Source organism: Peromyscus eremicus, chromosome 13 (genome assembly GCF_949786415.1).
Source record: "Peromyscus eremicus chromosome 13, PerEre_H2_v1, whole genome shotgun sequence".
In the NCBI taxonomy this organism is placed as follows: Eukaryota; Metazoa; Chordata; class Mammalia; order Rodentia; family Cricetidae; genus Peromyscus; species Peromyscus eremicus.
In genome coordinates, this window is record NC_081429.1 from 28,354,930 (window position 1) to 28,412,350 (window position 57,421).

At 42.3% G+C, this 57,421-nt stretch overlaps 2 protein-coding genes and 1 pseudogene across 2 annotated transcripts; 1 reads left to right on the forward strand and 2 right to left on the reverse strand.

The window, feature by feature from the left end:
* The first annotated feature begins 776 nt into the window (after positions 1-776).
* Enosf1 (enolase superfamily member 1) lies at positions 777-33,413 on the forward strand. Its single transcript, XM_059278507.1, has 14 exons — positions 777-870; positions 7,853-7,939; positions 8,261-8,287; positions 10,824-10,896; positions 11,018-11,056; positions 11,480-11,562; positions 13,213-13,247; positions 15,466-15,553; positions 17,673-17,807; positions 26,335-26,376; positions 27,141-27,270; positions 27,584-27,683; positions 30,890-30,971; positions 32,281-33,413. The coding sequence occupies exons 1-14, from the start codon at positions 808-810 to the stop codon at positions 32,392-32,394; spliced, it is 1,098 nt and encodes a 365-aa protein (XP_059134490.1). The 5' UTR covers positions 777-807; the 3' UTR covers positions 32,395-33,413.
* On the reverse strand, positions 3,939-4,800 carry LOC131923465 (nucleophosmin-like; annotated as a pseudogene).
* Positions 33,414-34,448: 1,035 nt separating the features above from the next.
* On the reverse strand, positions 34,449-46,830 carry Tyms (thymidylate synthetase). Its single transcript, XM_059278295.1, has 7 exons — positions 46,613-46,830; positions 44,904-44,977; positions 42,436-42,610; positions 37,533-37,634; positions 36,684-36,859; positions 36,167-36,238; positions 34,449-34,932 (listed from the first exon to the last, which is right to left on the reverse strand). Exons 1-7 carry the CDS (start codon positions 46,797-46,799, stop codon positions 34,795-34,797), a joined length of 924 nt encoding a protein of 307 aa, XP_059134278.1. The 5' UTR covers positions 46,800-46,830; the 3' UTR covers positions 34,449-34,794.
* Between the last annotated feature and the right edge of the window lie 10,591 nt (positions 46,831-57,421).

Below are 57,421 nucleotides of genomic sequence, written 5' to 3' on the forward strand. Positions count from 1 at the left end.
AATTAATGCAACATAGGGCAACATGAATAAATGAGTTAACTTGTCTTAAAGTTTTATTTCTTTATTTTCTCCCAATGGTTTCTGAATGTGAACTATTGCATTGTCAATCTGCATAAGATGCTACAATGGAGAGCTGTGCAATTTTTTATATGAGTTTTCTAAAAAATTTTGATTCATTCTATTTGAAATTGCTTATGAAGGTACATCTTTTTTAGAGAAATGTGATCCAAAACTCCTGTGTTTAAAAATAAACTCAAAACCAAATTTTGATATCATTGCAAACTGGTTTAAGAATATATGCATGTGGGGCTAAGTATGGAGCTTGGTAGGAAAGTATGTGCTAAGCATGTACAAGGCTTGGGTTCCACTTCCACTCATCTCCCAAAACTGGGTCCATTGCATTTCTGCACTAGTGTGAATCCTCAAGAGTACTTTTTCTCAGTTCATTCAGATCTCTTGTATGCTGTCTGAAGTACATCAAGTATTCTATCCAATTGGAGCTCTGTATATCTCTCATAGCATTTCTATTCTTTTTCTTCCTTTCTCTGTCTCTGTCTCTCTCTCTCTCAAGACAGGGTTGCTCTGCATAGCCTTGGCTGTCTTGGAATTTACTCTGTAGACCAGTCTGGCCTTGAACTCACAGAGATCCACCTGCCTCTGTCTCCCAAGTGCTGGGATTAAAGGTGTGCATCATCAGGACATTATGGTTTTTTGGGGGGAAGTTTCTCATGTTTGCATTTTTGGGACCCCTTTTCCTACAGCACACAGACCCTGACTACTCGGCTGCCTATGTTGTCATAGAGACTGATGCAGAAGATGGACTCAAGGGCTATGGCATTACGTTCACTCTGGGGAAGGGCACTGAAGTTGGTGAGTTTGAGGACTCAAGTCTTGAGTTTCCAGAATGCTTCATTTTTTACATAGATTCCATTTTTACTCTATTTTTCTCTGTAATCATGCTGCTCAAATGGAGAGAGGGCTCAGTAGTTAAGAGCACTGGCTGCTCTTCCAGAGGACCAGGGTTTAATTTCCAGCACCCACATGGCAACTCATTGCTGCCTGTGACGCCAGTGTCAGGAGATCCAACACTTTCACGCAGACATACATGCAGGCAAGACATGAATGTACATGAAATAAAAATAAATAAAATTTAAAAAAGAAAGCAGAGTTGTTGGTGAATATTATTTTAAGGTGTGTTACTTTTGTTTATGTTGCATTTGTTTAACTCTGTGAAGCTGTGTTACTGTGCCTGTCTAAAACACCTGATGGTCTAATAAAGAGCTGAATGGCCAATAACAAGGCAGGAGAAAGGATAGGCAGGGCTGGTAGGCAGAGAGAATATATAGAAGGAGAAATAATCTGGGAGGAGAGGAAAAGAGATGGAGAAGAAGAAGAAGAAGAAGAAGAAGAAGAAGAAGAAGAAGAAGAAGAAGAAGAAGAAGAAGAAGAAGAAGAAGAAAGAGAAGGCAGGGGATCCAGGGGCCAGCTACAGAGTATGAGCAAGATTTACAGAAGTAAGAGAATGAGAAAAGCCCAGAGGAAAAAGACAGATGGGTTAAATTAAGGAAAGCTGGCAAGCAATGAGCCAAAATTAAGGCCAGGCATTTATAATTAAGAATAAGCCTCTGTGTGTGATTTATTTGGGAGCTGTGTGGTGGGCCTCCCAAAAAGAGCCAAAACAAAAAACAACAGAGTCCCATATCAGAAGAATGCATTAACTTACTGAGGAATCAGACATAAAAGGTATATTTATAATATAGCATGAAAAGTACTGTTTTTTAAAAATGTATCTGAACAGCATGGAAAAGAGTTCTTTCCCTCACCCAAAGGCTTGGGGAAGGTTTCAGAATAGAGGCAAGGCCCAAGAGTAATAGAATCTATCTTCTGGATAAAAGAGGGGACCAAAGATTCAGAAACTCATTCCCACATCCCACTTTCCCCATTAGGCTAAGGATCTCCTGTAAAAGTTTCCCACAAGGTAGTGACTGTTGACCAAGATAGATTTGTGAGCTGTTTCTGCCTTTCTGCAGCTTTAATTGTGCCTGCCTACACGCTGAGCATTCTGTGAAGTTGCTGTCTTTGTCCATACTTCATACCATACAGCACAACCCTGACACATTTCATAATCTACACAGTGGACTTATAAAACCTGGGGCAGACCGCTGAAACCACTCTATTAAAAGCAAAATCTTTGAACTTCACTGCTTTTGGAACACAGTGGAGGGACCTTGAGCATTAAGATGAGATGCTGTTCTTCAGTTGTATTGAGATGACTTTACCTGCCTCACCCACATTCCTGATGGAGGTCTTGGGGCAGGGGTAAATCAACTCCCATGTCTTTTTTACTTTAATGCATGTTTCTTTTGTGCTAATGTTATTGGCTTCCACATTTTCCAGAGTACATCCAGATAGAATCCATTTAAATTTTGATCTTCCTCTGTATTTCCTGAGACTCACTGCATCTCAGTGTTACTTAAACTTGAACCAAAAATGAAATTTTTCATTAGCTCAGTATGATTCTTCCTGCAACCTTTGTCAACTCATTTACCAAGTTATTATTTTAAGTTCACCACCATCACCCAAAATGAGAAAAAAAAAAATAGCGTGTTTCTCATTATTGAAGAGTATGAGTATGTATGTATGACCAAGATATAGAGAGAGCAGGTTGTATATTAATGTATAGAATAGAACAAAGGTTTCTTTTTGTTGAGTGGATTTTTCCACCAACTCATCTTGCAGGAGAAAACTTGGGTTTAGTCAGCAAGAAGCTGCCTTTAAGGCTAATTTTTGCCATATGAATCTCCCCATCCTAGAACCAAAACACCACGACTCAAATTTCTATTGAATACAGAATTTTTTAGTTAACCTTCTGCAGCATCTTCATGTCAAAGCAAGGAAAATCCACATACTATAGATAAATTTTTCACTGTGGCTTGTACCACTCTTAGAGTCATAGAAGTTGAGATCATTCACAGCTTTTGTTAGATGCATTTGCTATTGTGGTAGAGACCATAGGCTGCTTTACCCAGTGATTTATAACAACAATCAAAGCCACGAGGCCAGAGTTTGATGTAGATAATAATATACCTCACTGTGAGTCACTAACTTACTCTAGATTTTTGTTTTAATCCAAGAACATCAACCGTCAAGGAATGAGGAGGATATTGTCTTCTTGCAGTTTTGTGGCATAAATATCCCAACTAGAATGATTGTGTATTCCATTAACAAAAGCCCTAGAGAACCCAGAGTGGTTGGTTCAGCCCTAAATGCTGCATCCATCAGCAAGTGTTCGTCACTGGAAAGCTGTTTCACTCAGACATGGTGATGCTTTAAAAATGTCTTTATCTAGCATACAGTAAAGCTGTATCCCTATAACTACCTTATTAAATGACCTAAAAGTTTACTATGGAATCAATACAACACCAAACAAATTTACCAAAATGTTTTGTAATTAATTGCTTTGGGGCACATTAATGACTTGTTTATTTTGGTCTTTGACACATGGACTAAATGTGTCCTAAAAGGAACAAAGTCTGGAAGGACTTCCAATTGCACATATGAGACAAGTGTCCTACCATGGGCTCCCTCTAAGGGCCTCTTCAAATAATACAATGAAGCCCTTTTTTTTAAACTTTATTAAAACACTGAGTTTATTTCACATGTATATTTGTCTCCCTACCGTTTCCACATCTGACCACACTCTTACTATGTCCTATCATAACATTCCATATATACTTAAAACCAAGTAAAGGGTGGAGTTCCATCCTTGAAAACTAAACAGGCGTTTTAGAGAACACATTCTTGGCTATGGAACCTGGACAACATTTATCAAACACAGTAGGGAAAGTTCTCACTTTGCATTATAAAAAGGAAGGCCAGATATCAACTGTTACAGAAATGAAATAAGATGAATATTTCAAACTGTTTAAACCATTTTCTTAAAGAGACTTCCTCTACTGTCAGAGATCTTGAATAGCCTCCTGGTCAGTCATCCAGAAGCAATTCTTCACATAATGAACTTGGCTTCCACTTTTGGAAGAAAACCACCTTTATTTATACTTGCTTGCATTTTTGGCTTAATGTCTTCTATAGAACTAGGTCCTTTAGGTGTTTTAGGAGTTTTTTCCTATTTTGTTTTGTTTTGTTTTTTTAAAGACTCTTGACCTTTTGATCTTGGTGCTAATGGTTTTCAGTCTTTTCCATTTTGGTTCAATTTTTGTACACTTTTGATTGGGTATTTTGTACAGATTTTTTCACTGGAACTTTTTCTTCAGTTTCCTCATTATCAAAATCATCATAATCATCACCATCATCATCATCTTTGTCAAATTTTTCTTTTTTCTGTGGAACTTTGCTTATTACCACTTCCAGTAGCAGTTTGTATTCAGACATACTTAAGAGTTTTACATCCTCCTCATCTTCATCTTCTGACTCTGCATCTTCCTTTATGGCTACTAAGTGCTGTCCACTAATGTGCACAGGCTCTGATCCACCCTTCAACCTTAAGGACCACAGGTTGTATAACTTCAAAGGCCCCCAAGGGAAAGAGTTAGTTGTACAGACATTTTCAAAGTTTTCAGTGTTTCTTTAATTGGACTGCCTTCATAGTTCACTGCTTCTGCCTCTATGATGTGTGATTCTTCTTTTGCTCCTGCCTGTAAATCATTCTTAGTGATAATTGGTGCTCATTCTCATCATTATCCACCTTACAGTGATAATCTTTGTCAGTCTTTGTTCACAACCGAAAAGGTCGTTCTGAGGCATAAGAGGGCTCATGTCCATGTCCGTCGAGTCTTCCATGAGTGGAAGCATGCATTTCAGTGTGAGAGAAGTCAAGCCAGGCACAATGAACCCTTTTAAAGCACCAAAAATAAATAGTTAATGGTGATGTTAACCCAAATTATGTTTAACTTTAACTGCATACTGAAAATGTAGTATAAGTCACTGGGAAGAAGTTTAATGCTATAATGGTATTTTCATGTACATAAAGTATTCTTTATGCAAGTATGCTACATGCAAATAAATTCATCTTCAGTAGTATATGATGTTGTGAATCAAGTATCTTTATTTGCCACTATTTAAAAATAAGTTCAAATTAAAAACAAAGTAAAATAAAAATAAAAGTAAGTTCATAGTTCCATAACTCAGAGTGTTCTTATCCTTTTAGAGCAATGAATTAGCAAGGTTTGGTTTTGAACCTCCTTGCCTGACACATTACCCAGTGAATAGGAAAACACTTTGGGAATAGTAACTAAACTTACAAGTCTATGATTTTGCTTTTCACATGACAACCAATCAGAATATATTTGCTCCATTCAGTATGTGGACTCCTAGCTGTTGTAGTTATGTCTAGTTCTTAGTTAACAGTAGGCACAGACACATTTTGGAAGAATATTAAAGTATATGAGTTTTTTGTATTTTAATTATTTTCATAAAATGCCCATATCCATCTGTTTGTGGTATTTAATGTCTTAATTTCCTGACTGCATATTAACACATGAACAAGAATACAATCCTATTTTGATAGTTGTCTGTGCTGTGAATGCTCTTGCCCACCACGTGCTTCACAAGGATCTCAGGGACATTGTTGGTGACTTCAGAGGCTTCTACAGACAGCTCACAAGTGATGGGCAGCTCAGATGGGTAAGGAATGTATTTTGTTTTGTTTTTAAAAAGTGTGTGTGTGTGTACCCCCATGTAGGCCAGAAGAGGGTGTAAGATCCCCTGAAGCTGGGGTACACAAGTTTGTGAGTCACCTGATGTGGTATTGGGAATCGAACTCCAGTTCCCTGAAAGATCAGCAAGTCCCCTTACCCTCTGAACTATCTCTCCAGCTCCAGGGAGCTGTTTTATAAAAAGCTTTTATAAATAATGTTTCTACAGTCTATGATGGCCTTTGGTTGTAACAAATATAAAAATAGAGAAGGGTTTTCAATTTTTTTTCATAAACAGTTTCATTCAGTTAAATTAAGGCTTGAACCATTTAGATCATCAGCATTTTGAGATAGTTCCTTTCTATAAGACTTGAATCTGAATGCATTTGGATCTCAAGAAATCCAACTATTATATACTACACTGCCTACTGTCTGGATCGAACAGAGTCCAGCCAGGCCTGTGATTGTGGCTTATGCCTATAATCCCAGCACTAAGATTGTGATCACCATGGGCTTGAGGCCAACTTGGGCTACAGAGTAAGAACCTGTTTCAAAAGGACAAATAAAGAGGTCTAGAATATAAAAGTCCAAATGGGCAGCCCTTTGGGTGAAGATGTGAATAGTAATGGCATTGTAGGAGTAGCTAGAAGGTAGAGAATATAAGAGGAAAACTACAAACATAGAGGAGAATTGTGTTTTTGTATATATAGGTCAGTATCTGAACCATAAAGTCAAAGCATAAAAAAATAGTTCTAAAGAAAGGACTCTAGACCAGGTTGTGGTGGTGCATTTCTTTAATCCCAGCACTCGGGAGGCAGAGCCAGGCGGATCTCTATGAGTTCAAGGCCAGCCTGAATTACAGAGTGAGTTCCAGGACAGGGACCAAAACTACACAGAGAAACCCTGTCTCGAAAAACCAAAAAAAAAAAAAAAAGAAAGAAAAAAAGAAAAAAGAAAAGAAAAGAAAGAAAGGACTCTAATACAGCAAGATAACTCCAGTAATCTAGACTTTTTTCTGTCTCCTGATACCAAGTTTCTTTTTTCTAAGTCTGTTCAGTTTCCTTTCAATGCAGAGACAGGCACAAGAAACTTTCTCTGTTTCCTTGGCTTGTATTTTTAACTTTATATAAAGTAAGTTAAACATGCCTTAAAAAGTCACACCTTGAAGGAGCTCCCATTAGGCAAATCTTGAATAATTTCAACATGAGAATAGATAGGATAATAATGGCTTATAACTGTTATAATGTAAGAACCCATGAGTCCATTCAGGCAATAAATAAAAGAAAGTTCATCATCAATAGAATGCAACCTAATGAGTATGAGGCCAATAGTGACATCATAGTTGTTGTTAATCTGGGGCAGTAATATACTTCCTTGGAAAAGGAAAATGGTAACTCCATAGTAAAGAAAATAAATGAATAATAACTTACTAAAGCAGTATAATTTAATAACCCTGATAATAAGGCAAGATGTCATCATCAATTATATAATATGTTATGTTAATCAGCCCATATTGAGGGATACTAGACAAGTCAAGGCCCACACTCTAAAAAATGGCACTCTCATTCAAAGAAGTATAAATGAATTTTACATAAAAGGCTGAAGACACATGCCAGCTAAATGCAACATGTGGTCCTGAGTCAGATATGAGTCAGGACAAAATGAAGCACATTATTGGGAAAATTGGTAAGATTTGATTATGGGCCATCTTTTAGATAACATTCCATCAACATATTTCTTGAATGTGATCATTGTATTATGAGGACACATGTAGGAGAATGTCCTAGTTTTTAGTAACTGCAAACAGAGGTATTTATGATTACAAAAAAAGGATGATATTTGCAACTTTGCTTTTAGATGGTTAGGAAAAGTAAATGTGTTTACAGACAGAGAAGAGAAGGAGTTCGGGTTTTTTATTTCTACTTTTGCAACTTGTCTGTGAGTCAGAAACTGAATTTCCACTGCTGCCATTTTTTTATTTGTTTGTTTTTGAGCCAGGGTCTTTCTGTGTAAAACAGGCTGGCCTTGAACTCATGATTCTCTCTCCTCAGCTTCCTGAGTTCTGTGAGTGTAGCTGTTTGCTACCACACCTGGTTTGTCTTTAAATTCCTCCCCTCCCCGAAAAAAATGTCCCTGGAGAAAGCCCAGACATCTTTTCTGAACTAAGACAACACTGTTGTGCTTTGTTTCCCAACCAGATTGGTCCAGAGAAAGGTGTAGTGCATCTGGCTACGGCAGCCATTCTGAATGCTGTGTGGGACCTGTGGGCAAAGCAGGAAGGGAAGGTAATGATTGCAGAGGCACACCTGTGGCTCCCCAACTCAAGGGGGTACATGACTGCAGTCCCAAATTTGTCGGGGCAGGACCAAGGAAAAGGGGGAAGGGACAACAAAGGTAAAGAAGCAGTTAGGGGTAGCAGACTCATGGGAGCATTGGGGATGGGGCGGGAAATGAACCACATGTCTGGGGGCAGTACCATTGGTGCATTCACATCAGACAAAAATGATTGTTTTACACGTTTTTTCTTTCTTTCTTTCTTTCTTTCTTTCTTTCTTTCTTTCTTTCTTTCTTTCTTTCTTTCTTTCTTTCTTTCTTTTTCATTCAAGCCTTTGTGGAAGCTGCTTGTGGACATGGTAAGTAGAGTCTTTAATATTATAGTTATTTCTAAAGGAAATGCTTTGTAGATTACATGGTATTATTGATAATCAGTAAGACTATTCAGGACTAGTCTGTTGATCATTGATTATAAAATGAATCATGGGCATGAACCTAGGGCCTTGCATGCTAGGTAAGCACTCTACAACAAACTCATATTCCCAGCTCATTTCTGACTATTTGAAATAGCAGATAGCTGTACTCGTGCAGGCAAGCAAGGATGGGAGGCAGTGAGGTCAAGTCCTCCTTTCTTCTGAAGGGTCCTTACAAATGTCATACAAGTTCTGAGCTCCTACTGCTTGAGAAAACCACCTGAACGATTAGGAGCCTCAGAATCAGTTTAAATATCAAATGAAAATACAACTCCATCAATTTTGAAAAGCCACATACTATTACTAAGACATCTTATGGCCACTTTAAAAACATGATGAGGTCATGGCAGTTTCCACCATAAAGTTCCATCAGGGCAACAGTGTAATACTGAATTCCAAAGACATACAGTTGGCTGTTTTCTTTCTCAGATAACTATTTGTAGCACGGATGAGTGCCTGATTGCTAAGGAGGGTAAAAAAATTCTTTGTGCAGTTAATGAGGAGGGACCTTCAGACCCAAGTAGACCTGACTTTCAGCACAGGCTTCATTAATAAGTAGCAGAACATCCTTGAGCATGTTGCTTATCACTGAATGGTAGGTGACTCAGGTAATTTCTGAGGGCCCACAAATAAAGACCCTGTCTCGGGGTTTCTCTTGCTGTGAAGAGACACCATGGCCACAGCAACTCATTTAATTGAAGTGGCGGCTTACAGTTCAGAGGTTCAGTCCATTATCATCATGGTGGGGAAGCATGGTGGCATGCAGGCAGACATGGCGCTGGAGAAGAAGCTAAGAGTCCTTCATCTTGCAGACAACAGGAAGTTGACTGAGACACTGGACAGTATCCTGAGCATAGGAAACCTCAAAGCCTGCCCCCACAGTGACACACTTCCTCTAACAAGGCCCTACCCATCCAACGAAGTCACATCTCCTAATAGTGCCACTCCCTATTAACTTATGGGGACTAATTACATTCAAATTACCACAGGATACCATTATTATTTGATAGTAAAGTGAAGGAAAAGCAATGAATATGGGCTTTGAAGACTTTGCTCCTCCTCTAGGGGCAGATGGAGCCTAGATGCTCACACAGCTTCTTTCTGACAGGCTGAGGGTAGCATGGGGCCATCTGAAGGGAAGGGTACAGGGAAGCTCAGCCTTTTACAGGGGTATAACCAATAGTCATGAAAAGAATTTAAAGTCCAGTTAGGCATAGTGGTGCATGTTTTTAATCCAAGCACTCTGGAGGCAGAGACAGGTGGATCTTGAGGCTAGTCTGGTCTATATAGTGAGTTCCAGGATAGCCAGAGCTATATAGTGAGACACTCTTTAGAAAACAAGCAAACGAACACAATGAAAAAGAATTATTTGAAGTTCAGCAGAGTGGTGCCTGAGGTCTCACCTGAAGACTTTCCATCATTTATTTATATTTTATGGAATTGGGTGTTCGCCTGCACGTATGTCTGTACCACATGTATACAGTATCTGCAGAGACCAGAAGAGGGTATTAGATTCCCTGAAACGAGTTATAGATATTTGTGGGCAGCAGGGTGGGTGCTAGGCATTGAATGTGGGTTTTCTAGAAGGGCTGCCAGTGCTGTTAACCATGGCACTGAGTCATTTCTCTAGTCTGCTGCCCATCTTCTAGATTCTGTTTTCTGTCCTGGTCATCTTCTAAAAGATGCAGGGTCTCCAGGCTGAAAGAGCTTTTGAGATTTTCTGTTCTAATGACATATTACTAGTCAAATGGATATGAATGGGAACAGAGTTGTGATTAACTTCCTCATGACTGTTATATGTGGGGGTGAGGATATCAGGCCCAGGCATCCTGGGCAAAGTGGTGAGTGAGCATGAAGGAACAGGACTAGCACAGGGCCAGCATCCTCCTGGAGGATTAGTGCATCACTCGCCTCCTGTCAGGAAATCAGTCTTTGGGGAGATGGCCACAGTCACACTATGGCCCACACTTGTGGACCCAGGGCTGACCCGAGTGGTCGACTCTGAACACAGCCTTCCATCCACTCTGCTGTGCTGCTCCAGGACTACCTTAATCATCTCATAGTTCAGTGAAATCAGTATGACAGGTAGACCAGACTCAGAGAGGTACTCAAGGTACCATCTACTCCTTCACTTGGTGCTGAATGTTCACTGGGTACCAGGCCCTCTGGCCAAGAATCCATATTAATTGGAAAGAACAGGGCAACGACAGGAAGTAAAAGTTAAGACAGGAGGGTTGAGGGTCTGAGAGCTCCTTAGGGGCAGCAATGAATCTCTAAAATGTTCAATACTAAAGAATGACAGTACCAGACACACAAATCCAAAGATCCCTTCCTGGAAAGGATAAGCCCATGGGATCAGTTTAAGTATAGATAAATTATCTGCCTATGGATTGATCTGGGCCTTTCTCTTCCTGTGCACCAGGATCCACAGGTGCTGTTGTCCTGTATTGATTTCAGGTACATCACTGACATCTTGACAGAAGAGGAGGCCTATGGTGAGTTATGTGTAAGCTGTGGGTCTGGAAGGGTTCTGGTGCTTACCAAGGAGTGAACACAGCAGATGCAGACTTTATCATCTAAATGAATGAGTGATACTATTCTCCTCCTCCTCCCCAGAAATACTGAAGAAAGGTCAGCTTGGTAAAAAAGAAAGAGGTATGTTGTGAGAAAATGTCCTTCTCTGTTTGTGCTATCAATGTCTACTTTTGAACATCCATATCTTCTGGGGTGCACATGATGCTCCCAGATACCCTGTACTAAGCATTAGACCCTTAGTCATATATGCAAATCTGGGTGAAGAGGCCACTAGTGGTGTGACTTGGCTGCAGGGCTCAGTTCAGCAATAGTTCAAGGAGGTTTAGCTTCCATGTTGCACTGTGGGATAGGGAACTTTGAGGAGCAGGGCATTCAGTGAATATCCTTATTGTTTGAGTTGGACACAACCAGAGGTGGGCTAATGGTAGTGGGTGTATAAAGGACACCCAAGAGAACAATTGGACTCCCTGTGGACAACAACTTAGCTCTCAACAATTCTAATTCTGAAGTTTCCTAGAAAGTGCCAACTGTTGTGTTTTCCAGAAGAACAAATGCTGAGACACGGCTACCCTGCCTACACCACATCATGCGCCTGGTTGGGGTATTCAGACAGTACACTGAAGCAGGTAAGCTTTTAAACCTGTTTTTACAGACAGGCCAAAGCAGGAGAAGCAAGCTAGTTCATATATATCCACACTACTATCATCATACCTGGCTCTGATAACCAGATAAGTGGGAACACACTCACACACCCCAGTCTCCTTGGACACACACACACACACACACACACACACACACACACACACACACACACACCAGTCTCTTTGGACAACAACTGAGTATCCTGTTGTGTAACTCAATCTCCAAGGACTAATCTGCTTTACTTGCCAATTGTGCAAGTCCAGATTGCCACCTAAGTCTCTGACCTACAGCAGCTAGAACATAGGTTTCTATAATCTAATACCTTGAGTTTTATTATTCACGAGACTAGCTCAGAGAACCTTTGACTTACGTTTACCAGTGTATCACAAAGGATGTAACTTAGGAAGATCCAGGTAGAGTGGAATCACAAGCAAAGTGTGTAGGGGAGGCAGTATAGAGCTTCCGTGCCCTCTTGGTGTGCTTCCAGATACTACCACATGTTCACTAACCCTGAAATTCCCTGGACTCTGTCCTTCTGGACTTTTACAGAGGGTCCATTAATAAGCATATTGATTACATCATGGGCTTTGGGTAAGCAATTCAACCATCAATCTTTCTTTCTCTGGTGGTTTCAGGGTAGGACTAAAAGTTCTAACCCTTTAGTCATAGCTTGGTCTAAAGGTAACCAACTGATGAAGGGACTGATTTTAGGGTCAATTTATTGGTATACAAAAGATACTATCACTAAGGAGATTCTGTGTTTTAGGAACTGCATGCTAGGAAATAATATGGGAAGGTAGAGTGCAGAAGGGGACCAATGCCAGATGTATGTTCCTTATGTCACACTGGCTTTCTGAGAGAATTTTACTGTTTCTCATTAGCCTTCTTACATGAGAGAAAGAAAAGCCATTCACTTTGACTTAGTAAGGCTCGTGTTGGGTTCTGGGAGATGATAGCCTAGTTTTGATTCTATGCATATGTAGCCATGTAACAGTGTCAAGTTGCTTAGCTACACTGAGCCTCAGTTTCCTTTCTGTGAAGTAGAAAAACAATACCCTGTCTCTTATGGGACAGTTTTGAAGATTCAGACAAAGCTCTAAGTATTCCTATCACAGCTAGTACATGGTCATTTAATATTCTTTCTTACTGTATTATGTATGTGTTTAGACCCAGGGCCTCATATGTGCTAGGCAGGCACTTGAAAACTGATTTGCACCCCCCAGCCCTACTTCCTCACCATATTGTGTTCACATAGGGCCAAGAAAAAAGGAGAGAGGGAGAAGCTGGCTTCTGGTTTTTACTCTTACATGTGTTAGTTTTGTGGATGCCACAAAGAATGCTAACTTTAGAAAGAAGGACATCCATACTGCATCCGCCTTTCAGGAACGTTTATGACAATGAAAGGAATTGTTCCCACAGAGATAAGGAAAGGAAGCCACTTCCCAACTAGAGTGATGCTGTTGGTCAAACTGCTTCTGCCTCTAATTTAAATAACACACGCTCATTCCTCGGGTTTCTACTAACAACCATAATGTCTGTGAAACCAAGATCAGAAACTACCGCAGTACCATCAGGCCAGGGAAACTGGTGCGTTATACCAATATGTAATGAGAGATGTACCCCTTTCCTCACAGCTCTGTGCAGCGGCACTGAAGGACGGCTGGACCAGGTAAGTTATCTATGCAATGGTGGACTTGACATTCCCAGTTAGCAACACTCAGAGGCCAAAGATGTGAAGAGGAGCCAAAGATTAAATGTCACTTAAAATGCCTGAAGAAACTAGACTAGTGTGTCAGCACACAGACATTTCAACCTGGGCTAGACACAGTCTCTTTAAAGACAAGGTGTGAATCTACTTAGAATCCTAGAATATCACACATGGAAGAGTGATATTCTTTGGAAAATAACAGCTTCAAGCACCTATCCAGTATACAAATCCATTCTATCTGTTTCTTTTTTGTAGTGCAAGGGATAAAACCCAGAGCCTCATACACATTAGGCAATGACTCCGTTGCTGAACTCCAACTCCAACCAGGACCCTCATTTTAACAAGACCCCCTCAGTTATTCCTCATTTGTGCACCCAAATTTAAGAGGGACTGGACCCTTGTTAATGCCTTAGCTAAACAGAGTGATAGCATGAAGAAGGCAAGGCAAGGGCTTTAGCATCTGTAGACAGATGTTTGGCATCTGATAGAATTAAAAAACTCTTGCCTTTTCCAACCATCCCTTTTCAAGGACTCTGTGTGACCCTAGGCAGATTTCTCAGCCTCTGAAACACAGGTCTTCCCTCTCTCCTGTTCCTTCTAAGACTCGCCATATTTGGTGAGAATTAACACAAGGTGAATTTGTACCATGAGGACCAGCCTCTCCCTACCCATGACGGGGGCTGAGTCAACTCTAGTCAGGAGGACTCCAGAAAGATTTATGGGCCTCAGCACAAAATGTGTACGGAGGCTATGGCCAGCTGTCTCCAGTATTCTCCAGTATTACAAATCATATAGCTGAAACTTCTATCTCTGGGTATTCGTTCTGAGTAAGAGAAAACAACACAGTGGACGCCTGAATATGTTCAGGTTTTTAAAAAATATATTTCTAATTGAAATAAAATTACATTACTTTCCCTCCCTCCCTTTCCTACCAGCTACCCTCCCCCAAACCCCCACTTTTAAATCGACAGCCTGTTTTTCTTTGATTATCATTGTTACATATGTGTGTGTGTGTGTGTGTGTGTGTGTGTGTGTGTGTGTGTGTATACACAATTGGATATAATTACAACCTGCTGAGTCCATTTTTGCTGGTAGTGGTGTATATAATTTCAAGGCTGACCACTCTGTATTGGATAAGACTAAGGGAAGAGGCTGATTCTCCTCTTAGTAGTCATCTGTTGCTTGTAGTTCTTGTCTAGGGGTGGGACCCTGCAAGATTTTCCTCCTTCCGTGTTAAAATGTCTATTGACATTGCCATTGTTCTGGTCTTGTTTAGGCAGTCATTTCAAGAAGAGACTTTCAGAATAAACTTTCTGGTATTCTGCCTCTTAACAATCTTTGTCCCTTTTTCCAAGATGTTCCCTGAGGCATTGATGCAGGAGCTTTGATGTATATTATCCTTTAGGGTTGGGCTCCCGATGATCTGTTGATCTCTGTGTTGTGTACAGTTGTGATTTTCTGTGATGGCCTCATTTGATGTAAAGAGAGTCTCCTTTGAAGGGGGTTAGTAGCTACAATTATCCAGGAAAGGTGACTCCTGTACCTATGTGAAGCTTTTATGAGCCTAATGGGCCTCTTAGTAGACAGAGAGATTGGGTACATTGAAGAGTAGACGACCTAGGCTCTGTCTGCTGTGGCAGCCTAAAGCGACCGTGGCGCTCAAGCACAGCCTTGGTGCTCACTGAACAGATGGTTGTGAGTGAAAAATTGGATACCAGTCCCTTGGGGTGACATTCTCTCCTCCACTAACAGTGCCCACACTGGACCAACCATATTCCAGCAGAGCCATAAAGAACATATATAGATGCTTATGTCTCAAGACAAAACTTTCTGTACAAATAGCTAGCACATGTATGGGCCTTGTCTTTCGTTTGGACCAGGGTTTGTTTCTTCTTATCTGTTTGGCATTGGAAATTTTTGAGAAGCTGCATTAGAGATGTAACTTCTCTTTCTGGTTCCTTAACTGTGAGTCAGCAGATAATTGAGAGTCATTGCCCCGAAAGTGAATAACGAGATGCAGTTTGCAGTGTTATTATTAAGTGACTTGTCTAAAGTTGGACTGAAGAGCAGAGGTTACTAGTAAACGCGGTCTGTGAATGATTCGCAGAGAGTCACTTCTGTAAAAAATCCAGATGTTCTTGCCAAGTTAGAGACCTACCTAAACTAAGTGTATTTGTAGGTTTAAAGTAAAAGTTGGGGCTGATCTCCAGGATGACATACGAAGATGCCGCCTCATCAGGGACATGATTGGACCAGAGAAGACTTTGGTAAATGTCTTCTCATGCTAATAAGACATGGAAGCCTGATGGATTTGTGTGTGTGTGTGTGTGTGTGTGTGTGTGTGTGTGTGTGTGTGTGTGGTATTGGGTGTCTAACTCAGGGATGTGTCCATGTTAGATAAGCACTTTACCACTGAGCTATAATACTCACTTCTAGCCTGAAGTCTTTTGTTTCAAGCAAGGATTAGGAACACGGAAGTGTTCAGGCTGGTGGTGGTCTTGTGATAGGTGAACTCTTTTTTAAAGAGCTGTGGGATCTGATCGGTTTAAGTTTTCTAATTCTACAGAGCCAATGAAGTCTGATCAGAGCAAGAACCGTCCTTCTTGCTGATTTTGAGTGAGCCTGAACAAGTAGTCTTCCATTAGCACTACGCTAGTGTGTCAACCATTGACCTCCCTTAAGCAGCTTATCAGGAGATAGGTTCCAAGCAGTCAAAGAAGTGTTGAGATTTTAGCTGAGATAAATATAATTTTTATAAATAATTTTAAAAGTAATTTATCAATCCTATGTATTTTTTTTTTTTTTTTTTTTTTTTTGGTTTTTCGAGACAGGGTTTCTCTGTGTAGTTTTGCGCCTTTCCTGGGACTCACTTGGTAGCCCAGGCTGGCCTCGAACTCACAGAGATCCGCCTGGCTCTGCCTCCCGAGTGCTGGGATTAAAGGCGTGCGCCACCACCGCCCGGCTCAATCCTATGTATTTTATAATTTTTATTATATGTAAAATATTTTTTGTAAAAGAAAGTTACAATCAGATTTTTATGAATTTTAACAAATAAGGCTTGTTTTGTGAGTTAAAATTAACTTTGGAGTATTTGATGTAAGATCAGAAGTCTCATTATTTATACATGAAATGGAACTGTTCTTGTTCCATGAAGTCATCCTCATCCAAATAATTTATGACAAAATTGATCTTGAGCCTGCCATACTGTGGTTCTCAGAGTATCCTGTGAGGGAGCGCTTACCACTTAGAGGATTTATAGAATCTCATGTCCTTGTCCGTGTTCTCCAAGTGTAATGAGGTTGATAGCAGAGGGGTGGGTCCTGTCTCAAGCTCTGCACAACAGTCACCCGGCTTCCAGGTAAGATAATAATGAGGAGAAAGCCAGAGCCTACAAGGCAAGGCCTGGACTTAAACTTACCACCAATTTAGATTACTAGTCTTGAGAGACTTACTTAACTTCTCTATATGCCAATAATTTTCTTATTTGTAAAACAGAGTAATATGCGCTGCCTTGTGGGGTTATAGTAAAAATTAAATGGAACAAAAATCATTAAGTATCTAGAGGAAGAGGAACTTCATTAGTGGTTATTTATTAATATGTCAGACACCTGGTGGGCAATAGTCAATAAAGGTCCATTGAACAAACTCAGTATTGACTGTGTGTATGATTCAAAGGATGACTGAAGGGGAGCTGGTGAGATGGCTCGGCAGTTAAAGGTATCTGCTGTCCAGTTTGAGAACCTCAGTTCAATCTCCAGGATCCACATTGTAGAAGGAAAGAATTGACCCCTCACACGTCCTCTGACTTCCACACGTGGGTATATCACACACACACACACACACACACACACACACACACACACACACACACTGCATAAGTAAAATAAGGAGCTAGAGAGATGGTTCAGTGATTAAGAACATTTTTTTTCTGCTCTTGCCAAGGACTCAGATTCTGTTCCCAGCACCCAAATGGCAGCTCATAACCAGCTGTGACTCCAGTTTCAGTGGATCTGATGCTCTCTTCTGGCTTCTGCTGGCACTAGACACATCATGTACATTATGGCAAAACACTCATACATTTAAAAAATAAAGCACCCAGTGGATCTAACTCAAAGGTCAGCAACACATCTCGTAACCCAGCCCAGGGCACTTGCAGACATCACAGCAGTTCTGTGAACAATTCACATCTCCTACCTCATATACGGCTCACTCAGATCTGAAGCCAGATCTCTAATCCCACTTTGGATCCCTTTTTGAGGACTCTGGGCTAGACTTTAGCAGAAAAAACACCAGAGGAGTCTTCCTAAGTAGTAGGTTGCATTAAATGATGGCATCTCCTCTCTGGAGCCCCAGCCTTACAGAAAAGTGAGGGGTCTGTCCTTGCAGATGATGGATGCCAACCAGCGTTGGGATGTGCCTGAGGCAGTGGAGTGGATGTCAAAACTGGCTGAGTTCAAGCCATTGTGGATTGAGGAGCCCACATCCCCTGATGACATCCTGGGCCATGCAGCTATTTCTAAGGTAATAAAGCTGCTGCTTCTGCCATCTCAATCATTTACTGTTTTGTTTAGCGTTCTCCAGGGATCATGACATTTCTCATGCCACAGTCTCTCGTGCAAATAAAAGACGATGTTTTCATCAAACATAGGACAATTCATCTTGCAAGTGAGGAGCTATGTTTGTGCTAATCACAGGCCTTCTTCTGGGCCGTAAGGGAAGTGTTCCCTTTTTATCTTTGATAAAAATGGCTTCAGGACCATCTCGTTCATCAAGGTTTATCTCACTTAGACTGTTGCCTTCTAAGGCTGGTGCAGGCTGTATGGAATATATCTTCAGCCATGCTTATAGTGGTCCTGTCAAGCTGCTAGTGTGTCTTCAAAATGATTTTCCACAGTGCCCAGAATGCTAGCTGTTTAGCTAGCCAGAGTACCAGAGAAGTGTTTAAATGCTGTCAAATAGGGAGTCAGATTGCCTCACCCCCAACAGCTTAGCCTATTTAAAGGAAAAATAGAGTCGAAGAAAAATGTGTACAATAAAGGTTTATCATCAACATTAGTAGTGATTTAATAGTATTCTAATAATTAACTCCCATCTCAGTGTTCCAGGAACAGGTGGGTCTCTAATCTGCCTTAATATTTGGTATACTAGGTAGGTTGAATACATTTTCTGCTGACGATCTTTCCACTTACAATGCATTCATGAGGATCCTATCAAGCTAAGGAGCACCTGTATTTTATTTGCCCAAAGTGAAACAAAAAGTGTAGATTTCCTCCAGAAGACTCAAAAGATCAGGTCTCCAAACAAGAGATTGCCTGACTGTTTTCTAAGAGCCCTTAATACAAATTTGCAGTAATTGGGGGCCATGTGCATGGCCTCGAGGATTCAAATAGATCCTGATATGTCAGAACATCTTAGAAACTATGTCAGGGTGGGTGGCTACAGTGGCTCAGGTCCTTAGGGCTGATCTTTAGAACCAGAATACCAGTTGGCTCATTTGTAAACTGAACTTCCATCCTCAGACCCAAGCACGCTCTGTAAGAAACTGTACTCATCAAAGGCTGTAGGATGAGTGGAAAACTGGGGCAGGACTGGTTATAAAATTTGAATATTCGATGACGTCAGACCTCAATGACCCATTATGGCCCTCTCAAAGCTCTGGCACTAAGACCTGGAACCTTAAGCCTGTCCCTCTCTTGGGCACAGGTTTGGCTGGCATCTGCCTATAGTGTCTTACATGCCTGTACATTGTACTATTGAATTAGTATATCACTTTGACTCCTAGCCAACTCCTGCCCTTTAAGGAACATTTTCTTCTCTCTGGGATGAGTTTGTGTCTCAGTTACTTTTCTATTTGAAGACAACTTATAGAAGGAAGGGTTTATTTGGATTATGGTTCCAAAGGGATAAAGAGTCTATCATGGCAGGGAAGCGTGGCAACAAGCAGTTGACATGAGCGTGGCAACAAGCAGTTGCCATGACAGCTAGAGCAGAAGCTGAGGGCTCATATCTCAAACCACGAAAGGCACCAAAAGGCATGTAGCTTTGAGACCTCAAAACATGCCCCCAGGGACATACTTCCTCCAGCAAGGCCACACCTCATAAGCCTACCCAAACAATGCTACCAACCGGGGACCAAATATTCAAGCATCTAAATTTATGGGGAACATCAAAACCACCACACTTTGCAGATCTGTATTTTCCTCATTTTGTGGTTTTATCTTTAAAGTGTACCTGGGAACTAAAGAGATGCCTCAGCAGGAGGTGGTTGCTACCAAATCTGAAAACCTGAGTTCAGTTATCAGGACCCCCATGGTGGAAGAGGAGAACTGACTCCCACAATTTTTGCTTTGACTTCCATAATATACTCTGTGACACACATGCACACACACACACTTAACTAAATTAATTGAATTAAACTTTAAAATAATTTTAGAGAAGAAAAAGAAAAAAGTTTAAAATAAATAATGGGAAGGAATTCTCCCTCCCTCCTTCCCCCCCCTTCCTCTCTTCCTCTCTTCTCTCCTCCTCCTCCTCCTCCTCTTCTTCCTCTCTCTCTCTCTCTCTCTCTCTCTCTCTCTCTCTCTCTCTCTCTCTCTCTCTCTCTCTCTCTCTCTCTCTCTCTGTCCGAGACAGGATTTCTCTATGTAACAGCTCTGGATGTCCTGGAACTCACTCTGTAGACCAGGCTGGCCTCAAATCCACCAGCTTCTGCCTCCCGAGTGCTGGGATTAAAGGCACCTCCACCTAGCCCTGGGAGGAATCTTGTTTTAAGTTCTGGAAGGGACTGTAATGCTCCAGGCTGCTATTAGGGTGTGAGGTTGGAGACTCAGGGCCATTCTGTATTTCTCTCAGTAAATTAGCAATAGTGTCTATTTAGACCAGATACCCTCCAGAAGCCTGTGTTTAGGGAATGCCCCCTTTACTTAAAGGAAAAATAAACACTTGAAGCCTCATCCGAGAGGAAATACTGCGATACATAAAATGAAAGTACAGAGAGTTGAGTCTGAATTCTGAGTGGTAGAAAGAAGCTCATTAAAGGGATAATGGGAGTAGGCTAGGACAGTCAGAGATGGGGGGTGGCCTCACAGAGAGATTAGAGTTAATGCTAAGGAGTGTCACACTGCGAACCAGTTGAGAGATCCATGGAGTGATCACGGGCTTCTTTGTGTGCATGCACTTGGAGGCCAGAAGCCAGCCTTGAGTATCATTCCTCAAGAGCCATCTACCTAATTTACTTTGAGGCAGAGTCTCTCATTAGGACCCAGAGCTTGCCAATTAGGTTGGGTGGGTGGCCAATGAGCTCCAGGGATTCACTTGTTACGGCTTTCCTAGTGCTGGGATTATAACTCATATATTTCCCAGGAATTCCTAAATATATAAATACAACCTGCTCACCTCATATGTTTTACACACACACACACACACACACACACACACACACACACACACACGACTGTTTCTCCTACTCTCGGCATTCCTCAGTTGCCCATAGTTCTCTGTCTAGTGTTCAGGACCCGAAAGCTTTCCCTCTTCTATGTCTATTAGTGTCTTTTCTGCCATTTCTAGGAGACACAATCTCACAGAAAATTTTCCTTTCCCTCTGGCTCTTAGAATCTTTCTGCCTCCTCCGTTATCCCCCGAGGAATTGTGTTGTAGGTCTGTCCGTTGGCTCTGGGTACCATGTGATCACTTGTTCTCTGCATTTTGGTTGGCTGTGGTTGACTGAAACTATCTGTGAGAGTAAGGATAAGTCACAAGGTAGTAAAGAATTGTGCTGGTTTAGTAAAGTGGTGGTTGCAGGCTCTCCTCCAAGGTCCTTGACTTCACTAGTATCAGGCACGGTTTCCTTTTTGTTGGATGGGCCTTAAGTTCAATTAGAGAGATGTCCATGACCACCAAGGTCTACATACCACTGTTGTACACTTAGGGATGTAGTGCCATGCTGGCTGTTGTGGTTCACAGTCATCCCAGCTGGGTAGGACTGTTGGGTGCCTTCCTTCCTGGGAAGCTTGCATGGTGTTCTCTGGTACTGGAAAAGCTAGTTCTCAGGGAGGAGATTTCCATGTCAGACTCAGCTTAGGTCCTCCAGGTCCTATGTATGAAGTGGTTGGTATCTTCAGCAAGAGAGGCGACCAAAGGCAATAGCAATAGTCTATAATGTTTTGGGAGTCTTTCTGACAACCTGACCAATAAGGGTTTATCATGTTTGGTGTTTGGGTTGTGTTTTTTGTTTGTTTTTTTGTTTTTTTGTTTTTTGGATAGTCTACAGCTCTAGGGTGGAGCATTGTCAACCCAGATGGGGAATTTTCATTTGAACAATGTATGTATGTCTATAGAGACTTATATGTATTATATTTCATTTTAGGTAGATAGATACTAATGATTCCTTAAGACTTTTCCAGATACCCTTATTGTTTACCCTCCTTCTGTTTATCTCCCTCCCCTTTCCTAATTAAAGCCCCCTTTCCCCCTTCAAATAATGTGTACATCACTATTCCCTTCTCTGTTGCTCCTCTCCCCACCCCCATAGTTCCCTTTTACTTTCCTAGTTTCTGTAGTCACTCCAGGTTATTACTCACATCTGAAAATTTGGAGCTAGGAGCCACAGATGAGAGAGAGTGTGACATTTGTCTTTCTGGGTCTGAGTTACCTTACTCAATATGTTCCTTTCTAATTCCATCTATTTAACCTGCAAATTCAGGATTTTATTTTTCTTTACAGCTGTATTCTATGGTTTACATGTACCACATTTTTATTATCCGTTCATTAGTTGAAGGATGTTTAGGTTGTTCCCATCTCCTAACTACCATGAATAGAGCAGCAATGAACATGGATGAGCAAGTGTCTGTGGAGTGGAAAATTGGGTCTTTGGGGAACATGCTGAGGAGTGCCATAGCTGGGTCATATGGTAGATTCCTTTTTAGCTTTCTGACAGTTCTCCACACTGATTTCTATAGTGTCTGGACCAGTTTGCAATTCTACCAACAATGAGTGAGGAGGCCCTGTTCCCCCACAGCCTCTCCAGCTCCTGTCAGTTGTTTGGTTGAGTTTTGCCATTCTGACTGGGAAAATATGAAATCTCAACATTATTTTTATTTACATCTCTAATTGGTAGGAACAATGAACATTTTTTTTGAAATTTTTTTTGGCCATTTTTATTTTGAGAACTCTCCTGTTCAGAATCCAAGTCCATTTTTTTGAATGGGTTATTTGGTTTTATTAACTTTTTGTTTTTGAGTTCTTTATATATTCTGGATATTGATCCTCTGTCAGATTGATTGTTTCTTTAGTTATGCAGAAGTTTGTTAGTTTTATGAAGTCTACTTGTCACTTGTTGGTCTCAATTCCCAGGCAAATGGGGTCCTATTCAGAAAGTTCTTGCTTGTACCTGTATCCTGTAGGGTACTGCTGATGTTTGCTTCTAGCAGTTTCAATGTTTTAGCTTTCACATTTAGCCTTTGATCCATTTGGAGGTACTTTTTGTGTAAGATAATAGTGTAGCTGGAGAATTTTTCTCCAGCTCCCACCGCCAAGTCCCACCAGTCCCGGAGCCCACTTATAAAATAAACACACAGAATCTTACATTATTTAAACTGCTTGGCCATTAGCTCAGGCCTATTATTGTCTAGCTCTCACTCTTATATTCAGCCCATTTCTATTAATCTTTACTTTGCCATGTGGCTCGTGGCTTACCGGTACTTTACATCTTCCTTGTCTTGGCAATGGCTCCAGCCGGTCTCCCTTTCCTTCCTCCTCCTTCAATTTTCCTCTCTCCTTGTCCCACCTATACTTCCTGCCTGGTCACTGGCCAATCAGTGCTTTATTTATATAGAGCAATATCCACAACATAATAGATATGGGTCTGACTTCATTCTTCTGTGTATGGACATCCACTTCTCCCAGGACCGTTTGCTGTCTTTCCTCCATTGGATGTTTGGACGTCTTTGTTGAATGTTAGATGGCTATAGTTAAGGTCCTATGTTCAGCCCTTCAGTTTCTCCCACTGGTCTGTATGTCTATTTTTGCACTGGAACAATATTCTTTCTATTATTATGGCTCTGTCGTGTATCGTGATGTATGGAATGGGAATCCCTCCAGCATTGCTCTTTTTACTCAGGACTGTTACAGCTACCTGGGGTATTTTGTGATTCCATATGAATTTTAGGATTTTTTTTTCTATCTCTGTGAAGAATAAGAAGGGGATTTTGATTGGGATTGAAACTTACTTTAGAGACAGGCTCTCACTTTGTAGCCAGGCTGATCTCAGACTTTTGGTCCTCCCACTTTAATCTCCATAGTGATGGGATAACAGCTGTTTACCACTATGCCTGGCTTCTTAGGATTCTTTTTGCTGTTGTTACGTTTACTCATTCATTTGTGTGTGTGTGTGTGTGTGTGTGTGTGTGTGTGTGTGTGTGTGTGTAAGTCAGAGGTGTTTACTCATTCATTTGTGTGTGTGTGTGTGTGTGTGTGTGTGTGTGTGTGTGTGTGTGTAAGTCAGAGGGCAGTTTGTGGGAGTTGATTCTCTCTCTCATCTTAGGGATCACTGGAATTGAACTCAGGTTGTCACCGCTGCCACCTAGAGTATTCTTGGATACTTTAATGAGCTTTGATTCATGTACCAGGCTTCTTCTTTCGGGCCACCAACCAGCTCCCAGATCATGACATGCAGATTTAATATTAGTTATGAATTCTCAGCCTAGCTTAGGCTCGTTTCTGCTAGCTCTTTTAACCTAAGCTAACCTGTTTCTCTTTATCTACCTTTGGCCTTGGGGTTTTTTACTTTTCTTTCCTTCTGTATAGCTTACTTTCACTGCTTCATGTCTGTCTGTCTAGGGGCTGCCTGGCTTCTTGCCCTGGGCATGTCCCTCTCTTTCTCCCTCCTTCTCTCGTCCTCCTTCTCTCATTTTTCTTCTTTCTTGAGCCTAGATTTCTCCTCCTACTTATTCTCTCTGCCTGCCAGCCCTGCCTATCCTTTCTCTGCCCAGCTATTGGCCATTCTGCTCTTTATTAGACCAATGAGGTGCCTTAGGCAGGTAAGATGAGACAAGTGCAACACATCTTTAGATAATTAAACAAATGCAGCATAAACAAACGTAACACATCTTTGCCCAGTTAAAATAATATTCTGCAGCATAAATAAATGTAACACATCTTTACCCAGTTAAAATAATATTCCACAACAGACTCACCAAGATTTTCCTTAAACAGTGGAGGCTTTCCCCTCAGCAGGGAGTAAATGAGCTGAGACAGAGCAGCTATGTGAATGACAGGTCCACACAGAGACCAGGAGAGATGCCAAGGGAATGCTGCCTGCCAGGAAGTATCAGAGGCCAGTGCTTGGAGCCAGATGATAGACTCCATTGTTTAGAGGGTACAACTGATCAGAAGGCATCACTGTGGGTTCTTAAAGGAGAGAATGACACTGTGAAAGACAAGAGAAAAAGGAGTTGACTAGAGGCCACATGTAGAGTGGACTGAGATAGGTATGTGGGCGGTAAGAAATGGGCAGAAGGAAGCAGTCAGGGATGGGAGGTATGGAATTTTGTTATTATCCATTTTTTTTTTTTTTTTTTTGTTTTTTGTTTTTTGTTTTTTGTTTTTTCGAGACAGGGTTTCTCTGTGTAGCTTTGCGCCTTTCCTGGAACTCACTTGGTAGTCCAGGCTGGCCTCGAACTCACAGAGATCCGCCTGGCTCTGCCTCCCGAGTGCTGGGATTAAAGGCGTGCGCCACCACCGCCCGGCTTTTTTTCTTCCTTTTTTTTTTTTGTTTTTTTGTTTTTTCGATTGTTATTATCCAGGAAAGATGAAGGGAAAGGGCAGCTGGGAGAACAGATTCGGGAGATTATGAGGAGGGAACAAAACTTGGCTCCTAGTTAGTGCTAGGAGCACAATCTCACAGTGATGACGTGACTAAGTCAAATGGCTTTCATCTCTTTCTCCCTCCCTCTCTTTTTCTGTCTTTTTTCTCTTGAGATAAAGAGCTAAGTACAATTCACTGTGAAATCTCAAGGAAGTGGGAATTATGAGCATGAGAAGATACTTTAGAAACGATGTTGAAACTGAGACTTTCTATAACGAGGAAACCAGCTGCGTATGGTTCTTGGTGGTCTTACCCAAGTCAACACATCCAGTTAAACACAGCACAAGAGTAGTGATGTTGGGGATGACTGGTTTCTGAATTAAGGGCTGTTTCTGCTAAGCTGCTTCATCTAATGATTCAGATGTCTCCTCTGATTCCAACTCTAGAATCATCCTAAAGCTCAAATCCTACTCTACACTTTCCATCTTTGTGATCTGGGAAGAGTTCATGCCTGTATGCTTGTTTCTTCATCTGCAAAACAGGGCTACTGATAGCTCCTCTTTCTCATGGTGGGTTGTAACCAAGAATCATTTATACTAAGATGCCTGGGGAAGGGAACTGTTGGGAAATGTCCTGTAGCCCAGGTGGTAGGTGGGGAAGCTGTTCAGGGCCAGGCAAGAAAAATAGAGAGAATGCAATGCCATATGCAAGAGTAGACTCCAGTACTTGACTAAATGACAGAGGGGTTCACCACTAAGCAGTGGTCTTAGTCTGTAAAGGAAGGCCCCCAACAGAGCTGGATGGAAGGGTCTGGGAATTAACAGAGGCAAGAGGTTTAAACTCATCACTTCACATGGTTATTAGGGATACAATAAGAAAATAAATGGAACTGTGATCCACAGGAAGCAGAGGCTAGAGCCCCATGAGTCCACAAGAACACATTACCTAGTGGCTCCATCCTCTCCTCAGGCCCTGGAGCATGTAGAGACATGGTTTGTGGAAGGAAGTCTACAGAGCCACATCCAGGAAGGGAGCAGTGGCTATATGTGAGCGGCCCTGTTTTTCCCCTCTGTGGACACACAACTCTCCCACGCACACACATTTCTGTGGACATCCTTCTGCCGGGCTTTAAAGTTCGCATGGCTCAACAGCAGGGATGCTTCCTTCAGCTCTAAAAATATTTTTAAACATTCAGAGTTACAGTTTAAACATTGGAAAATAACACCAGGCTGCCTTATTTTGCAGGCATTGGCCCCATTAGGAATTGGCGTTGCCACAGGAGAACAGGTGAGTGATATGTCCTTGGTATCACCTCACTGACCACCGACAGAGGATACTGTCATGTTGCACTATAAGTTGGGAATTCTTTTATCATTATAAAAAATGGTGGTTCATTAGAATTCAATGTTTTGTGAATTCTTCCAAAATTCATGGATTCAGGTCACTATTTTTTTTTTTCTTGAAGCAATTACCCAGAATTAACGAGAAATAACTTATTACTGTCAGGGCATACAGTGACTTTAAGAAAGTCAGCTTCCAAATAGAGTAAGGGTGACATCATTCTCTTTTTGTGCTTATATACTAAGCATAGTGCCTGTCTGCACCTGCTGGAGTCGGCCCAAAGGCAGAGCAGAGTGAGGAACAGATTTTTAGTCTCCCAGCAAAATGAACAATACCACCCCGCCACCGTTCCGTTTTGTCATTGTGCCATCTGCTTGTAGCTGTCACAGTATTCCATCCTGATGCTTCACTCCGTTTCTCACTTGCCAGGTGATAGAACAGTCATCTCTTCATAAATGGAGAGCTGGTGTGATTTGTACCTGACTCAGTTACATCTTCAGATTTGTCCCTCTCTACTGTTAGGGTCACCTCAGGCCAAGTGAGGGAGGGAAAAAAAGGAAAAGAAAAGAGAAATATAGTCCAGGCTTCCTGAAGTCTAGTAATGAGTAACAGCTGGTGTGGAATCATGGTACTGCCAAGCTTAGGGATCAGGAAAACGAAGGCCAATTCTTCTGTTGGTGCTATGTTGAAATGTTTAATTCTATTTCCAGTGCCAGAACCGAGTGATATTTAAGCAACTCTTACAAGCGAACGCCCTACAGTTTCTCCAGATTGACAGCTGCAGACTGGGGAGCGTCAATGAAAACCTCTCAGTGTTACTGATGGCCAAAAAGTTTGGAAGTAAGGGTGCTGTGGAGGCTGTGGGCCACACCTCCACTCTGTTCCCACCAAAGGCCATGCATGCATGTTCCCTTTGCTGGCCTTTGCAGCTCATGGATCTGTAGTTTGCCTTTTTTCTAAATCTTATTTATCCCTTATCAGTGAGTCTTGGCTGATTTCCATCCTAGAATTTCAGGCTAAATATTAAAAAATGATCGAATTGCCTGTAGACACTAAAAAACAAAAAAATCAAAAACAAACAAACCATGGAATCTCCCTCCATCTTCCTCTCTCTGCATTACTTTTGCGTTAAATTGAAATACCTTTCTCCTAGTCCCTGTTTGCCCCCATGCCGGTGGAGTTGGACTTTGTGAACTGGTACAGCACTTGATTATATTTGACTATATATCAGTCTCCACCAGCCTTCAAAACAGGTCAGTAACATGGCATTAGCTTCTCTCACTGTGGTAATATCCCTATTATCCCTTGATCCAGAACAGCTCTTTGAAAATTCTTTCAAGGTCAGAGATACTCAGAACCCTGTGCACCGTTGCATGTACCTAGAATAGATTTAAAGTACCAATTCCAAATTGAGACTGTTCACTTTTTGTTTTAATTTTTTTCCCTTTACTTTTATGTATATGGGTGCTTTGCCTGCATGTACATGCCTCTGTACGTGTATGCAGTGCCCAAGGAGGTCAGAAGAGGGCGCTGGATCCCTTGGACCTATAATGACAGCTAGTTGTGAGCTGCCCTGTGAGTCCTGGGAATTAAACTTGGGCCCTCTAGAAGAGCAGCCAGTGCTCTTTACAGCCAAACAATTTCTCTAGCCCCAACAGGATTTTAAATCGGAGGAGTCTCCTTCCTGTCATTTGCACATATGTGGATTTGCTTATTATACTTCATCTGCTGAAGATAAACATATCACAGGAACCTCACTAAAGTGAAATTATGAGAACAAATGTGAGAGTCTACAAGGGAAAGGCAAACACCCAATTCAGGACTGTAGGAAAGAAAAGGATGCCAAGGCACATGGAAGCAGGGTGCGGGGCGTGGGGGGATGTTCAATTAGAATTGAAATGGTTTTCTTTATTCAGCTGGCTAGTGAGTGAAAAACACTTCCTTTTAAATCTGCCTAAACTAGTTTATGCTGGAAAGAACAATCAGTTTAGAGGGAGGAAACCGGACTTCCTCAACCTAGAGCTGCTGCTCATACCTAACCTCACAGGAATCTTGACAATGAAGGTCTAGGTCACTAGTCTTTTCTTAGTACTGTCCAAACTGATTCTAGGTTGAAAGTACCCTTCCTACATTGCTCTGTATTTACTTTCTCATTTCAGTTCTTGTCTTCACGAGAGCCCTGCAGGTTCCAGGGGATGAAAGAGTCACCTAAGCACCCTGGTGCAGTGTCCCTGGTGTGAGAGACCCTGCCAGGCAGAGCTGGTGCTTCATATAGGCTTTGCAACTCAGAAATGCTTGTATAAAACTGGCCCCAGACAACCAACAGCGGGGGGTGACATCTTAAGCTCTGATTTGTCATTGTCTCTGCGTTTTTGAGACCCATCTGTCTCTCTCACGTAGCTGGCTCTCTATCTGCACCCTGTTCCTTACATGGGACACAGGCGCCACGAGCTTCTCTTGCCAGCTTATTTGTGCATTCCTGGTTGTTGTGTGACATTATTCCTGGGGAGATGGGAACCAACTTCGATCACCCTATATCTGGAACCGATGGCAGACTCAAGTACAGATACCACCAAAGTCCAGCTTGGTGAACTACTGAGTTTTATTGACGTTACTTATGGGAATATGGGTCAGGGGTCACTTACAGGAGCAGAAATGACTCAAAGACAGCTGCCTGACCAAAGCCCATCCAGCAGGGGTGACAGCTCACGAAGCTGGAACTTGGAACTCAGTGCACAGCCTGCAGGCAGCACCATAGACTGAAGAGTCCCTTGGAGGGGACTCAGTTCGGAGACTCTTCCAGGCAGCTCATCTGGGTCTTTGCTTCTTCTAGGCAGTTTGGCTGGGGCTTCTCTCTGTTTCTTCTGGGTGGCTGGGCTTGTCCGAGAGTGACTTCTCACTAGCCTTTACTGTCTACTCTGGGAAAGAGGGGCCCTCGTAAATGTGGTCGGTTTCAGGAAATTCCCGAAGCTACTTTGAGTCATTTACTTCATCTCCTAGCGAGCACATCTCATTCCTGTGGTGATATATTGTGTCCCCCAATATATTGTGCATCCTAATAAACTTATCTGGGGTCAGAGAACAGAACATCCACTAGATACAGACAGAGGCCAGAAAATGGTGGCACACACACCTTTAATCTTAGCATTCCAAAGACAGAGATCCATCTGGATCTCTGTGAGTTCAAAGCCACACTGGAAACAGCCAGGCATGGTGACTCACGCCTTTTATCCCAGGAAGTGATGGCAGAAAGCAGAAAGGTATATAAGGCATGAAAACCAGGAACTGGAGTCTGTTAAGCTTTCAGGCTTTTGAGCAGTAGTTCAGCTGAGATTCATCTGGATGAGGACTCAGAGGCTTCCAGTCTGAGGAAACAGGATCAGCTGAGAAGCTGGTGAGGCGGGTTAGCTGTGGCCTGTTCTGCTTCTCTGATCTTTCACCCCAATACCTGGCTCCGGGTTTGTTTTTATTAATAAGACCTTTAAGATTCCTATTACATCTTCCCTGCAGTGATTTCCAGCCTGTTGGTTCACTTCACTAAAACATTCTGACTTAATAAGTTTCACTCCAAAATGGGGGCCTTTAATCTCCTAAGATCTGCCACACAACAGTGGTACATCCTGGTACACATCCTATTATGTGTCATCACGTTATCAGGTGACTAAGGAAACACCCACCCTTTTGTGTTTGGCACCTGCCCACAGGACCGGACACTGGCATACAGAATTTGAACAGATTGACCCAATTCCAAAACCTGTGCTTTTCACTTAATCATCGGTATAAATGGAAGGAACCTCATTTGGCAGTTGAATCTAGTTTTAACTAACATTTGGCCTTAGGCACCACAATAATCCAAGGTGTCTGGAATCTGAATTGTTGTCGGGGTACTACAAAACCTTCAGGGTCACTTCACAGTATATCTCAGCTCCTACATATGTCTGGGAGATATAAGTACCTCACAGAATGACTCACAAGGAATGTGTATTAACAGCTAAGCCTTGGGGACTGAACCTAGGATCTTATCCAAGCCAAGAGCTCTACTAACATGGAGCTGCAACATCAAGTCCTGACGCACCTGTTGCAAAAAGGGTGTGTGTGTGTGATGTTGAATGCAGGCACAGTTGTGGTCAGAGGATAACCTCAGATGTAAGTCTTTACCTCCCAACCTTGTCTAAAACAGGGTCTCTTTGTTGCTCCCCACTATGTATATACCAGCTAGCTGGCCCAACTGAGCTTCCAGGGATTCTTCTGCTGCCACCTCCCACTGCACTGTAGATGCCCTATTGTTTCCCGCTTTACACAGGTTCCTGAGGTCAAACCCAGGTATTCATTTTGGTAAAGCAAATGCTTTTATCCACTGAGCCATCTCCTCCACCTACCACTTAAGGACACTTCTGCTTTCACAGTTGCTAGCTCATTGAGTTACCTAACTTCAGGCACTAACGCTCCAATGCCCTAGGATGTGCGAATATGTGGACCATCTGCATGAACATTTCAAGTATCCCGTGGTCATCAAGCATGCTTCCTATCTGCCTCCCAAGGTAAGTTGAGACCTAGGACATGACGCAGACGTTCTAACATCAGCCATTGTGCCGCTGAACAGGGACCACAAAGCCTTGACAATTCTTTAAGAATTGATTTTTCAATATCTAGAAACAAATGGCTTTCTAGTGATGAGTATCAAATCCTTAAGTTTTTGGTCAGTGTGCAGCTAGTTTTATGACAACCTGACACAAGCTAGAGCCATTTTGGAAGAGGGAACCTCAATTGAGAAAAAAATCAAGAAGACTGGTCTTCGGGCAAGACTGTGATACTCAGCAGCTTACTAGGGACAGTGCCACCCCTGGACAGGTATAGTACTAGATGATATAAGAAGGCAGACTGAGCTGGGCGTCGGTGGTGCATGCCTTTAATCCCAGCACTCGGGAGGCAGAGCCAGGCAGATCTCTGTGAGTTCGATGTCAGCCTTGTCTATAGAGCAAGATCCAGGACAGGCACTGAAAGTACACAGAGAAACCTTGTCTCAACACCCCCTCCCCCCAAAAAAAGAAGGCAGACTGGCAAGCCACGAGGAACAAGGCAGTAAGTAGCATTCCTCAGTGGTTTCTGCTTCAGTTCCTTCCTTAGGTCCTCCCCTCTTGAGTTCCTGTCTTGATTTCCCTTGGTGATGGAGTGTGACCTGAGAGATGTAAGCTGAAATAAATCATTTTGTTCCCAAGGTGCTTTGTGGTCAGTTTTATCAGGGCAATAGAAATCCTAAGACACAGAGCTATGGTCATATTTCGGCAGTTGCTGAGCCCTCAAAACACATTCCTTCTGCCCCAAACCCAGCACCATCTGCACCTTAGTAACCGAAAGGTTTTGACTTCAGTTTTGTGACCTGTACCATTTGTCCTGATTTTGTCCAGATTATGGCTCATTTTCACCAACAGATTTAAGGTACCAAAGTTTTAGTTTCACTAACAATCCAGGTAAGTAGCCAATAGTGTGGCCCTCGGTCCTCTTTAAAAAACAAAAATAAACAAAAACAAAAACCCTTTGATTTGAAAGCTTTATTTTTAATTATATGTATGTGTGTGGGTATGTGCACATGAGTATAGCACCCTGGTAGGCAAAAGGAGGGAATCCCCTGGAACTGGAATCTGAGGTTGTGAGTTGCCTGTGATAGGTGCTGGGAACTGCACCGGGCTTTTGAAGAGCAACAAGTACTCTCGACTGCTGAGCCATCTCTCCAGCTCCCCCAACTTAATTTCTTAAATACAGAACTACCTCTGGATTAGATTTAGAAGCATTTCTAGCAGCAGCAGAAACCAGTGTTAACATGTCTCAACCTGTTGTTGTCTTTGCTAGCATGCAGGCTACTCAACAGAAATGAAAGAGGAATCCGTAAAGAAACACCAATACCCAGATGGAGAAGTCTGGAAGAAACTCCTCGTTGCTCAAGATTCATGTAGTCAGCCTTAACCCTTTTTTTTTCTGAAGTGGAAATGCTTAAAATTCTGTAGCTTTATAAAAATAGAAGAAAAATCAAGTCTAGCTGCAGGTCATATTCACCTCAGGAATCAGCTGTCATCATGGTGGATGGTCAACAAGTCAAAATTCTACTTTTTTTTTTAATTCTAAAGCAAATGTACCTAACCCAAAGCCCAGGAAGATGGTAAATCTCTATCAAGTGTTAGATATTAAGCTATAATTTGAAAATAAGCAATGTTTCATAATGTTTTGTAACAATTCTTCATTCTAACACTTGTCATAAATCAGAATAAAACTGGTTCTGCATCACTGTAAGGAATCTGGGAAAGCAGAAAAAAAAAAAAAAAGGATTCACTCATTTGTCCTGAAATAGCATCCCTTCTGTTATTAGTCCAAGCATTTTAGGGAATCCACACCTCACTGAAATTAACAGGGACAAATGGTATTTCTTCACGCTTTCATAACTCTTAAAAAACTATCTTAGCCAGGCATGGGAACTCCAACTTGTAATCTCAGCATGCAGGAAGCTGAAACTGGAGTAGTAAGTCTGAGGCTAGCCTAAGGTACATACTAGCTCCAGACCAGCTAGGCTAAAGTGTGAGACATGTCCCCGTACCACCACAACCACCAAAAAACAAAACCTTAAAATGTGATTTAAAACCTTCTGATGGTTAACGTTATATTTAAGATTTAATTACTATGCTTAAGATAGGCGTATATAGAACAAAAAATGCCTCTGGCATGTAAAGCCCTAGCTTGTACAGGCTGTACCCGGTCAGCCCATGCCCCCCATCATTTTTTTTTTTTTTTTTACTGGATGTTGAAGATTCTTAAATTGACTGATCTTGTAAAATCTGCTGTTCTAACAAGATAATAGGTCATAAGACTAACTGCTATTTTTGCTTTTGTAATCGAACCTGCTTGCTCTGCTCAAAAAGATGACTAGGACAACTGCAAGACATGTATGTTAAAAATTAGACCCTGCCTACTGGTAGGCAGAATACATGTAATCTTGTGGTTTTTGCCTTTATGAGCTCTGGGCTGATACGGCTAGATGCTGCATCTTGGGAGCACTCTCAGGTGCAGACCTGGCCCTAATCATTCCAGGTGCCAGAAATTAAAAGCATCCTATTGAGATTTACTCACGGTCATTGTCGTGGTTTGAAAGAAAATGGCCCCCAAAGGGAGTGGCACTATTAGGTGTGGCCTGTTGGAGGAAGCATGTTACTGTGGGGGCGGGCTTTGAGGTCTCCTATGCTCAAAGTCCCACTGTCGCAGACTACTTCCTGTTGCCTACAAGATGTAGGACTCTCAGCTACAGGTATAGCACCGTGTCTGCCTTCACTCTGCCATGTCCCACCATAGTGATAATGGACTGAACCTCTAAACCATAAGCAAGCCACCCCTTTTCCTTTATAAAAGTTGCCATGGTCATGGTGTCTCTTCACAGCAATAGAAACCTTAACTAAGACAGTCATGGTGAATCTCTGACTCACAGACCCCTACCATCTTAAGTGGTCATTATATTTTCAAATAAAATGTGACTATACTGAAGTACACTGGAAAAATAGGAGGAAAAAGTTTAGTCTACCTTACTAAATATAATTTAACTATCAGGCCTAGGCTACACAGTGAGTTCCAGGCCAGCCTGGGTAGATAAGACGCTGCCAAACAAACAGACAAAACCAAGAGGGCTGGGGATGTGGCTAACTTGGTAGAGTACTTGCCCAGCACACAGGAGATTCTGGGTTCAATCTCCAATACATGCCTACAATCCCAGCCACTAGGAAGAGTCAGGAGGATGAGGAATAGTCATCCTCAGCTACAGAGTGTGTTTGAGGCCAGCCTGGGATACATGAGACCCTGTCTCAACAACAAGCTAATGAAGGCTTAGGGTTTTTAGGTCAATCTATTTTAGTCAGAAACTTGAGCCTGTCACCAAGCCTAACCAAAGCCCTCAAATTTGTGCTCTGACCTGTATGCACACACACACACACACACACACACACACTAATAAAAACTAATTTGAAAATTTTAAACCGACAAATTTGCAAAACAGTTTATTACTATAGCATATAAAACATTTATAAGTAAACATAACACAGTTCAAGTTTAGAGGAATAACATAATCTGAAATCTCACCAGCCATTTTCATATAGACATATATAAATGGTTGCTTTTGCTGAGCATATAATCTCAGCTTTTTTATGTACCTCAGTGAATACTAAAGGAAAGGCAGTTCTAAATGCCAGTGATGACAGTTACAAATAGTTAGATCACTGTCAGAGTTTTGATTAAGTTTATTTTCCTTTAGAGAAAAACTTTATCTTACCCTGGCATCAGGCTCAAACTCTGACGTCTGGTAATATTCACACCATCTTTGAAAGAGCTCTAAACAGCCATTTCCATTTTAATCATTGGATGTGGATTATAACCTTCAATCTGAAAGTCTTCAACTTTGAAATCATCAATTGTCTCAACTTTTCGAAGGATTTTGAGTTTTGGGAAAGGTCTTGGCTCTCGCTGAAGCTAAAAACAAAATCATGGTATTATTTTACATTTGTTCCCAACACAGTATTTTATTTTATCACAAAGTACTATTTTACAGGAGTGCAATACTGTACTGTCTTTCTTTTTCTGCAACATTGGGGATTGCACCTAGGGCCTCATGAGAGCTACATAAGTAATCTGCCATCAAGCTATAGCCCTGCTATGGGATGGTCTGTATGTCAAATGTGTTGCTGATTGGTCAATAAATAAATCACTGATTGGCCAGTGGCCAGGCAGGAAGTATAGGTGGGACTAACAGAGGAGAATTGAGAGAACAGGAAACTGGGTGAGAGAGACACTGCCAGCCGCCACCATGACAAGCCACATGTGAAGATGCCGGTAAGCCACGAGCCATGTGGCAAGGTATAGATTAATAGAAATGGATTAATTTAAGCTGTAAGAACAGTTAGCAAGAAGCCTGCCACGGCCATACAGTTTGTAACCAATATAAGTCTCTGTGTTTACTTGGTTGGGTCTGAGTGGCTGTGGGACTGGCGGGTGAGAGAGATTTGCCCTGACCGTGGGCCAGGCAGGAAAACTCTAGCTACATAGCCCAGCTTTGTTTACTTTTTATTCTGAGACAGGGTCTTGGTCAGTTATCTAGGCTTATGTTCAACCCACTCTGTAGCCCAGGCAAGCCTTGAACTTGGAATGCTCCTGCTGTAGCCTCTTAAGTAGTTGTGATTACAGGCTGAAGCCACCAGATAACTCCTGATAAATATATTAAACATAGGGACACAGCTGTTTACTTTTCTGAGTCTAATTTTTCTCCTTAATGTTCACAAAACATGGACACTCATATTCTTACTACCATTTCAATTCATTTGTTGGCTGCTGTATTACAGGAATTTGAAAAGAATTTAAAAAACAGGCTTTTTAAAGTTTAGACCTAAGTACTGTACTTAAGCATCAAACTAAAGTCAAACATTTATTTTCAGCTCTTCAAGGAAAAATATAACTTAAAATGCCATATCTCCTGGCTCTTCTCTCTGGCACTGGGGTTTATTACCTTACCATGTTCTGTGCTTGAGGTTGCTAAGGCCGATAATGGCCTCATCCCTGCTCATCTCCCTTTTTAAAAGCCCTGCAGTTGGAGCACTTCAATAAGACAGCATCAAGCAGAGTGCCTGTGATACAAAGGATGCCCTGCCGTCCAATCTTTTGTCAAGAGAAGGCACCAAACTCAAAAAGAAATGTAACAGGTCTTTCTTACCTGAATTTTCAGTGGCTCGATGTGATTCAGGTAAATATGTGCATCTCCCAAAGTATGGACAAAATCACCTGGCTAAAAGTGTCCCACAAGAGAGAACACAACCGTCAATATTTTAGTTTAAATTCTTTTAAAACACATTTTAAAACAGATTAGGGGCCGGTGAGAAAGCTCAGTAGGTAGAGGCACAAGCCTGACAACCTGAACTTGATCCCTGGGACCCACATGGAGGAGGAGAAATGACTCACGCAATTGTGCTCTCATCTCTATGCACACACTGGGGAACATGTGGGCCCCTCACATACACATACACAAGCAACCTATATGAACGTTCGTTTCCATAGGCAACAAGGTGCCAGAAAGCTCCAAGGAGGGTTATAAGGTGAGCGCCCGTACATGTCTTATTTACATACATTTTCATAACATTTGCATGAAATTTTAATACTACTCAGACTGAATTCCCTGCTATGAGCTCGGTACATTACATTGGCTACAACCATGCCTTCTGAAAGCAGCTCACCTTCAGGCCCGTGATGTGTGCAATCATGTAGGTGAGCAGGGCATAGCTGGCAATGTTGAAGGGCACGCCCAGGCCCATATCTCCTGACCGCTGGTAAAGCTGGCAAGACAACTCCCCATTGACCACATAGAATTGACACAGGGCATGGCAGGGAGGCAGTGCCATCAGGGGAAGATCTGAGGGGTCAATGGTAAAACAAGCAGGGGTTTTAGAGAGCAGAGCTATTAAAAGGGTAAAACAGCAAACAGAAGCCCACCATGAAAACAGCCACTGCGTTACAGACACCCACAGCTCACACCTTCCCACTATGTCAAAGTCAGACCATTTCCCCAACCCTGCAGCAGCGGTAATGGAAGCCTGTCCATTAGCCTAAGGTATCTGCAAGTTTACATTTATGCTGAAGACATGCTCTTTCATCCGAGCTAACATGAAGGATTTGGGCTACTGTTGATGGCACCAAATAAAAGGAAAATTATTTCATTTGCAAAGGCCATACGAAACTGGCCTTTTAAGTCTCCATTAGAAATACGAAATGTCCTTTCCTGAGTACTCACTACACCCTGGCAGAGTTTAATTTTATAACCTGGTTTCAAGTTAGCACTTGAAACTTCATCTTCATTTAAACCATAGGTGTGTTTTTACAGGCCATTTAGCACCTTTCATATAAATGTATAAAAATCATGCGGGTCTACCGAAAGTGGAGCAGAGTGTGATTGGGTTGCCCAAAGGTACACGATCAACCACATGACTGGAGACGGTTCCGGTGCCCTACAGTGCCTCAGGCCACCTTGCTTCCCCTTGACTAACTGGCCAGCTTATCCAAAGGAAGAAGATGAGGATGCTGTCCACCTTTTGGGTTCCAGGCACACATGATGATTCTTCTGTCATCAGGGTTGGTTTTGATGGTGTCAATCACTTTTTGCAGCTGGTCGACTCCTTGACCCGAGTAATCTGTGGGATTGTCAGGAGAGGACATGCACACTTAAGTTCAGTCATAGCCTCTCATGTGATGACCCTGACGGCTTTCACTCAGTGCCCCTCCCTGACCCATGGTTCTAAGATACGCAGCACATTCTGAGTATTTCTCAGATCTTGCTGGATTTAAGTTCAGGGTCTTTATGGAGCTATAACAAACTGAGTTCTTTCCTACACAAGTCTTTTAAATATTTAGTCTGTGACAATGTCACTTCCTCCTCTTAGTACTGCCCCAGTTGCTAACTGCTGTTTGGATATGGTTTGAATGTGTCACTCAAGGGTTCGTGAGTTGAAATGTAATTCTCATTTTGGGGTAGAAATTTAATCCAATTACGTAGTCTTGAAGAGGTGATTAGGATTAGAAAGTCATGAGGGTGGAGTTCCATGTCTGAATCCTGGTGGCTTCATAAGAAACCAAAGGAGACACACTTCTCATCTTTCATCACCTAATACTGTGTCACCTTGTGTGACTATCATCAAAATGGAGGCATGTGAACCACCAGCACTGAGATCTAACCACAGCTTCCTTAACTGTGAGTTTAGGGTTAGAAAAAAAGGGGGGAGGGCTGAGTAAATGAATGTGGGGGCTGTGAAAAACTAAACATGCAACATCCAAAAACGAATTCAAAGTCAGATGCATGAGGAACCTGAGGTGACTGACAGAGCTCCCCAGTATTGCATGCGGCACTTCACCTCAGTCATGGATGCAGTCTGAACACACGTACACGCTTTGCACTGCACACGTTGGTGTAACATGAAGCACCAACACATGCTGCCTGGAACACTTCAGCTCGGATTCATGACAACCGACTAATATAAACCGTGGCATTTTTCTGTACATACAGCTTGCTGCTTTTCTAGATTCGTAATGATCTAATTATGAAAAACTAAGGCTGTTAATATTTCCTAACTCATTCCTTGGTATGTATTCGAATTAGTATATCCTTGGTTTTGTTGGATGGGAGAGTGGCTCTTGATTTTTAAATGTATTTAGTATTATTTTGTGTATGTGTCTGATATGTGTGCAAGCAGGAATGCATGTGTCAGTGGACAACTTTCAGGAAAATTTTCTCTTTCCACTTGGAGCTCTAGAAAGCGAACTCAAGTTGTTAAGGCTTGTGTAACAGAGGCTTTTACCCACTGAACCATCTTGCCAACCCAAATTAGTGTATCTCTGAATTGTAATATGGTAGAACCTTTGGTTTTAAAAACTGACTTGGGTTTCATAAAAAACATCATTCAATGAATTGTGTATTGAGATTAGAACGGAAATGCCAAGAGCTTCTGAAATGGCAAACATACTTCTGCCATTTTGTACTCCATATTTCTATGGTGCAGAGTTCTCATCATCGACAAGTATAAAATCAAACTGTCAATAAACTCTGGCCAGACAATGGTGGCGCACGCCTTTAACCCCAGCACTCAGGAGGTAGAGGCAGGTGGATCTCTGCGAGTTTGAGGCCAGCCTGGGCTATAGAGCGAGTTCCAGGATAGGCTCCAAAAGCTACATAGAGAAACCCTGTCTCAAGAAATTTAAAAACAAAAAAACAAAACAACAACAACAAAAACTTTTTTAAAAAAATAAATAAATAAAAATAAACTCTGAAAATTCCCTACAACCTATTTTCAGCCAAGATTTCTTTATGTGAAAATTAACAAGCACACCCCATCTCATTAATGTGTAAAATTTGCTTTCATCTTTAATACATAATATGTTTATTATTTATTAATAAATACTAAAATTACATGTATATCAAAGAATTGTCATAAGGTAAATTTTTAATGATTTATTATCAATAAATATTTGGTTTATATATTATTTTATGTACCTATACATCTGGGGCTACCAAAAAAATTTCTTGGGCAAAGACAGTCACAGTGGAAAAAGTTTAAGAAGTCTTTGCTCTAAATAAACCTCTTTTCTTCAAAGTTATTTAGCTTTAAATATTCTGGTATAGAAACAAAAAAATAGACCAATCATCTCAGCAGTTTTAGATTTTCCCAGTGTCCCCATGTGATGTAGTCTCTATATCTACCAATCACCCTTGTCACACGTCACCAACACAATCTATTATTGTCCCATAGAACACTGGGTCTTAAGTAGAAGATAGCATTTCACAGATATTCCAAGTAACAGAACTATGGAGTCCTTTCTAGGGCTTAGGCACTGTCCTACTCATACTTCCACCTAAAATAACATTACACTTTAAACACATCACTGACTAACAACTACCAGGAAAATGGTAATGAATTTAATGATCTTGTACTTTTTCCAGTCTCGTCTATGGACTTTAATTCCCGGCCTCCTGTTGAGGTGTGGAAGCTGAGCAGTGATTTGTTAATGAAGACCAGAACCACTTCATATAGTCTCCTCTGGGCACACTTTTACCAAGGTATGTCAGTCAATGTTCTAGCACAGTTGGTACTTGGAGAGAGGGGACTCCCAAAATGACAGCCCCAAGACTTGAGGAAATAGTCTATAGCTTGATTGTGGTGGTGATTCTCTAATCTATAAGTGTTAAAAAAAAATCTGATAAAGTACAGAACAGATTGTAATTATTCCCTGTAGGGGAAGAGGGGTAAAGTATAGGGAAATTGTCTACATTCAAAAACATTTAAAAAATAAGACAATCAGCTAGGAGTGGTGGTGCACGCCTTTAATCCCAGCACTCAGGAGACATGCAGGTGGATCTCTGTGAGTTCAAGGCCAGCCTGGTCTACAGAGTGAGTTCTAGGACCATCAGGGCTACACAGAGAAACCCTGTAAAACAAACACACAAACAAAAAACCCAACCAAAACCAACCAACCAAAAAAATGGTGGTAAGAGGAACATTATGGCACACCCCTATAATTCCACCAGTTGAGAGGTAGAGATCAGGAGTTGAAGGCCAGCTACAGCTTCATAAGACCTTCCTCCTACACACACACACACACACACACACACACACACACACACACACACAAAATAAATAAATCCCAGCACTTGGGAAAGGCAGATGTAGGCTGTTCAAGGCTAGCCTTGTGTATTATAGTTATTTCCAGACTAGCCAAAGCTATTATAGTAAGACTCTGACTCTAAGTAAATAAATAAGACAAAGTATACACAAACATTAAATATACCATTAAAACTGTTTTTACGCCGGGCGGTGGTGGCGCACGCCTTTAATCCCAGCACTCGGGAGGCAGAGCCAGGCGGATCTCTGTGAGTTCGAGGCCAGCCTGGACTACCAAGTGAGTCCCAGAAAAGGCGCAAAGCTACACAGAGAAACCCTGTCTCGAAAAACCAAAAAAAAAAAAAAAAAAAAACAAAACTGTTTTTACATTTATATTATATTCATTTATTTTGTTATGTGTGGCATATGCTATGGCATGTGTAGTCAAAGAACCTGTGAGAATAGATTCTCTCCTTCTACCGCATGGGTTCCTGAGGAGCAAACTCAGGTCTCCAGACTTGGAAGCAATCACCTTTAGCTGCTGAGCCTTTCACACTATATGTAACCATCACACTATTCACTTCCAGAACTTGTCAAATAACTCTATGCCCACTAACGCTAACTATCACGTGACACCCCAAGCCCAGCAATCTCTTCTCTTCTTTCTACCTTTACCAGTTTGCCCATTCCTAGTCCACAAAGAATTCCACAGACAAATACAACTGTAGGCTTTACTGAAGAATTTGGATACAGGACCCGTCTTAGTCAGTGTTCTATTGCTGTGAAGAGACTCCACGACCATGGCAACTCTTATAAAAGAAAGGATTTATTTGGGGCTTGCTTATAGTTTCTGAGGTTTAGTCTATTATCAGCATGGCAAGATGCTGCATAGCAGCATGCAGGCAGACATGGTGCTGGAAAAGCAGCTGAGAGCTCACATCCAGATCTGCAGGCAGCAGGATAAGACACTGGGCTTGGCATTGGCTTCCAAAACCTCAAAGCCCACCCCCAGTGACACACTTCCTCCAACAAGGCCACACCTCTTAATCCTTTCAAATAACACCACTCCCTGGTGACCAAGCATTCAAATACATGGGCCTATGTGGGGGCCATTCTTATTCAAACCACTCCAAGGCCCAAATTCTTCCCATTGGCTAGAAGGAGCTGTGACTGTCCCCTTGAGAAGAAAAGCATACTGTCCAGGTTGCTGGTGTCTGCCCAGCCAGTGATCTACTACTTCCTGCACACATGAGCATATACACACATACACTAGTGGGACATTAACTTTGGAAACTGTCCTAGGGAGAGATGAGCCAGAAAGTGGCAGAGGCTGCTCTAGTGACACTCAAACAGTACCAGGAAAGAGGAAGATGTCAGTCACAAAATGTGATGTTTTCTTCACCCTCTGTCCCCACAGAGCAGGAAGGAAAGGGTAAGTCAGAAACTGTACAGAGATACCATACACACCACACCACATACAAGCTTGCTAGTGCCTCAGTCTTGCAAAGGGAAATGGTCATCACAGGTAACTCCTGCACCTCGTCCCAGATGGACCCCCTTCTATCCTAAACCCTAACACTGACAAACCAAATCTGCCACTATTGGTCAATGACACAGGTATAGAAAGTTCCAAGCATCCAATCATGTCCAATAAATGCTAGCCACCAAAAGTATGATTCGGCCTTTGTGAGACTTTCTTGTAGCTTCTCCACTATAACCCAGCACAGCTTCTCACAAAGTCAGTTACTTATCGACTCCCATGACGTGGACTTATCCCCCATACTCTAAAATGGATCTTTGAGGAAGAACACCCAGAAAACCTGAGGCATTATTATCTCCTTACCTGAGTCCATGTCTTTGTAGTCTGCTCCAAAATGTCTCCATTGGAAACCATAAACTGGGCCCAGGTCCCCTTCCTGCCGTGCAGAGAATCCCAGGCTGTCCAGAAAATCTCGGGACCCGTTGGCATCCCAGATTCTCACTCCCTTGGAGGACAGTTCTTTAGCATTTGTGGATCCCTGGAAAATACGAGAGTAGAACAGGCATAAAGAGGATTCTGAGCCACTCATTTCCGACGCATGGTACACTCTCCATATGCAGCTTGTCTTTAAGCAGGCTGCTCCTGGCCAGGCTTTGAGGGATTATAAAATGGCCTTACCTCTTATTAGAAATTCCCTCAAGGCACTTCTATTCCCTTCAACTTTTTTTTGTTTGTTTGTTTTGTTGTTTTTTAGAGACAGGGTTTCTCTGGGTAGTTTTGGTGCCTGACCTGGATCTCGCTCTGTAGACCAGGCTGGCCTCGAACTCACAGAGATCCGCCTGGCTCTGCCTCCCGAGTGCTGGGATTAAAGGCGTGCGCCACTGTCACCCAGCTCCCTTCAACTTTTAAAAATCTTTGTATATGTACACATGGATGTGTAAGCATGCCAGGGTACATGTATGGAGGAGCTGGTTCTCACCTTCTACCTTATTTGAAGTGGCCCCCCCCCCCCTCTCTCTCTCCCCCTGTTGCTACATCATCCACCCCAGGCTAGCTATCCTGTGAGCTTCCAGTAGATTCCCATCTCCATCTCCTCTAGAAGTACTGGGATTAGATGGCACTAACAAATAGGGCTTTTTTTTATTTGTTTTTTGTTTTTCAAGACAGGGTTTCTCTGTGTAATATTCCTGGCTGTTCTGGAACTTGCTTTGTAGACCAGCCTGGCCTCAAACTCACTGAACTATGCCTGTCTCTGCTTCCCAAGTGCCGGGATTAAAGGCATGGGCCACCACTGCCCGACCCAAATAGGGCTTTTTTATGAGGATTCCAGGGATTCAAACTCAGGCTGTCAGATTTGTGTGGCCTTTACCCACTGAGCCATCTCCCCAGCCTTCCCTTTAATTTTCTAAATACCTCCAGGTTCCTAAAATATCTCTAAAAGATCCTATCTCATCTGATAGTTTGAATTACTTAATCAAACATGCCCCATGTCTAAGCGTCATACTGCAAGTGGACTTGTGTAATGTTCCATGTGCAGTCTGTTCATGTATCATCTATCTGGCTAAAGGACTTGTGGTGGTAATCAGTAGCTAGCTTTTCTGGAAAATGTATGTGCATGGGTACTCGAGCCCATGGAAGCCAGTGAGGATATTGGCTGTTCTATTCTATTACTTCCTACCTTTTCCCTTGAGACAGGGTCTCCAACTAAACCTAGAACTTATTTGGGCTAGACTAGCGGCCAGCAATCACCGAAGATCCTCTTGTGTCCACCTTCCCATTACAGCACTCGGGTTACAAACACATACAATCACATCCAGCATGTTTTTTAAGTTTTATTTTTAATGTTATGTGTATGGGTGTTTTGCCTGCACGTGTCTGTATACCATGCACATGCAGTACCCAAGGAGAGTAGAAGAGGGAGTCGGATACCTTGAACTGGAGTTACAGATGGTTAGCCACTAAATTGATGCTAGGAACTAAACCCCAGTCCCCCCAACCCCCCAACCCCCAACAAGAGCAACAAATGCTCCTAACCACTGAGCCATCTCTCTATTCCATACCCAGAATTTTTATGGGATAGCTGGGGAGGGATTGAACTCAGGTCTTGATGCTAATACAAAAAGCCCTCTACCTACTGAGACATCATCCCAGAAGGGGCTGAACTTGTAGTATGGCCCAGAATTCATCTTATCTCCTGGAGTACTCTAAACTAGCATTAGACAGAACCTCACTTCTTCTGAACCAGGATACAGAGGAGGAACTTGGGGCTACTGCCTCCCTGTCATCACACTACTCCAATATAATTAAGGTACCCTACTTGACTCTTTGGTATCTACCAATTCAGCAATCAATGTATGCTGAGTACCTACCATGTGGCTGGCTATATTTTAGTCCTGAGATACAACAGGAAATAGGAGAAATAGATTTTCTACCTTTGGGGAACTCACAGGACATTGTACTTATTTATCTCCCATCCAGAAGAGGGAGAGCTGATTTATAGGTCAGCTGATAATGTTTCCCTGTGAAGAGAAACAAAGAGGTGACTAGAAGGTCAAGGTTGTCTGAGTGGGACTGGAAGGAGGGGAGAGAACCATACTCCATTTGGAAGGAAAAGGTACTAGGTAATGGGAATGGCAAGTGCCAGAGGCCTAGGCTGGATTATCCCAGTGTGCTCAGCTTGGTCAAGAAAGCAGGATGGGTGGGAGAGAGAAGAGCATCTAAAGTCCGAGCTAGAAAATGAGCCAGTGACGTGGGAATGGCGAACAGCAGGATTGACTTCCAAGGCTCACGGTGTGAAGACAGGCAGCTTCCAAGAGCAGCACCACCCTTACCTTGATAAACCACAGCAACTCCTCCAAAACACCCTTCCAGAACACTCGTTTGGTTGTGAGCAGAGGAAATTCATCTGAAAAACAGTTTGTAACACAGTTAAAATGTGGTAAGCATACAGCAAGCCATCATCCAGCTTTCTCTGTAGAGGGAAACTACCTGGGACACTAAACCCCAGAGTAGCTTCAGGAAAACTGGGAACTACCAGCACCCAGCTGCGGGGTAAGTCAGCGAAACCCCGGTTCTGCATTGACACAGGGGGTAACCATCTGGCACAAAGAAAGAGCACCCACCCACAACTGAGCCATTATGAATGCTGTCACTGGTGTGTAACGACAACACCCAAAATGTGGCCTAGGATACAACCTAAAGGCTCCCATGCCCGAGTCCACCAGGCTCCAGGCAGAGAGATGATATCACACTGGTTAAAAAATGAAAAACACAGAGGCAGGCGGATCTCTGTGAGTTCGAGGCCAGCCTGGGCTACCAAGTGAGTTCCAGGAAAGGCGCCAAAGCTACACAGAGAAACCCTGTCTCGAAAAAACCAAAAAAAAAAAAAAAAAAAAAAAAAAAAAGAAAGAAAAAAAAAGAAAAACAGTTTTCAGATATTTGGGAAGCAAACTGACCTAGTATATAAAAACAGAACTGTTTACACTTCGGAATGGCCGCCAGGGAACCCAAAGGCAACACAGAACGGACAAGGTCAAGAGGAAAGGCTCAGGCTAGGGATGCAGCCTGAGTATATGTTTCCTAAGAGAGCAATACTTCCATCTTTAACATCTACATGGGAAGGCTGAATGAAGACGAGAGAACTGGAAAAACAAAAAACAAAAAATACACACAAAAAAACTTATCTACAGTAGAAGCTGAGGAAGTGCACTACAAACTGGGTATGTGGTTCCTCAGAGTCCACTGTTCCAGGAGGCCCTGCACGCACACTGGATTAATCTGCGCAGTCGCTGCTGAAATTTCCAGCTCCAGAACATGTTTCCATCTAACCTTAAACTCACTACACGCTACTCTCCAGTGTACAACCAGTCGGTGTCAGGTTGCTCTCCATTCATCCTGAAGGACACCTTAACCCATCCATCCATCCCCAGCACCTAGGAGGTCCTGTCCCCTACCCAGCCCTGTGCTTAATGCCTGAGGCCAGCAACCCCCAAAGAGCACTTCTTCCCTGGGGCCACTCTACAGGCTTACACATCCTCTCGGTTCCTCTTTAAAAGCCCTGGCTGTTGGGGGAAACCCCACGGTTTCCGCCTCAGGGCTGGGTTCTCCATTTTCCGCGCCTCTTTAGCACCGCCCAAGTTATTTTCGCTCCAATTTTTAAACAGTGGCTAAGGAGAACCAGCGATATGGAGAAGGAGGAGGAGCAAAAGTCGGGACCTCAGGGCAAGGTTTAGACAAGCCCGGACAGGTTTCTTCTACTCCATCCCTCGGTGACCCATGACCAGTTGAAGCTGGCTTTGGGAGAGGTGGCCTAACGGGAGGTGGGGGTGAGGTGGGTGGGGTGTTAAGGACAAGAGGTCTTTAGGACCTGGTTTGCCTGCAGTAGCTATCACCCAGAGGCCCTAGGGTGGGAACTCGGAGCTTAGGATTCATAGAGCCGGGGTTAGGACTAACCGTGGCCGCCAGCCCCGCGCCTCCGCAACCCAACCCGCCGAGCGTCCTCCCGCAATCCCTCCGGTTAGTGGGGACCAGCCGCGGTCACCTCTCAGGCTGTATCGCGCCTGCATGCCGAACACGGACAAGGTGCCAGTGCCCGTGCGGTCCTCCTTCTTGAAACCGCAGCGCAAAATGTGCTCCACCTGCCCCAGGTACTGCAGCTCCCCGTGCGGCGGTGCCTCTGCGCCCTGCTGCTGAGCGGCGGACTGCATCTCGGAGCCCGCAGCCGGCATAGCGGAGAGCTGGCGGCGGCGGCGGCGGCGGCGGCGGCGGCGGTGCGGTGCGGTGGGCGCCAAAGCCGGGACCTTCCGCGCGCTCTTTTGCCTTACACTTGGCGGGCCCCGCCTCTTCCTGCTGGGAAGCCTTGCTGGCCGGAATTGTCAGACCCCGCGTCCACGTGGATGAATTCCTGGAGCGTGCAGGGCAAACACCTGCCAGCATTCCCAATTCTCTTGATTTACCCTATCTTGGCATTAAGAGTCCATAGGATCAAGGCGCGGTGACGCAACGCCAGTAATCCCAGATCGCGGGAGATCGAGGCTCGAGGATCAGGAATTTAAGGCAATCCTTTGCTTCATAGCAAGTTCAGGGCCAGCCTGGGTATATGAGACCCTAGCTCAAGAGGAGCCTTTAGCTTAGACTAAAACACACCCAGATCCTGCCTCTTGTTGCACTGACCATAAGGATTTCGTTTTCCAAAGCAGGGAAAGGCTTGGTTCCTTGTTCGTGCAAATTTAAAAACAAACCCTGTTATCTGAGTTCTGTTGCCTGCGTCTAAAAGGACAGAGCAACAAGGGACTAGCATTTGCATGACTGTTCCCCAAGCCTTGCTGAAGGCTATCAGTTGGGACAAGCGGAAGATGCACATTGTTAAAATTAATGACGGCCTTTCAAGCATCCTTTAAAGTGTGTACATTTAGTGTGTGTGGTGTGTGTGTGCCCGCGTGCCCCATAGGTTTCTGCTTACACATTGGAGGTGTGGGGACAATTCGGGCCATCAAGCTTGGTGGCAAGCCCTTTACCGACTAAGCCGTCTCTACCACTCAGCTCAACTTTTCAAATTTTAATGCCACATTTTTCAATTTTAAGGAAGATTTAAAAGGGAGACATGGGTGAGTAGAACCATTTGATGAGTTTAAAATGTACTAACACACATGTTGTACATGCAACAAGGGATCTGCATCTACCACTTTATTGAGTACATTGTAGGTACTCAACCAACTCAGAATTTTGGTTATGTCTGGGGATATGAAGAATAGGATTGGGGTTCTACTGAAACCTACTAAGTACTATTAACTTTTTCTTCCTCTAAGAATTGAACCCAAGACTTCCCACATGTTTACACCACCACTGAGGGATAAACCCAGCTTAAGCCTGTATTTGTTTCTTTGTTTTTTTCCTGCGTCTCGTATTTGTCGTTTTTGCCTATGGTATGAGTTGGGTAAGAATCCCCTCTGTGTTAAAAGGCTAGCTGGCCGGCCTGTGGTATTATTGGCAGGTGGTGTAAGCTTTAGCAAGTGGGGTCTAGTGACCAGAAGTAGTCATTCTTGAAGGCAACATTGGGATCCTGGCTGCTTCCTGTTTCTCTTTGCTTCCTCCCAGCTATGAGGTAAGCAGGGTCTAAAGTCACTCCATGGAAACATGATAACGTGCTGGGTATGATAGAGTAAGGTGCTGTTCCCCCACAGACAAGAAGGCAACTAAAATCAGCAACCATGTTCTGAAACCTTTAGCCAAAACAAACCATCATAACTTGATGGTCACAGTGGAAAGAAGCCGACAGCACGATTCTCCTATTTTCCTGCTAAAGCTCAACCTCCAACGCTCAAGTTCAAAAATGTGTGTGTTGTTGGACTGGAGAGATAGCTCAGCTATTGAGAGCACTGGCTGCTCTTCCAGGGGACCCAGGTTCAATTTCCAGCACCTACACAGCAGCTCACAACCATCTGTATAATTCCTCTTCTGGCCTCTGTGGGCACCAGGCATATATACATAGTACAAAGACATACATGCAAGCAAAACACTATATTCATAAAATAAAATAATTTTAATACAAATAGAATTTTGTGATGGAAGGGGTTCTATAAGAGATTAGATAATCCTCTTTTATCTGCACTTCTGCTTATTCAGTTAGCTAAGATAATGTCCAGTGTTTCTGTGCGGTTTCGTTTCATAAAACAATTGAAATTTCAAAAGAAATTTGTAAATATGGTTGGCCATTTTGGTTTAATTAGAAGTATTACAGGAAACATTTCACAAACTTGGTAGTGGAAAATTGGTATTCTTGCTGGGCGGTAGTGGCACACGCCTTTAATCCCAGTACTCGGGAGGCAGAGCCAGGCAGATCTCTGTGAGTTCAAGGCCAGCCTGGGCTACAGAGCAAGATCCAGGACAGGCATCAAAACAACACAGAGAAACCCTGTCTCAAAAAAACCAAAAAAAAAAAAAAAAAAGAAAAAGAAAATTGGTATTCTTGCTATATATTTGTGTGAGTGCTCACTAAAGTCGTACTGAGCTGAAATGCATTGAGTTTCAGGATAGCAGTAAGTTGAAAATCCATTTAGTTCAACACAATGTTAGTTTGTCTTTTCCTACATCAACCTAGACTCTTCACCCCACTGCTTCTCTACCCAAACTCTTACTAGTGTAATGCAGTTCTTCTAAATCATCAGTGTCTCCTTTGGGAAGTTAGATCCTCCTTTATGAAGGAGAGAAATAAAGTAATATCTTTTCATTCCCTTTCATGAGGTCATGGCTAATTCTGTATAACAAAGACAGGTTAATATAAGTTTATTAATATGTTTATATGATACAGGAGACTTCAGACCAAAGGCTAAGAATATCTTCAGGTAGTATCTAATGCCTATAGGGGAGACTTCCTTGCTTTACTATAATATTCCTACCTGATGTTTCTACTGATGTGTTTGGAAAATGCCTTGATTTATGACTTTCTTGGTGCTGTTCCTAGAAAAACTTCATGAAACTGACACCACATGGGAGCATAGTGTTTTTGGTAACTGAATCTATGTTCTTGGAACCAGTTAATTGTATTTGGCTCCAGAATAAATTACTTTTATTCTCTTTGAGGTGAGAGCTGTGTAACCTGATTTTGGGGTTTGGGGGGCAGGGGTTGGGGTGCAGTTGTGTAGAGAATGATTGAGGATAAGAGTCTGCTCTCATGGCAGTAGGAAAAAGGATAGGATTTGGCAACACCTGTCTGTTCAGATTTGTGTTGGCTCTTAATAGGGTAGGGCTTTCTGGGATAGCCTATTTTCAGGAAAGATAGGTCAAAGAATTTCTTGTAAGACCTGCTTTATGGGAGAAAAGTAGGAAATAATGAGAGTAATCTCCTTACTCCCTTCAGCTTAAAATACACAACATGTCAAGGCATATTTGGAATACTGTAGGCTGCATCCTTCTGTATGTTGTGCTGTGAGCTTTCTGAGGGTTGTTTGGGAAGACATGGGTGCACTGTCAGAAATGTGGGCTCAGAAAACAGTAGATGGGCTGGGACTCATTTGAACTCCTAGGTGTTCAGAGATGATTGACTGAGTGGGTTGAGGTTCTGGGTGTCAGTGAGCTGCAGGACTTCTAAAGAGAACTTTCTCTGGTGCTTTGGAAGGGACTCAGTGTGACTGTCCATCATAATGCAGGATGCTGGTATGCTTTCAGAAAGCCAGCCAAATAGATACATTCTCTCCAGCTCTGTACCAACCAAAAGGAGCCCACATACTTTTTAGCCACTAGCAGAATCTTAGGCAGAAAATACCCCAGACTATCCAGCTCCTCCAGGAACATGTTAATTTTGTGTTAATTTTCTCTGTGTTAAGTCTGATCTTATTTTTCTATCCAAGATCAGCTGATCAAGGTGAACCAAGACCCAAAAGTGGGGTCTCCCACTCTCATGAAAAAACCCTTTATCATGACCTTCACTGAAGACCTTGTTTTGATGAAGAGGGTCATTTCAAAGTGGCTACTGAATATAAGTTAGCCAGAATAAATGATCCTCAAACAAGCATCATTTTATTCATTCATTAATTCATTCGACAAACGTTTCTATTGCAATACCTTGCTTGTGTCAACAAGGAACATGACAGGCAAGAACCTGGTCTTCATGGAACTGATTTTTCAGCAGAGACAAACAATTGGAAAGGTCCCAAGCAAGTTTTCTGTAGATGGGCCAGGATGTGACACTTAGCAGAACCCATATTCGGTCCCTAATGTTGAGAGCTAGACCAACCCAAGGCTTTCCCTGAGGCCCTGAGGTATGGAGAAGGAACATACATCCTCCTCCAAAACCAGGAACATGCTTGGCAGAGCTGGCTATGGCCTGGGGCCCAAGCCTTGGGGAGCTTCAGCTCCATATCCTGAGAACCCAACTCTTCCCACCCTTAGGGGCTACAATGATCAGTCCCAAGGCTGCAGTGTGCTTGGTCCGTAAGGTTCTTGAGATACCCTGTGTGCCCCTTGTGCAGCATCGCCTGATAAGCTTCGCGCTGATTTCCTCCCATTGTATGATAGCTTCTGCTGACTCCATCCCAAGTCTCCCCTAGAAGTAGTACATAAGACTCTAAACTTCTTAATAAGCTTGCTTGGCACAAGGCATAGCTTATGCAGCACCTTCCAATCCCAAACATGTCTATCTCCTTATCTTCTGATCTCCTGGTGCTCTCTCTCTCTCAGGACCTGTCATTGAAGAATGACCTGTGGGCCCAGGTCACCATAGAGCCACAAAGAATTTTCAGTTCATAGTTATAGCAATTTGTAATATGTATTATTTAATCAATGGTGTAGCACAAATCCTACTTGGTCTTAATAAAAACCCAGAGCCAGATATCAGTGTAAATGCTGAAAGATCAGAGAGATAAAGGAACAAGCCACAGTCACCTCTCACCTCATCATCTCCTCAGCCTAAAGGGCTGAGCTCTTGTCTCCTCCTGCCTTATATTCCTTTCTCCACCCAGCCATATCACTTCCTGTCTCCACCTCCCTGGCGCTGGGATTAAAGGCGTGTGTGCCTCCCAAGTATTGGGAGCAAAGCCATGAGGTCCCAAGTCCTGGGATTAAAGGTCTGTGCCACCACTGCCTCGCCTCTATGGCTGACTGGTGGTTGGCTTTGCCCTCTGATCTTCAGGCAAGCTTTATTTGTTAGAGCATACACAAAATATCACCATACAATAGTGCACAAATAATAATTACAATGGTAGCAATCCAGAATGGATATTTCATACCTATTGATTTGTTGTTACAGATTTTTTTTTAATTTTAAATCTTAATTTTAGATGTTTAGTTTTACTGATCAACAAGGGATATTTAGGCCTAAAAATACACTGTAGATAATATTTCTAGCAGAACGTAGAATGAAAATAAGAGTTTAGGGAGAAATGTAAGGAAATTAAAATGCCTTTCCATGAAAGAAGAGAAGTAGCAGTGCAGTATTCTGAAAGTATCTCTTAAAGTCTAAGAGACTAGAACTTTTGCTGGATCTCCCAGTCAGAGTTAATAATACACCTCAAAGTCACTTACGACTCAAGACTGCTAGCCTACTATACTCAGCCTGCTTGTTTAACCAACTTTTAAGAGAACAATGTAAATGCATGCACGCCGCGCGCCTGCGTGTGTGTTTTCAAAGTAGAATTTTGCACTCACGTGGAAAGAGGGATGAATTCATCCGTTTGACCCATGTAGTGGGCAATAGATATTAAAGCAAAATTTGATCTATACATGTGATGGAATATTATGCTTAAGCAGGAAATACCAACCAGAGATACAAGACAGATGCTTTGAAGACATTGAGCTAGACGATACTTGTCAGTCACAAAAGGACAGGTAGTGTATGACTCCACATACATGACAAACTAAGAGTAGTTAGATTCATGAAGACAGAAACTAGAGTAGTGGTTGCCAGGGCTAGGGGTTAAGAAGAAGGGGAACCTAATGTTTAATGCGTATAGCGTTTAGTCTGAGAAGATGAAAAAATGTCTGGAGATTTGATAGTGGTGATGGTTGCACAGTGTAAATGTACTCAGTGCCTCAGAAATCTACACTTAAAATGGCAAGTTTCGTGCTATGTGTATTTTACCACAGTAAAAGTAACTTTGCGGAAACTATTACTCTTTATTAAATAAAGGATTGACTAATATTTAAAAGGAGGGGTGGGACAAGATACTTTAAATTGAGCTAGGCATGGTGGTGCATGCTTTTAATCCCAGGACTCAGGAGGCAGAGGCAGGTAGGTCTCTGTGAGGAATAGGAACGGGAGAATAGCTGTAATTAGGACTGATCAGACAAATAGAGGAGTTTGATATTGTGTTATGGCTAGTGATTTTATATTAATAATAGTAGTGACAAAATTGATTGCTCCCAAGATGGAGGATACACTGGCTAAGTGCAGAGAAAAAAATGGTTAGGTCTACTGATGCCCCAGCATGTGCTAGATTATCCCAGTTAGTGGTGGATAAACAGTTCCTGCTCCTGCTTCTACTATTGATGATGCTAATAATAGTAGAAATGATGGTGGTAGAAGTCAGAAGCTTGTGTTATTTATATGTGGGAATGCTATGTCTAGAACCCCAACTATTAAAGGAACTAACCAGTTCCCCAAACCACCAATTACTATTAGTGTAACTATAAAGAAAATTATGACAAATGCATAAGTGGTTACAATTATATTGTAAACTTGGTGAGCTGGAGAGATGGCTCAGTGGTTAAGAGAGCACACTACTCTTGCAGAAGAACGGAGTTCAGTTCCCAGTACCCTCGATGTGGGCTAACAACAACCTGGATTTCCAGCTCTAGGACATTCAATGCTCTCTTCGGGCCTCCATGGGCACCTGCATTTACACATGCACAGGCATACACACACACACACAGTTAAAATAAATTTAAAAAAAAGAAAAAAAAAGAAAGCAGGCCATGGTGTTGGATGCCTTTAATTCCAGCACTTGGGAGGCAGAGGCAGGTGGATATCTGTGAGTTTGAGGCCAGCCAGCTGGGTCTATATATCGAGTTCCAGGACACCCAGGGCTACATAATAGAGAGAGCCTGTCTCAAAAAAAAAAAAAAAAAAAAAAAAAGAAGAAGAAAGAAAGAATGAATGAATGAATGAAAGCAATATATTTGTAGAAATGGCAGAACATAAACACCCAGGTGATTTAATGTTTATTTTAATATACAGACTGCTAATCTATCATTCAATATAGTACATAGTTACACTTTATTTTTAAAAAGGACTTTCATTTTAAACTCAGTATGACTAGTCTGCCATTCAACATAAGTATATTAACAGCCCTTCATAACAGAGGGCTAACATATTTTCCTGTAATTATGTTTACTGTAATTAGTCTGAATTGTATCTTAGGATTTGCAGGTCTCAGCTAAAGATTGTCGGATCCAGGATGTATTATATCTTACCCTTTAAACAAAAGCATCAATACTCAAAATAGTAATTTTTTTTAGCTATAGTCTTAGCGTTTTTTGTTTGTTTTTGCTGAAGTAAAAATTCAGAATAGGTAATTTGGTAAATGTTCTTGGATTTCAGAAAAATTAATGTATTACAAAGTAATGGTAAACCTACATATGTGGGTATTGTTAGTACATATTAATTGCATAAAATAATGGGCTTCACTTTTAAATACATATGTAACATACTTTGGTTATATCCACTCCCTATTACCCTTTCCTCTCCTCTTTCCCTGATATCCTTCCTCTTCTCCAGTTGTCCCCCAACTACTTTCATGTCTTCCCTCCACTCCTTTTTCTAGATTCAAGTATGGATAGTCTCCCCCTTTCAGACCTTTTGGTTCTTTGAGATAGGATCTCATATAGCCCAAGCTGTCTGAAATTCTCTATGTAGCTGAGGGTGACCTTTGACTCCTGAGCTTCCTGCCTTTACCATGCCCAGCTCTCTCATATATATGGATATTCTTAACTTCGTCATTTGAAGAAATGATCACAGTTCCCATGGCTTGCTTAACCTGAATTTTTATGGTGTAGCTCAGTGACAGGGTATGTGCTTGACACGGTCAATACCCTGTGTTCCATCCTCAGCACTAAACAAATAAAAATAAGATGGTCCCTTCCTCTTCTGTGAAAATAAATTCTACATACACTCAGCCCTTGTCTAGTGCACTTCTGTTATTCACGTCCCACTTTCCTCTTTAAAAAAATATGCAAGTGTATTTTTCACATAATGATGGTAAGAACCTATCAATAAATGCTTATTAAATACTCAAGATATATAAGACATTGTGTTACAGCCTGTAATTGTGGAGCCTGTGATAGTGTGGTGTGGGGAAATAAATACATCACTGTAAAGGGCAAAAAGGCCTTGTGCACACAGATAAGCACTGGAGAAGCCAGGGAAATTAAACACACAACTTACCTCTCCAATGTAGTTTTACAACCTGGTGAGCCTTTGCTGTCTGATGAGATATGCTTCACCTGTATCTCCCAGAATTTATGATTTTACTTATCCCAGACCTTTTCTCCCTAAATCTTGAGCATTGCTTTTAGACCATAAAAATCCACCCTTAGGAGAGTTGTCTTTTGTACTTTACTGTAGCATAAGTGATTTCTTTGTTATCTTAGGATCTTAGGGCCAGGCCAATCTTGACTCCCATAGGCATTACGTTTACCTCAGTCATTCTCCCTAGACCCTTATTTCAAGCATTGTTTTTAAGTCAACAAGAGACCATCTTACAGATGAAGTCATATGTACTTTGCTAAGAATGTCAATGTAAACATGTCTTAAGCTTTGTTGTACCCACTGGATTGAATTAATTGTTACCTGAATATGCTTTTCCAAAATTGTGCTATGCTTAAACATGGTTAAAGTAAAATGATCTGGGCCAGACACTAGAAATCCTGGTCCGGCACCAGTTATAATAAAGTCGGGGTGAACCGAGTTTCATTCTTACCACACCCTGATCTTTTTTCGCTGACTGCTATAAAGCCTTCAGGATAATCACTGGATATTACAAACTGATAAGAAGCATCAAGAACCTGGGATGCTAGTGAGCATTCCAGAAGAATGTTCTAAATATGTATTTTTCACTCAATAAATTTCAAATTTATGTCCTAGCAAGCTATATACCTGCATTTAGAACACTTAACAAATGTTCATGTGATTGAAAAATGCCAGGGGGATATCATATTTCCTGTTTGCTTCTTTAGTTTCTTTCTTGGACCTTAGGCAGGCATGAGATCCCAATGTACTAATCTTGTCAGAACACTGACAAATGTACCTACCATGCTTATTGGCTGCAAAAAGCAGGAATTCAGTTAAGTAAGCAAGCTCAGGAGAGTGTTCATTTTCCTTCTTTCCTTCCTTCCTTCCTTCCTTCCTTCCTTCCTTCCTTCCTTCCTTCCTTCCCTTCCTCCTTCCTTCCTTCCTTCCTTCCTTCCTTCCTTCCTTCCTTCCTTCCTTCCTTTCTTCTTCTTCTTTTTTTGTGTGTGTGTGTATTTTTGAGACAGGGTTTCTCTGTGTAGTTTGAATGCCTGTCCTGGATCTCACTCTGTAGATCAGGCTGGCCTCGAACTCACAGAGATCCACCTGTGTTCCATTCACCTGTACTTATTGCTTTATTTGTGCCAACTCCAAAGAAGTGACAGTTTGGACTCAGATCTACTGATGTTTCAGTTCCTAAGCAGAGGTAGTACATTGAGCCTGCCAGGAAACCCTCTGTCCCTATTCTAGAGACAGAGACAGACACTAGGGATCAGATGGGCTACTTCAGCTCCTCAGTGCAAGTCAAACCTTGTACAGATGGTGGTGTTGAAAACAGGAGACACCTGCAAGTACTTCACCTGACCACCATGCCCCAAACAATGGTTCCCTAGCTCCTGCCTCCCTGAGCACTTCGTCCCTGCTCAGCCCATTCAGGATCATTTACCTTTGCACACTACCCTCCTATTTCTTTAGCTGAATTGGTCTTTGCTTGTAACTAAAGTAAAACCCCAAACTCCCGTAGGTTGGAGGGTTCCTGTTGTAGGAGAGGATGAGTAGGACTTCTCAACATCCTCCTAGTACCATGGCACTCTGCTCTCACCACCTGGTGCATAACAGTCTCCTCTGCCACCTCCTTCATTTGATTACGTGAATATATTGTTAACTTATGTTTTTAATGAATGAAGGAAGAAGAAAAGATGGGAAGAGAGAAGTGGTAAGGAGAGATGGAAAGGAAGAGAGAACGGAAAGATATGTAGGTCAGAACTTTCTCCCTCTTGGAAAGTGAACAACTCTCTCCCAAATTTCCCAGAGTCCACTTATATGAACTCAGAATTCCAGCCTTGCATTACTTGTGTGTGTGTGTGTGTGTGTGTGTGTGTGTGTGTGTGTGTGTGTGTGTTCTCTCATGAGCTTGTGGTGTTCTTTCTGCTGGAAAGAGCTATTCTGGAACAAGATCTTGTTGAATTCTTCATTTTCTCCTCCCCAGTACATGGATCCTGGGTCATAACCTAATATATATGGAAAAGATGTCAATTGGCTGACAAGAAGGGCCTCCAAATCTCAGAAGGCTTGAGTTTGATCCCTCATGGATTCACTTGATGGAAGGAGATAATCAATTCCTACACGTTTTCCTATGATCTCCACACTTACTACACATATACACACAAAACCACAAATTAATTGATTAAAAAAACTTGGAGGCGCCGGGCGGTGGTGGCGCACGCCTTTAATCCCAGCACTCGGGAGGCAGAGCCAGGCGGATCTCTGTGAGTTCGAGGCCAGCCTGGTCTCCAAAGCGAGTTCCAGGAAAGGCGCAAAACTACACAGAGAAACCCTGTCTCGAAAAACCTAAAAAAAAAAAAAAAAAAAAAAAAAAAAAAAAAAAAAAAAAAACTTGGAGGCAAA

Excerpts from the sequence above, each read along its gene's own strand:
- Enosf1 (XM_059278507.1), top strand. The coding sequence starts at position 808 with ATGCAGAAGATGGACTCAAGGGCTATGGCATTACGTTCACTCTGGGGA. Across the intron at positions 11,057-11,479 it reads GCTTGGTAAAAAAGAAAGAG|AAGAACAAATGCTGAGACAC; the intron begins GTATGTTGTGAG and ends TGTGTTTTCCAG. Across the intron at positions 15,554-17,672 it reads TTGGACCAGAGAAGACTTTG|ATGATGGATGCCAACCAGCG; the intron begins GTAAATGTCTTC and ends CTGTCCTTGCAG.
- Tyms (XM_059278295.1), bottom strand. The coding sequence starts at position 46,799 with ATGCCGGCTGCGGGCTCCGAGATGCAGTCCGCCGCTCAGCAGCAGGGC. Across the intron at positions 37,635-42,435 it reads CTACAAAGACATGGACTCAG|ATTACTCGGGTCAAGGAGTC; the intron begins GTAAGGAGATAA and ends ACAATCCCACAG. Across the intron at positions 34,933-36,166 it reads TCGAGCCACTGAAAATTCAG|CTTCAGCGAGAGCCAAGACC; the intron begins GTAAGAAAGACC and ends TTTTGTTTTTAG.